The following is a 72089-nucleotide window of genomic DNA, read 5'->3' on the forward strand; positions in this document are numbered from 1 at the left end:
TATTACTAGAGCTTTCAAACGATACCTGATCAGCCAATTCTGTTTACAGTCAGAGTGCAAGACCTCGTCAAAAGAAAACTAATACCCGATCGTAATAATTTGGGAAATCCAAATTTATTTTTGTTCCGATGTTGGAAAAATCTAATTTTATTTTCACCTCGAGGGCACGTTGGGGATACAGGTGATAATGGAATATTGCTACATAAATATGGGAAGTTGAAAAGCTCAAATTAGTTTGCCGTTAATATCTATTTTCAATAAAATATCTAAGTATGAAACAAAAGTGAACGACTCTGTGCTGTCTTTTATTTTGAGTTCACAGGGATATATAGAATCGACTTATGACTGAAAATGATTATTGTTAATAGATAAAACGTCATCGATACATGTATATCTAACTGTCGCATTGAAGGTCACAGCAAGATATAGTTTCTTTTCAAGTAGGAGTTTTTGAATAAATTCTGCTTCATAAGAAAAACAGGTCAATAACCAAAGGAGCACAATTCGTCCCCATGGGAATTCCAACAGACAGTTGGAAAACCTGATCAACAAAGACTACGAAGATATTGTCAATGAAGAACATATTTTTTATTTCAACTTCTGAGTACTTGTGCGTGGAATCAGAGTGGTGTTTAACAAAGTAATTTTTTTGGATAACTGATCACTAGGTATGAATATTTCCGTTTCAAATTTTTGTGGAAGAAGCAACTGTTTAAGATGTCAAAAAGTCTAGTCTTTAATTTATCGTGAGGAATGGTCGCGTAAAGTGTTGAAAAGTCATATGGTTTGATGTTGATTTCAGAAAAGCTTTAGGATTTCAAGTTTACTAAAAGTTCTGTGGAAAGTTTTAGAATTCACATTTGATTTACACCACTTCTGGCAGATGTAGTGGTACAGTACGTTTGAAGTTTCTCCTTTACAGCTGTTAATATTTTCGTGAGGAGCAAAGATATAATCTCGGTAGAAGACTTTCTGGATACATCAATGTATCTTTGTTTGTAAGGGTTTTAATGAAGTTTAGGAATCCAGTATAGGTACGTAACTCATATTCATCCGACCCATTGGCTGGGATATTTAATGTGTCTAAACCTGAAGCATGGTTTTGATGGATTTCATCTTTTGAAAGGGCAGTTGGAATATAAGTATGATTACGAAAAGTGGATTTAATGCCAAGTTCGTTTAAAATACAATTGTAATAATGTGCCTTCCAAAGATAATGTTGTTAAAAGCTTTGTCAGCTGGAACCAAAACATATTTCCTCATGTAACCTATCTAACTCTTTTATCATTTCTGGTTTACTAAACAGAGAAGGATAGACAGGGGATGCTTATTCCTCCTAGGCACATGATCCCACCTCTGGTATATCCAGGGGTCCAAGTTTGCCCAACTCTCTATTTTGTATTGCTTATAAGAGTTAGGAGATTGATCACTGTTCGTTATCTTCACCTTTCATGGTACGTACTTTTGTTTTCATGTGTCTAATGCGGGATTTTAAAATTCCTCTTACACTGTTCATCCATTCTGACAATGTATTGAGTTCTTTTTCACATTTAGCCCATCGTCTGGCACAATCTTCGACATAATTCATAATACAGATGAAGTTCTGTCGCCAATCGAAAAACCGAGGTTCTCTGTATTTAGGACCTTTTAGAATAAGTGATTTAAGGTCCTCATTTTCAACTACATCAACATCACCAGTAATGACATGTTCAGCTGGACTATTGTTGAACGAAGACGAAGGACAAGAACACGTAGGTGGATTAAGAATAAGATGGTCGATATATAGGCACTGCAACGTTTGTTTATGATTAAAAAGTTTGGATGCAATAGTAGAAGTGTAATTGTAGGAAATACAAGTTGGAATACAAGACTGAAATCTTTTATGACGAAGAATGTTGCTTATGTTGACGGCATCTATGAGATTGACCACTGCTCGTTATCTTCGCCTTTGTAAATTTGAGCTTAAGAAACTGGCGGCATGATCCGGAGGGAATATCATCCATGACCCACGATGGTTTAATGAGCCTGTGATTGGCAACATCCATTATCATATAGTTCAGTCTATATCCAGCCGTTGAAAAATCCAACTATAGACTAGGTTAGCTGTGGCTTCTTCAAATAACGTATTTAAAACTCTCAATGGAACAGAGTAAAGTGTTGTGCGAAAATGATGTGGACCTATTCGTTTTTATCGTGTACACCATCACTATGCATATATGCTATCATTGTTATATTTGATACAACACATTGAAATGAAACAGTGACAATGAAAGGTGATGATAACGAACAGCCATCAATCTCATAACTCCTACAAGCAATGCAAAATAGAGAGTTGGGCAAACACGGACCCCTGGACACACCAGAGGTGGGATACTTTATTTACTTCTTGTATATCATGGTAGTTCACTGTCAATGGACAAATTTACGATGCCACAAGAATTACATTACCTTTTCAAGGAACAATTTTCTGAAATACATATATTTGATGTCGAACCATAATCAGCTTTCAAAGTATCATTTGATGGCAAGATGAAAGATGAAGATAACGAATAAGAGATCAATCTCATAACTCCTATAAGCAATACAAAATAGATAGTTGGGCGAACACGGACCCCTTGATATACCAGAGTTGGGATCAGATGCCTAGGAGGAGTAAGCATCCCTTGTCGACCGGTCACACCCTTTGTGAGCCCTATATCTTGATCAGGTAAACGGAGTTATCCGTAGTCAAAATCAGTGTGCCAAGAACGGTCTAACAATCGGTATGAAACACATCAGACAGCATTTGACTCAATGATAGGTTGTATTGGCAAACTAGATTGTTATAATGACCATATAATTTGCAAAAATGCTGACTTTAAACGAGACTGTTGAAAGCCCTGTACCATCAACTTGTTTGTCAGTAGCCTGCCTCGATTTAAAAACTGACCATACGCACAACAAGATCTTGCGTATCGAATCAGTTGAGAGATATAAACACCATATGCAAGTGATAATGGAATATGAAATAATGAAATCACCCCGTTTGTCATAAAGTTGAGTTGTTAGTTTGCCGTTAGTATCTACTTTGAATAATAACCGGTTGTTGATACGAAAAGGAAAAATTAATAACATTTGTATGAAAGACTTTGGAAATTTGAACATTCGAAAACTAATGTATTTTTATGACATCATACTGATAAAAAGTCACTGCAAGTGTGAATTTTACCCCATTGAACCATAGATTATGATATTGACCTCCGCTTCGCTCATATTTCTCGGATGGATAAACTCTTATATCAAACTCAACAAAAGTCAATAATTCTTTAACATTTTGTAACTTATAAAAGTATGATATACTGTATTTCATTCTCTGTGAACTAGGGAATAAGGAAATCTAAATTAGTAATCGTAGATAAGAAAACAAAGTTTTAATTGTACACATGAAGAGAATGACAATTACTGATAACTATTCACTAAGAATCAGAGTGTATAGCTTTGATATGCAGGAGTCCCCTTGATTTGTGAAGTCCATTTCAAACATTAAAAACTAGTTTCAAATCATTTTAAAAACTGGTTCATCAAGCTGTGATAAACGTAAATTGAATATGGATTTTCGTCATATGCATTTTATACTCAGGATCATCCTTTCGAACGAAATGTCCTTGATTTTTGTTTCACCCAAGAACACACTTCATATTGTTTCCTGATTAAAGATAATTTGCAGATCAATTTTCAATCTGTCGGGCAGAAATTACGTCAATCAAAATTAGCTGTTCTCATCCTGGGCTTGGGGAATTTGTAGCAATAATCTGTAAAATCAGCCAACTTCCGGCGACATTGGTAAATCGCTGCTGCTGCTATATAGATGTCCCCAAGCTCCCAAAACGGGTAAGGAAATGTGGGAGTTATGTATACACCAATGTGGTTAAATATAAACTCACAATCAACAAATCTAAATGTCAAAATATCTATGCTCTTGTGGTGGATGTCCCGTCCAAGGTCTGCAGGATGCAGTTCTATTAAGGGGTTTCCTATCTTCCAGTAGCAGCCTTAGACTATTCGGAAAGCATGACAGATTTTTAAAAAAATGTTTTTAAAGGTACATATGCTCCACTTTACGGTATTCTATTTATAACATGAAACAAAAAACTGTATCAACTATGAATACAAAAAACTACGGTTGTAGAGATATAAATGAAAATGGTTTCAAAAGACTATCTTTTTAAAACACTTTCTTTCCAAAGTAAGCTAAGTGCTGACCACGCCACTGCCTTGTTAGCATCCCGTGTGCTATTTTCCCAGCAATTCTTGGATCTGTACATTATCTAACTACCTTTTAGTGTTTTACACATGATCTAGTATATTGGAGTTAGTCTGATAGTCCTTACTCCTATATCTACGTTCCATGAACTCGATATTAAAACTTACCGACGCCATTATTTTCTTTTCGACCACGTGTGAAGAAGGCGCGTGCAATGCATACATTATACAAAGATGTTCGAGTGTTAAATTAGTCAAGAATGAACTTTTTATCTATTCTTTTCATCTGGGATGAAATCAAATAGTTTACGTTGTACAAGTTAGATACATTATCCCCGACAGTTTGGAAACAAAACGGAAAAACTATTAGTACTCTGTACCTTTAAATTGATCTTCACTACCTACTTAATATGTGCGAGTATTCTTCTATAAATGAAGAGGAATCAATGTACCATGGAAGGTAAAATGATGGTTGGCAACAGACTTTGATGAACATCACAAGTAATTACTACGTGTTATTTTTCTCAACAAAAGAACTGCATACATGTACATCAATTTAACTTTATCTTCTTAAAATGATATTCTTTAAGTCCAAACAGATCGTCTATTTGTATGCTCTATGAAAATAAATGTTTCTCATGGAGAATTTTTTTTTTAAATTTAATCTTTCGCTGACTGAACTGTTTTGGGGTCATTTCACTCAGATTGCAACTATATTTTGATGAGTAACTTACAGCTTAACCCTTTTCGATGACCAGTGTAATTACTGACATCAAAATGCTTAAAATAGATAAAAGTCGCACTACTCAAGACTTTTGTTTTAAAGCAAGTTGGTATCTATACTTAACCCTAATCTTAACCCTAACCCAACCAATCTTGGACCGACATATTAGAAACTATATTAGAAACTATATTTTTGGCTTCTTTGCGACTTTTCATTGTTTCTAAAATATTTGACCTAAAATATTACATTCAAAATCATCCTGACGTTTTTGTTCAAAACTTAGTGTTTCTAAGGAATTCTCAGTCTGAGAAATTGGCGTGAAAATTATTCATAAAAGGTTTCAAAAGATTGAAAGATAAAAAAACAACAAGGATTTTTTTATATGCCTCGATGTAACGAGAGCGAAGAAAATAGCAGTGTAACGTGCTTTCCACAGTCCAGGCACTGACGAAACATACTTGTATTCTATCACACCGTTAGTTCAATTACGCAGGTTTCTTTCAGTACAATTATCATGATTTGTAACAGGAAGTGAGAAATTGAACCAGACGGTGACTCGAACCCGACCCTCTGAATCTCTCGTCAGGTGTCTAACAAATGATCTCTTCTCCCACAGTCGATCTAACCCTCCCGATACAACACACAGGATCTTTATACCCTGGTAGGCCTAATACTTCTCAAGACTGGCTTTTGGTGTTCAAATATAACAGGAAGGAAGTAAATGCAGTGGACTATCTTGATGATGCTGTCAGAATCCCTCTGAGTACGCGGCCAAGCTATTTCCATCATCTTCTGGAGATGGTTCAGGTCATGTCCTTAAAAATGTAATGGTAGGGTAACCCTACTTGCAGATATTTATCTGTAATTAATGAAAGTGAATTACAAGTAACTTCTTCTTTTTTTTTAATACAGCTATTGACTACTTTCAATTACTTAGTACGAAGTAATGAATTACAGCTTATTACAATTACTAATTATCGCATCAATGATGTATATGAATGCTACTGATCATCATTTGAACTTGATGCACTGAAGTTATCATCCACCCCGCGTATTTATAGGTATGTCAAAAGCTTTGGCCACACAAATCTGCCGTATCTCTTTAACCCATACCCTCAACCATGAGCAAAGTCAATTCCTGAAAAAAATCTGAGAAACAGGGGTTTCATTTTTCTTTCATTCATTCTATGTAAGGCAAGTGAACGACAGAAGCCCTCGAAGAGCCGCATATGATTGCTTTAACGTGCCTCGTGCACTTAAAGGACATGGTGGGAAGTACTAAATTTGACATTCCATTGTCGAATGGTGGATTTAATACTTTTATTGATTTCAAATGTGTTGTATTCAAACATTGCTCCAGCGCCGGGACCTTCAGCAGTACTGTCACAACTATATTTAAAAATATTAAGTAATTCATAACACATACTCCTGAAAACACCAATCTGATTTATATTAGACTTCTCAGATCCGTGCCATATAATCTGCGTAGAATGGTTTTTAACAAAGTATTTCTTTGGATGAATGTTAACAAGGTATGAATATTTCAGAGTTCTATTTTTCTTAAGAAGCAGTCTGTGATGATTTCAAAAAAGCTAGTCATTAATTTATCGCGAGAAATGATTGAGTAAAATTTTGGATAGTCGTCCAATTTTAAGTTGTTGATTTTCGAATACTTTTGTGATATCAAGTTTACTAAAAGTTCTTTGGAATGTTTACAGCAACATGAAAAAGTGAAGATAACGAACAATGATCAATCCCATAATTCCTATAAAGAATACAAAATTACGAGTAGGGAAAACACGGACCCCTGGACACACCACAGGTGAGATCAAATGCTTAGGAGGAGTAAGCATCCCCTGTTGACCGATCACATCTACCGTGAGCCCTATATATTGATCAGGTAAACGGAGTAACCCGTAATCAAAATTAGTATGTAAGGAACGGTTTAACAATTGGTATGAAACATGTCAAACAGCATTCAACCTAATGACAGGTTGTATTTCTAAATACGATCATTATAACGACCATAGAATTGAGAAATGCTAGCTTTAAGCGAGACTGTGGAAACCCAATTAACATCACCTTATTTTTTAGTAGTCTGTCTCGATTTAAAAACTGATCATCTTGTGTTTCGAATCAGTTGAGAGTCATAAACAACATATACACATGATGAATATTGTTACATAAATATGGGAAGCTGGCGATGGAGAAGTTGAAGTCATTCCGTTTGTCATAAAGTGGAGTTGTTAGTTTGTCGTTAATAGCTATGGTTATCAAAATTTCCAAGGAGATGTGGAAGACTCTGTTGTGTCTTTTATTTCGATTTCACTGGGATATTTCGAATCGACACATGAAAAGAATATTGTTAATAGATAAAATGTCGATTTCACTGGGATATATCGAATCGACACATGAAAAGAATATTGTTAATAGATAAAATGTCGTTGATATATCTAAATATCGTGTTGAAGGCCACAGCAAGAGATTTTTTCTTATCATATAGAATCCTTTGAATAAATACTGCCTCGTACGAATATAAAAAACAGGTCAGCTAATAATAGGAGCACAATTCGTGCCCGTGGTAATTCCAACACAATGTTGGAGGACCTGATCAACAAAGACTACAAACACTTAATCTTCAACAAAACAATACTCATACTAATATAATTGTTCTAGCGTGAAAATGTCCAAACTTTTAAGTCCATATAACTTCTTTAGTGTTACATGTATTTGCCCCTGTGAGAATCGCGGACTCACAATACTGTATAGGGGAATAATTTCAAGGGTTGTAATTTTCGCGGTTTTTTTTCATTTAAGACACATTCGTAGGTTCATAAATTCGCGGATTCGAATCACTAGAAGCCCCCTTTTTTTAAACACATTGTGTATTAAAGAATAATAAAAATAAAAATATTCACGGTTTCTTAAATTCTCAGATTTCTCTAGACCGCGAATATAGCGAAAATTTCCACCGCGATTTATTTTTCCCCTATACAGTATACAAATCTGTTTTATGTGATGCGACATCTGGGAGAGGTTTCTACACGATGAGGCCTCGCCGGGGGAGTTTGACCTTGGGCCCTCCTAGAAAGTTTTAGACAAATGCCCGCCAACATTTGAAAGTTCATTCCAACCGCTAATTAAAAGAATCTATAGGGTCCCGTTGCTTTTTTTTTTTAGATCATATCTGTGCTTTTTTATTGTTTTGTTCACTTTTAATTAATTTCTTTATTCGGAGGAAGGGACTGGTCAACAGGATCTGGAATTTATTGAATATTTCCAATGTTAAATACGTGTATATCTAAGCGCGTGACAGCATGGTGAGAATTCCATCGTCATCGAAATAAGTATTTTTAAAACTTGCCTAGATGGTCGAGCCATAACATTCGTCTTAGTCGTCATTATCTTATAAAAAATGCGGCAGAGTATTCAGAGCTGCCAGAATTCCGTACACTTATACATTATTCAAAAAAGCAAACCATTGGGCCATAGTCAATAGATGTATAACTTATGATGATTTAATTCTAGTATATACAGGTATTCTTTTTGTTTTTGGAATTACATTGTGATTGTAGAATCAGTTTTTTTTTTTAAAAAATAGTCTAATTACAAAAAAAAATTAATGTACTTGCATTGAGCTGAGCCTATGCACTTGCGGTTAGTATAGTCTCCATGTGATGAAATGATCAATTTCCTCTCTGAAAATTATTAAGAAACGTCTGGGACGAGATTCATATCATTACGAAAAACGTTATCTTTCAAATATGCGTTATTCGTGTTTCCGAAGTCGCAGTATGTTTTGAAATGAAAAAAAAAGGAAACAAATAAACATTAGAAATGACGTTTACGGTAAAAAAAAAAAATATATATATATATAAAAGAAAACAACAGACTATACAACGTTCTTGTTTTTTCCACATGTACCCAAAAGAAACAAACTTCGGACTTTTCCATTAATTGAAATTTAATGTGACCATCTCTGTCTATGCTGTTGCAATTAGTATTATCAGTAAATCTAAAAATGCGTTCTACAGTCAGTTTACGTGGTGATGTTAATAAAAACAATGACTGTGATGCTGGTCGCCCCCAATGGGAACCAAACTAGACTTCATTATTTAAATGAAATCTGCATGCACGGTGGCCAAGCCGAATACATGTAATCAAACATGTATATTAGTGTGTTGTTAAACATGTATATTAGTGTGTAGTTAAACATGTATATTAGTGTGTAGTTAAACACGTGAATTAGTATGTAGTTAAACATGTATATTAGTGTGTAGTTAAACATGTATATTAGTTTGTAGTTAACATGTATATTAGTGTGTAGTCAAACATGTATATTAGTATGTAGTTAAACATGTATATTAGTATGTAGTTAAACATGTATATTAGTTAAACAGTTATATTAATATGTACTTAAACATGTATATTAGTTAAATATGTTTATTAGTGTGTAGTTAACATGTATATTAGTTAAACATGTATATTAGTTTGTAGTTAACATGTATATTAGTGTGTAGTTAACATGTATATTAGTGTGTAGTTAACATGTATATTAGTGTGTAGTTAACATGTATATTAGTATGTAGTTAAACATGTATATTAGTGTGTAGTTAAACATGTATATTAGTATGTAGTTAAACATGTATATTAGTTTGTAGTTAACATGTATATTAGTGTGTAGTTAACATGTATATTAGTGTGTAGTTAAACATGTATATTAGTGTGTAGTTAAACATGTATATTAGTATGTAGTTAAACATGTATATTAGTTTGTAGTTAACATGTATATTAGTGTGTAGTTAACATGTATATTAGTGTGTAGTTAACATGTATATTAGTGTGTAGTTAAACATGTATATAAGTTAAACATGTATATTAGTGTGTAGTTAAACATGTATATTAGTATGTAGTTAAACATGTATATTAGTTTGTAGTTAAACATGTATATTAGTGTGTAGCTAAACATGTATATTAGTATGTAGTTAAACATGTATATTAGTTTGTAGTTAAACATGTATATTAGTATGTAGTTAACATGTATATTAGTGTGTAGTTAACATGTATATTAGTATGTAGTTAAACATGTATATTAGTGTGTAGTTAAACATGTATATTAGTGTGTAGTTAAACATGTATATTAGTGTGTAGTTAACATGTATATTAGTATGTAGTTAAACATGTATATTAGTGTGTAGTTAACATGTATATTAGTATGTAGTTAAACATGTATATTAGTGTGTAGTTAAACATGTATATTAGTATGTAGTTAAACATGTATATTAGTTTGTAGTTAAACATGTATATTAGTGTGTAGTTAACATGTATATTAGTGTGTAGTTAACATGTATATTAGTATGTAGTTAAACATGTATATTAGTGTGTAGTTAAACATGTATATTAGTGTGTAGTTAAACATGTATATTAGTGTGTAGTTAAACATGTATATTAGTGTGTAGTTAAACATGTATATTAGTATGTAGTTAAACATGTATATTAGTTTGTAGTTAACATGTATATTAGTGTGTAGTTAACATGTATATTAGTGTGTAGTTAACATGTATATTAGTATGTAGTTAAACATGTATATTAGTGTGTAGTTAAACATGTATATTAGTTAAACATGTATATTAGTGTGTAGTTAAACATGTATATTAGTTAAACATGTATATTAGTGTGTAGTTAAACATGTATATTAGTTTGTAGTTAACATGTATATTAGTGTGTAGTTAACATGTATATTAGTGTGTAGTTAACATGTATATTAGTATGTAGTTAAACATGTATATTAGTTAAACATGTATATTAGTGTGTAGTTAAACATGTATATTAGTTAAACATGTATATTAGTTAAACATGTATATTGGTTTGTAGTTAACATGTATATTAGTGTGTAGTTAAACATGTATATTAGTTAAACATGTATATTAGTGTGTAGTTAACATGTATATTAGTGTGTAGTTAAACATGTATATTAGTATGTAGTTAAACATGTATATTAGTGTGTAGTTAAACATGTATATTAGTGTGTAGTTAAACATGTATATTAGTGTGTAGTTAAACATGTATATTAGTGTGTAGTTAAACATGTATATTAGTGTGTAGTTAAACATGTATATTAGTGTGTAGTTAAACATGTATATTAGTGTGTAGTTAAACATGTATATTAGTGTGTAGTTAAACATGTATATTAGTGTGTGGTTAAACATGTATATTAGTGTTTAGTTAAACATGTATATTAGTATGTAGTTAAACATGTATATTAGTGTGTAGTTAAACATGTATATTAGTGTGTAGTTAAACATGTATATTAGTGTGTAGTTAAACATGTATATTAGTGTGTAGTTAAACATGTATATTAGTGTGTAGTTAAACATGTATATTAGTATGTAGTTAAACATGTATACTAGTATGTAGTTAAACATGTATATTAGTGTGTAGTTAAACATGTATATTAGTGTGTAGTTAAACATGTATATTAGTGTGTAGTTAACATGTATATTAGTGTGTAGTTAAACATGTATATTAGTGTGTAGTTAAACATGTATATTAGTATGTAGTTAACATGTATATTAGTGTGTAGTTAAACATGTATATTAGTGTGTAGTTAACATGTATATTAGTGTGTAGTTAAACATGTATATTAGTGTGTAGTTAAACATGTATATTAGTGTGTAGTTAAACATGTATATTAGTGTGTAGTTAAACATGTATATTAGTGTGTACTTAACATGTATATTAGTGTGTAGTTAAACATGTATATTAGTGTGTAGTTAAACATGTATATTAGTATGTAGTTAAACATGTATATTAGTGTGTAGTTAAACATGTATATTAGTATGTAGTTAAACATGTATATTAGTATGTAGTTAAACATGTATATTAGTATGTAGTTAAACATGTATATTAGTGTGTAGTTAAACATGTATATTAGTATGTAGTTAAACATGTATATTAGTGTGTGGTTAAACATGTATATTAGTGTGTAGTTAAACATGTATACTAGTATGTAGTTAAACATGTATATTAGTGTGTAGTTAAACATGTATATTAGTGTGTAGTTAAACATGTATATTAGTGTGTAGTTAAACATGTATATTAGTTTGTAGTTAACATGTATATTAGTGTGTAGTTAAACATGTATATTAGTATGTAGTTAACATGTATATTAGTCTGTAGTTAACATGTATATTAGTATGTAGTTAACATGTATATTAGTGTGTAGTTAAACATGTATATTAGTATGTAGTTAACATGTATATTAGTATGTAGTTAACATGTATATTAGTATGTAGTTAAACATGTATATTAGTGTGTAGTTAAACATGTATATTAGTATGTAGTTAACATGTATATTAGTGTGTAGTTAAACATGTATATTAGTATGTAGTTAACATGTATATTAGTGTGTAGTTAAACATGTATATTAGTATGTAGTTAAACATGTATATTAGTATGTAGTTAACATGTATATTAGTATGTAGTTAACATGTATATTAGTGTGTAGTTAACATGTATATTAGTATGTAGTTAAACATGTATATTAGTGTGTAGTTAACATGTATATTAGTATGTAGTTAAACATGTATATTAGTGTGTAGTTAACATGTATATTAGTATGTAGTTAACATGTATATTAGTGTGTAGTTAACATGTATATTAGTATGTAGTTAACATGTATATTAGTATGTAGTTAACATGTATATTAGTGTGTAGTTAACATGTATATTAGTATGTAGTTAACATGTATATTAGTGTGTAGTTAACATGTATATTAGTATGTAGTTAAACATGTATATTAGTGTGTAGTTAAACATGTATATTAGTATGTAGTTAAACATGTATATTAGTATGTAGTTAACATGTATATTAGTGTGTAGTTAACATGTATATTAGTATGTAGTTAAACATGTATATTAGTATGTAGTTAACATGTATATTAGTGTGTAGCTAAACATGTATATTAGTGTGTAGTTAAACATGTATATTAGTATGTAGTTAACATGTATATTAGTGTGTAGTTAAACATGTATATTAGTGTGTAGTTAAACATGTATATTAGTGTGTAGTTAACATGTATATTAGTATGTAGTTAAACATGTATATTAGTGTGTAGTTAAACATGTATATTAGTGTGTAGTTAAACATGTATATTAGTTTGTAGTTAACATGTATATTAGTGTGTAGTTAAACATGTATATTAGTATGTAGTTAACATGTATATTAGTGTGTAGTTAAACATGTATATTAGTGTGTAGTTAAACATGTATATTAGTGTGTAGTTAACATGTATATTAGTATGTAGTTAAACATGTATATTAGTGTGTAGTTAAACATGTATATTAGTGTGTAGTTAAACATGTATATTAGTTTGTAGTTAACATGTATATTAGTGTGTAGTTAACATGTATATTAGTGTGTAGTTAACATGTATATTAGTATGTAGTTAAACATGTATATTAGTTAAACATGTATATTAGTGTGTAGTTAAACATGTATATTAGTGTGTAGTTAAATATGTATATTAGTGTGTAGTTAAACATGTATATTAGTGTGTAGTTAAACATGTATATTAGTGTGTAGTTAAACATGTACGTTAGTGTGTAGTTAAACATGTATATTAGTGTATAGTTAAACAGTTATATTAATATGTACTTAAACATGTAAAGGTGTCACCAAGGAGTAAGTTGGCAAGAGTTTTTGAAGAAATTTGGTGGCATGACAATATCCTGAGTACATGACTTATCTGTTTGTGGATGAGTATAGTACTGTACAATAAGAGGGGATTAAATATCTAATAGCCTTTACCAAGACTGAATATATAACAGCATTGTAAACTCTTCCGTCAATCAGTAAACTTTCATGACCGGTTCCTTATTTTATTCATCATAAAGCAGCTGCAATCAAAAGAAAGACTTATTCGAACTAAGTGTAAAATCTATTCTTCTAGATATAAAGGAAAGACCGCGATCTCCAAATCTGACTGCGTCTGACTTTTTGGGAAAGCTTTCCCTGCATGTTATTAACAACTAAAGTTGCCTTCTATGACTCCCGGTGACGGCGCTGAAAACGCGAGGAAATATAAGGATGACGTCACAAGTCGGAAGTCTATGATTGAACATAATTGTTGTTTGTATGTTGTTTTGTGTCTCATTAGAGAATTTTTCACTCCTCTAAAGACGTCAACAGCTGTAGGTGATGAAGGCCGTAGGAGTGAGGGTTCTTTAAATCGTGCCAATGCCCAAATAGTACACTGACCTTGAAATGAAAGTATAACTACTTTATTAGGATAACTTCTGTACAAAAACGTGTTCGGCTGCGATGCGTCGAATTGCTAAAGTAGTAGATTAATCGAATTAACAGTAGATCTGACTTCGTTTTAAGAAATAAACTCATTAACTGAGAACGTCTCAGGTTTGACGCCAGTTTGTACATAATAGTAACACGAGGCTAACATGGTAGTTTGTACATACTAGTCACACGAGGCTACCACGCCAGTTTGTACATACTAGTCACACGAGGCTACCACGACCAGTTTGTACATATTAGTATCACTAGGCTACCACGCCAGTTTGTACATACTAGTCACACGAGGCTACCACGGCTAGTTTGTACATACTAGTCACACGAGGCTACCACGGCCAGTTTGTACATACTAGTCACACGAGGCTACCACGCCAGTTTGTACATATTAGTAACACCAGGCTACCACGGCAGTTTGTACATATTAGTAACACTAGGCTACCACGCCAGTTTGTACATATTAGTAACACTAGGCTACCACGGCCAGTTTGTACATACTAGTCACACTAGGCTACCACGGCAGTTTGTACATATTAGTATCACTAGGCTACCACGGCAGTTTATACATACTAGTAACACGAGGCTACCACGGCCAGTTTGTACATACTAGTCACACTAGGCTACCACGGGAGTTTGTACATACTAGTAACACGAGGCTACCACGGCCAGTTTGTACATACTAGTCACACTAGGCTACCACGGCAGTTTGTACATATTAGTATCACTAGGCTACCACGGCAGTTTGTACATACTAGTAACACGAGGCTACCACGGCAGTTTGTACATACTAGTCACACGAGGCTACCACGGCAGTTTGTACATACTAGTAACACGAGGCTACCACGCCAGTTTGTACATACTAGTCACACGAGGCTACTACGGCAGTTTGTACATATTAGTATCACTAGGCTACCACGACAGTTTGTACATATTAGTATCACTAGGCTATCACGGCAGTTTGTACATACTAGTAACACGAGGCTACCACGGCAGTTTGTACATACTAATCACACTAGGCTACCACGGCAGTTTGTACATACTAGTCACACGAGGCTACCACGGCAGTTTGTACATACTAGTAACACGAGGCTACCACGCCAGTTTGTACATACTAGTCACACGAGGCTACTACGGCAGTTTGTACATATTAGTATCACTAGGCTACCACGGCAGTTTGTACATATGCTACATGTACTAGTAACACGAGGCTACCACGGCCAGTTTATACAGTAACAGTTGTACTTATAACTCACAGTTTACAGAAAATTTTAAACATATTACCAGGTTTGAAAATGCAATTCAAAATATTTCAAACATCGCAGTCAATTTTCATTGACTATACATCATATCAAAATCAAAAACTTGTAAATCAATCACCAAATTCGCAACCCTGCGCTAGGAAAGCTCTTCATTCAGTAACATAGGTTCTGATTCACTCGGTAACTGACATTGGTCAAAATGTGTGCTTTAAGAGTTCATAATATCTTAAAAGAACGAGGGGAAAAATAACTCAAACGATGTTTAAAAAAATCCCGGTGATTATGCATACAGGAACTTAACAAGAACATTGAGCTACGGGAAATACGTGCGAGTACTGATAAATCCCGTGTGACTAATACAACAGCGTGCAGGCAGTAGTATTACTCTCAAAAGTTCACAAATGGGAATATACCTCCTTTCATCCATGACGTAGACATTTCTCATTATGTACATAATTTCGGTAGAATTATATATGTTTTAATACAAAAAAAAGAGAGATGAAATACGATCCATTTCCCAAGTTTTCTCATTTCTTTCGAACATAATGTAGGGTTTTATATATTTATTTTTATAAAGATAACTGACTTATCGTGACTGCTTATTACTGCTCCTATATAAGATATCATATTCATTTCGTTGCATAGATATGTCGCCCACAAAGCAACGAGTCAATTATATCCGGTGGCTAAAATAGTACAGAAATCAAAGCCTTTATACTTTATTAGGATAACTGGTGTACAGAGATGAATCGAATTGCTACAGTATGTAGATTAATCGAATTAAAAGTAGATCAGAATTCGTTTTTAGAAATAAATTTCACTTTTGAAAATCCACGAGGGTATGAACTGCCTTTACCCCGGCGTACTTCATGATGCGCATTAGCGGCCAGTGTGAAACGCTGTACTTCATAACCTCATGGATGATCAAAAATGAAATTTATTTGCTGTATTTATATTCTAAAATCATTTCTGTCGGAATTCCCAGACGTTGAAATAGACATACTATATTGATCAGGATGGCTTATTCGCGCATTATTCACTGCTGCATCGCATTCATGAAGAAATGACTCTCATTAAATTTGGAAAAATCAAAGGCAATAACATTGGAAAGTAAATATATTGTTATGCTTAAAATTTTGTATTCCATCTTTTACTTTTTTTAAGGATAGTGAAAATGATTTTCACTTTCTTTTTGCACGGTGGAAGACAGAGTAATTTTTGCATTGTTATGAATAATTCTAAGTCTTTCTCTACTGCAAAACTAGGAGAAATTATTTCGTCTAATTAGATTTGATTGAATATTTTATTTTCAGGATTGCATTTGATAGGTCTATCTTACATATTTTGTTGAGATTACTCCACTATTTCTATGTGATATTTATCCTTGGATGTAGATGTGTTGATAGAGATATTTAGATAGATCTCCAATCGTCTATAATCTATCGATCTACTGTAAATGTTTTAAATCTAACGAGCGAGTTATTTCCGTAATATCTAGATCGTTTTCTGTCAACTTGTATTGGTTTAAAAATGTAAAAAATTCATACATTACGTAATCATCATAGAATTAAAATAGAGAGGGGGTAATTACCAATTTTCGTAAATATCTACTAGACATGTAAAAACCATATTTGAAAATAAATCATAGGAAATGTACGAGATGTTGTATTCCATTTATGATGCTGTGTGGCTTCGTACTTCTGATGCACTGTACTTTAATAGGGTGACATAAATAAAGTCAAGTATATAACGTGAGGAGAGTGTCGCGTTTTCATGTTGGGAGGTGGACCACAGCTTGTAGTTTTCATTACCAGCTTTCCTCATCCCAGTTTGTGACCAAACGTGCACACCTTTTGATGTTGAACTTGCTTGACTCGACAAAACCACTTGGGATTTAACCAACATTCTCATGATTTTTAATAATGACCTTTTTCTACCTCATTCTGAACTTAGCCTCAATGAATTTAATATCTTGCCTGTATTACGGATTTGCTGAGTTTTTTTGTAATATGTGATTTGCGAGTTCCGTAATCATTATGCCACGGTATTTCACACAAATGACATTAAATATACCAATATGGCAAAGGAATTTCACTCAACAAATCATTCTTCAACATTAAAATTGTGGCAAGCCCATATTGTATCCCTTGTAATAAAACAGGAAGTATTTACTATAGATGTTTTAATGCAATAGTATTCGGAAATTTGGGATATTTTACAGGGACTGTCGGAATTGCTATACATCTAACAATAATAAACACCTGAATGTGACGGATATTTGTGGAAATGCTTCATACAAAGGTTACAAACATTTCAATGTCTTTAAAAACTCTTTCGAAGAAAACACGTAAAATAGTGAGAGGTAATCTATGTTCAAAATATCAAAAATACATCTTTCATAAACTGGTTTCCAGTTGTAGCTCAGCTTTGCATCTTTTTATTAACTCGAGCTCAGCTTTATTTCTTCCCTTTTTGTCGTATCCACCATTGCATATTAAATATTTCATCTACATCATCCCCCTTCAGTATACTAACTGTATGCAAACTCGTTAGTTTTTCTATTGTAATGATGCTTTAGAATGTACACCTATAAAATGTGGGGAAAATCCAATAAAGAAAAAGAAGCTTGTCTAAGATAAATATTAGTTCATCTTGGGAAAATCAATGATTTACTATATTCTGTTCAATACTTGAGGGATAGAATAGAAACATGTACAGCTGTATGATTGCAGTCAACAGAAACTTTTTGTCCGAATTGTTGCCATTATTAAAACTGCCAATTAATTGTAGTCTTGGTAAGGCAAGTCAAGCGAGGTTTCGTAACTGATTTCTAAAATAAAGATCGTATATTATGATAAAGCTGATGGCGATCCTTACGCACAGCTGCTCTACTGATCTACAGGAGTAAAAAGGCTTTTAGAAAAAGCTATGTATAATTTTAGAGTAGCGAAGGGCAATATATTAAATATCAAACGCTATAAAGATTAACAACCCAATCAGTCATTTTCAAACAAACAATTCGGAAGTTGTTTTCCTCTGAAATTTAAGTGTGAAAATATTCTGATGAAGAATAGCTATCAAAGTTTAACGCTCTGCGACGATCACAGATAGGAACATCCGGTTACATGTTATAGGTTTAAAATTTAAATAGATACACCTTTCAACGTCCTCTTTTGAATTTCAACCACAAATAACTTAAATTATGAATGAGTGGTTAACCGCTTTAGAATAATCTGTTATATTCCCGATATGGAAATCTAAATGAGATTTAAGCGGGTTAGGGTTACAAAATTTGGTTCAATTAAAGAGAACCTTTTCCCCTCTGGGTCCATTATGGCTTGTATGTTTCTATCTACAGATTAATTGTATTGTAGCCTTCATGTTGCTATGTCATCTTTGGTTTCAAACGACTTATTAGAACTGAATCGTTCGTCTGATTTTTAGAGGTTCCGAGACTGGTGTAATGTAATAAAAACGGCTATAAATCATTATTCGAGTTTTAAAATAGACGCTGGACGTATTAACAGGTAAGTTTCATCCTGTTGGGAAGTTCGTTCTATAGAGGTTCACATTTGATGATAGCGAAAATGTGACGTTAATTATCTTCATAGACTATTTATCCGTTTCTTAAAACTGGATTCGATGCTCTCAAAATTATAAAGTTGTATCAATCTTTTTAAGGTACTATATTATTTGTACTTTTACATTACCACATGACAAGTTGTTGTGTTATACATGTAATATAAGTATATATCGCCGCCCAATAAATTCATTGATAAGTTCATGTATTTTTTTCTTTTTCCGATGAAATTAGAGTCCATATCATCTAAGTAATTCTACACTATTTCTTTTCCTTAATTGGCTCTCTAAAACTCTATATGTATATGTTTAGTTTTTATAAATGTACGCAGCATGCTCGCTCTATGGCCTATCCTAACTTGTATCGTAGAGAATCCTTTTTCTTCCATGACTAAAATTACTACAGTATATAGGTCACTAAGTTAAATAGAAAATTACTATAATTAGCTATAGTCTAACACTCTACACAATAGTAAATCACAGTACCGTGCAGAGTTACAATTAGTATATCAAATAGTATACCATAGTTGATTGTAATAATTATCTATATTCACTATAGTTAAATATTTTAATATAATCAATAGGTTTTAACTAGAGTAAATCAATAGTAAGTATGAAAGCTTTCACTACAGAAAATCAAAGTACAGTATTTTTCTGTAGTTATCATATCTATATTTACTATAGTTAAATAGTTTACTATATTTAAATGTATAGTAGCAATATTTTCACTATAGTAAATCAATAGCTAATCAAGGTACATGTATGCAAGCTTTTACTGTAGTTTTTCCAATAGTTAAATACCAGGTATTTTTACTAATGTTAAATTGTTTACTACATTTATAAATATCAGACAATCACATCAAAGTCATTACAATAATGTAGCAAAGTATCAAAGATTTATTATAGTATAGTCAAATTATTAAAAAGAAATCATCATAGTGATTAAATAAAAGTTTGTGAAGATATCATATTGTTGAAATATTTACTAAGATAAATCATCAAGAACTTATTCAAAATATCAATAGCAAAAAACTTTGATACAGGTATTTTAATGTCACAAAGTTACTTGTATTTTTGATGGTGAATAAAGGTATTAACGAAATGAACTAAAAGTACCGAGGTTGTTTTTTTTTACAATAGAAAATCGAAGTTGTTACCATGACAAATGAAAGCATAAAAATGCTAGATATCATGTATAACCTACAGTTTACTATAGTACGTTTTTGGTGGTGTACTGTTGGACCTGAAATGTATCTTCCGCTGATTGACAATGTTTTGACAAGACATGCATGTAATATCCAGAGTGATGAGAGAAACCGTATAACACGACAACAACCTATATCTACTGTATAAGAATATGAAGTTCATATCAAATTAAAAACCAAATATATCCTAACAGGATTAATACCCCCGCGTGGCTCATCCACATTGGGACATAGTATTTGGAATATTGTGTACTTAAAGATTAGAGTCATTTCCAATGTTTTTGGCTTTGATATATTTACAAATTGCAATGATAACGCCGGCATCACACCGGCATACTTTTCATGAATTTATTCATGGAGCGTAAAAAGGATAAAATGCAAATTTGAGTGACACAGCAAACGTCTTTGGTCCCTTACTTGAATCTACACTGATTTACAGTTTTTGTTTAAGAACAAAGTTGTAAAATCAGATAAAATGTTAAAAGTTTTACTATTCAATGTTTATTATGATTTCATAAACCATTGCTCATGTGTATGAAAACAGATGGAAGAAATGTTTCAATGTAAGTTATTCTAATTGGAAAAAATATAAATATTACAAAAATAAGCGTATGAAAAAAGAATATCAAAATTTAGCTATTAACTACTTAATGCCATTTTGAACAATGATTTATTCATGTTTATATATCGTATAGCGGGTTTTTTCAGCGGGTCTAAATTTTGGCGATTTGCTGACTCAAAGGTATGCTAACAATTTTGGCGGACAAGGAAGAAAATGTACTGGGATATTATAATCACGGTTGCGAAACACGTGACTTTGGCATGACCTATTACCCGAAAAAATGACAACGAAAGTCAACACGAGGGAAAATTCAAACGAGTAAGTAACCCCTTTATCAATAACGAATTGTCTCAAAACATATCAAAATCTGAATAATTTTCTCGGGAACAAATACGACGAAAATGGTAGTTCTGTGTGCGATAGAAGCAGAGACCATTGACATTTTTTTTGTTTTTAGTCAAATACTTTCCTACCGCCAAAAACTGTATCAATGTTCTCTGCTCCTGTCGCACATAGAACTTCCATTTTAGTGTATATATATATATATATATATATATATATATATATATATATATGAGCAAGATCTGCACAAGCTTGAAAATATTGGCAAGAATAGAAATGAATTTTATAAGAATGTCGGGAACTGTTAGTAATTAAATTATTATATCAGACATATGAAATGGATTTTTCTTATGCATAATATGCATTATAAAATGAATTTTTGTTGTTGTTTTTTATGTATATGCATTATGATTTTTATGATGTATGGGTGCATTATGTGGAACGAGTCTTTCTGAAGTATGAAATGATTTGTTCTTATTTTTCTGAAATATGAAATAATTTTTTCTTATGTATGATATGCATTATGAACATGAATTTTTCTGATGTATCATACACTGTATGCATTATAAAATGATTTTTTCGGATTTATGATATATTTTTTTCTGATGTAGGATATGCATTATGAATAGACTTTGTCTGGTGTAGGATATGCATTATGAATAGACTTTGTCTGATATATGAGATGCATTTTAATCGATAAATCTACATTTATTTCATTTAATGCCTTGTATAGTTTCCGAGAACTCTTTCAAAAAAAGTGCTGGAGAAAAATAATAATTACAAACTATAAATGTGTTGGGATGCCAAAACATATGTCCCCAAACCCCTCCCCATGTCAGAAATGAACCCAGGTCAAATGTCGATGCTAGAAATGGACTCGGGATCGTCAGTTATCCATAGAAACTAGATTGGGCAAACAAACTTGATTTTTTAGCAGCCAATTTGAAACATTTGAAAATTGAATGGAAAGAAATATTGATGCTAGAAATGAACTGTGAACTCTCAATTGACCCTAGAACCCCAGTACACAAATGTCGTTGTGATTTTAACACTTTAAAATATTTCTGTATAAGTCGGCCATTTTGAAAATGGCGGCAGAAAAAATTGATGCTGGAAATGGAATCGGGGTCATCAAATCACCTTGAAATAAAATTTCCTTGATTTTTTTTTTTTACGTTCAGTGGTAGCCATTTTGAAAATTTGGAAAAGTGATTGCACCCTTCCTCATGACCCCTGTCAGCCCACAGAGTTTGAATTAGATTTGTTGAACACTTTCATAAAATCGCGCGGACAAACTCAGCATTAAAGAAGAGGAATAATAGGAAACGGAGCAAAAATAATATGTCCCCGACACATGTGTTCACCATGTGTTCGGGGACATAATAAAGAGAGTAAAAACAATATGTTCCCATACTTCCTTTGGGGAAGATGGTGATGATAAGAAACAGAATAAAAACAGTATGTTCCAAACCTTGTTTGGCGAACTACATTGTAATTTAAATGTTATTAATTGACTATCGAGGATTATGTCCACCCTCCGTTGTTCGCGAAAGTGGATCTCCCACGCTCGGTCAGCTGACGTCTGACGGACATATTCAGCCAATTACCAATAAATATTACATAGTTATTACTTTGTTCTACATGATATCGGAGCATGGGGTTGACGGTATGGGCATGGTGGTTTTTTTTTTTTTTTTTTTTTTTTTTTTTTTTTTTATACATAAGACACAAATGAAAAAAGAAATTTAAGACATAACGGAAATTGAAAACAATGATAGTGGGGGTACAATTATTTCGTTTGTTACATAGAACTGTTCGTAAATGCTGAAATCGTAATATGTCCCTACCCATCGGTCAACTATCGGTCACATGGTCTAACATTATGACTTGTGTACTGTTTTACAGGAATAATGTGGACAAGTATTTTGGTGCCAAAAAGTTGTATTGGGGAAGTACGGTGATTGGCTAATGATTTAAAGACTATCACCTAAAACAGTTTTTGTCGTCGTTTGAAAATGCAGAATTTTTCAAAACGTCATCAAAATCATATGTATTGTAGCGTTTACAGATTCCGTTTAGGTACTTCTAAACCAAACTGGTTCTTTTAGACCAATTTTCACCCCAAAATATTGTCTTGTTACAGAAAATGCAAATACACAAACCATACGACTCCAAGCTGATGTTAAGTGGTGAATGAAGAACTCCATTGTATATAGAAGCTCCAGAAAAATAAAATCAGTTTTCTTAAAGCTCGTTGCCTCAAGAAGAAAATAATGGTTGGAACTTTTTTATTGCACAATTTTCTTATAATGACTTGAAAAAAAAGGTTATTACAGTTTCGCATCTGACGTTGTGCACAGTCTAAACGTAAAATACATTGGGCCGTTTTAAACTTCACCAGAAAATTATAAGAAATATTAACCCTAAACTTTATTTTGTGTAATTTAGGTATACTCAAGTCAAGCCACTTTTTATCAATTTCAAAAGAGAAAATACCAATATGAACATTTTCCTCACATGATACATAATCTACAATTTCTATGCAAATATTGATTTAAATCATAAAGAGACATGTTTTATACCAGATAAATTCTAATCTGCACGCAACAGTTTAGATAATATTGAATGTGTTCTTAAAGTCGAAGTCCGTGTAACTAAGGTATTTCTCATATGGGAGGTAACAAACAAACATACAAATATTACCGGATCAATATGTAGATTATGGCAGGGGATGCTTTCTCCTCCTGGGCATCTGATCCTACCTCTAGTGTGTCCAGGGGTCCGTGTTTGCCCAACTTTTAATTTTGTATTCTTTATGGGAATTATGAGATTGATCACTGTTAATTATCTTCATCTTTTCAGTGATGATTTCAAAATGTTTGTAAGTCTAAGCTTTTGAATAATTTCCTGATAGACTATAAGTTATATGAAATTCATCGACATGAATAAATTCAATTTAATGTATAACACAAATTGATGTGTGTAACACTTCTAAATGAATGAAATCAAGCTGTCATAAACGGCATTCATGTAATAAAAAAATAAATCTTAAGAGAAGAACAAAATATTATCATCTAGAATTTCAAATCTTAAATGATAATGATATATCTGTGAGCAACAAAAAAAGATCACATTGATAAATTACATGTGAATATTCGCCACAAAATGTTTCTCCACCTTCTGTCGGAAACTTCCCGATTCTAACGAAAGCGTCCTATTACGAAAAAGTCGCCATTACGGTATGTTGGTGGCTATTTTAGATAGACATGGGCGTGAACGTATTGCTTGGAAAGGAAAAGTAGGATGAAATCGTTGTAATCCACGTAAGTTCAAAATTTCAAATAAGCCAACAACATTCAACTTTTGCGAGATAAATAATGACGGTCGTTATAAGATTACCTTTTTTTTTGACGTCGAAAATTCTTTTTACGTACACGTAGCTCGGAGTTTTTCTGTCCTAATCTTTAGAGTTCGCTGCAATCTCTATCAATTGCAATGCAATATACAATACTTGGGTGAGCGATATGACCCATGGACCTGTTGAAAATCATTTTATCTTTCTTTTAAAAATTTACTCATATGTGTAAACCATTTTCGGGTATCATCTTTCTTGCTGTTTTCAATCAATGAAAAATACGGAAATTAAAAATTCTCCACACAAGGATATTAAACAAATTCCATTTAAGAACAATGCCTTAATAAGATATAGTTTAAAGCAGTCAGTAAGATGTATTCGTTAAGCAGTGTGTATTTGAACTAATATAGGCTATCATACATGGTCAATAAACTCCATATGGGACTCGAGCTTTAAATTTTCTTCCATTGGATTTTCAACCGTGTAACTAATAACATCGGCTTATAATAATAAAGATTGTATTTATACATATCATAAAATGATATGTCTAATTTCCTTGTGAAAAAAGCGGTGTTACAGTAACTGGGCAAAAGTTACAACTACGTATACATAACCACTTGCCAAGGACCTATATTCTAAAAGTCCATGAGAAACAAAATCACGACAACTCTCCCCCTCACTCTCCTCTCTTATTCTTCTACACGACCTTGTCAAAGCAGCTACACATTCTATAATACCTTGATCTGTCAATATTTAATACGCGACGGATTTAGTGGCTTTTGATAATTGCATTTACAAGTGATAATGAACAATTCATCAACAAAACTGAAATTAATTAAATTTATGTTCATTAAACATTATGCCAAGACTGTGAAGAGAATGAATGATCGGGCTCTGTTCTGTCGCATATTATATTATCTTTAAAAGTGTTAAAGGTACGCTGTTTATAGCAGGTATCTGAGGGATTGCTCTCGCGCAAGACGACCGATTTGTAAAAAAAAAACCCACCAAAAACTCTTTATACTTTCGCCACTATTACCTTTTGAAATCTTGGAAACCTGCCAAGTCCCTAGTAGTTACAATAAACAATTATGAATTTGGTATTCCTAGTTTAATTAATGTTTATCCTAGTAGAAATAATAGTAATAAAAAATAGATAAAACAATAGATAGAAATCATATCACACAGAAGTGTACAGAGAATACCGAGAAATTCATTATATTCGCAAAGTACATCCAGGGGACAATTTTATTTCTAACACGGCACATTCTGGATAATTAAGCAAGTCAGGCGAGACAGCTCTAGACCAAGTTGTCATCGCCGCCGTGACAAGCACAAAACCATAAATATGACTACTTCTCTGTGCAGCCTTCTCGCTTTTAAGAAAATCTATGGAATGCAGTCGTATCCATCATCTGTATGCTGGGTCCAAGGTCAAAACACCGCTTAGGTAAATGGACACATTGGTGATACACTTAGGTCAGTTGTCAATAGTAAAGCCACGTGGGCAATTGCCTTGTTTATAAACAAAACCATGTGATCAAATCAACCAATCAGAAATCGACGAAGTACTAAACCACGCGGTTTCCAACTCCTTATAAGATTGTGGTGTGTAATATTTCTCGCAAATAAAAACGTTGAAAGCAGAATGTCAACATCGTACAGCTCATGATAAGCTAAACAACGGAAGACAATTACATACAAAACTTTAAAGTGTTAAAATTTATCGTTAAATTCACTTGACATTTTACAAGACGAAAGAATGTGGCTGTTAAGCTTGCTATCTTTGGATTGGGCTTTTACTGGATTGATAATGGTATTTGTATTTTACTTGACTTCAGTGTACTTGAAGGACAGGCGGATTCGATCATTTTTACCACCAGGCCCAGTGGCTTGGCCTTTAGTTGGAAATCTGCCTCAAATCATTGGACAGGACTTGCATATAGCTCTGACAAATCTTGCCGAAACTTACGGGAATCTAGTCTGGATGAAAATGGGTAGTGAAAACGTTCTAGTGGTGAATAATATGGACGCAGCAGTAGCTAGTCTGGTCCGACAAGGAAAAATCTTCTCCGGACGACCGCGAAAAAGGAAGACGGTGGAAGTTCTCTTGGGTGAAGGCCGAGACATTGTGATGAATGATGTTCTTCCTGAGTTAAAGATTCACCGACGTATTGTCCACTCTTTTTTATCATCACAGACTCATTCCGATAAGGACAGACTAAAAAACATCATTCTGAACGAATCGAAAAGTTTGGAGGAGAAAATGAAAACGTTTTCGGATGACAATGAATCGTTTGACCCGAAGTTTCAAGTAGCAAGGGTCGTGGCCAACGTCTTATGTCAGTGTATCCTCAGTAGGCGATTCGATGATGTTGATGAACAATTTCATGAGCAGCTGAGGATCGTTCAAGACATTGTGGACAATATCGAAAGTTTTAATATTGTCGATGTCATCCCATGGTTAGAGGTATGTACATGTATTTGTAATCTAAGTCACGAGATCACATTTCATAACTCTGACAAAATGTCTTGTAAAAGCATGTTAGGTCAATCATAAAGGCCATAGAATGACGGTGTTTAAATCTAGACGTACATCATAACGAGAGGGTCAATACATATGTAACGAAGTCCTCAAACACAACGGGCAATAGAAATGATTTGGCTCCTATAATGATGAACTCTTCAACAGTTGTGAATAATACATGTATACAGTACAGATGAATAAATCCATCAAACTTCGATAGCATTTCATACCATATATTAAAAAGGTGTTGAGAAATTATGAAGAAAAAGTAAAATTTCAAGTTGTGAATCGCTATGATACTTTGATGATAAAATGAAGTGTATATCTCGGTTTAACTGGCTGTCAATAGTATTGGCAGAGATCCAAACGTGAATGAAATAGCTAAATCCCTCGTGTTAACTTATTGACGGGTTTTCATTCATTAAATTTTACGCTATGCGTCTTTTCTTTGGGTCATCCCACCCCTGTTGTTTAAGGCACTATTTATAATCCATGGGATAGAGATAATTTAATCGTGCGTGTCTAGTGTTTGCTATGTTAACGAAATGCAATTTTGCGACTTTTCGAATATTGTTTTCAAGTTTGAGATAAAATGTCCTATTACGTCATTTGAATAATCACACCCTTAAATCCATCATGTTTATTTTTAAAGACACTTTGCACGATCGTCGAATTTTAGGACTATAAAATCCAATTCATGATGATGAAAGTGGACCCATCCTTCGTCCTCGGTTAGGATGTTTCAAATCAAATCTAAATATAAATTTTTCAAATTCCTGATTTACAGGCGCGATCTTTTTGTTTCAAATATATTGTATCATATTTCTCGTGTAGTGCTAAAAATGAGTATTTTAAATGTCTGAATTTGCGGTATTGATGCATTCTTTACATATTTTTCTTCAGGCGTATTATTGTGCAATTACCGGAAAACTCTCATTGTATGTAGTCAATGTGATACTAGCGAATGGGATTGTCATATCTTATAATTTAAGTGTGTATTTGAAGAGAGTAGATTGTCCTTTTTTTTCCCGGTGGTATGCACATGTGCATAAGGTCATGTCATGTTAAACCCCAACAGAAAATCTTACACTCCTTTGTATTCGGAACTTGGAGAAAAAATTCCTTACTCGACGAGCTTCTTAATACATCCTATGCTATCCATTTTTATCTATGTAAATATAATTACGTATGCTAACTAGTACTTAAAGGTAAACTACATAAATACGCCGACTTTCTTCGTGATTTTTTGCCAAGGTATTATTTTCTTGAACGTCGAAGTCAACATCTAAGCATCCGGGATGTACATTTAGGGACATCCGCACTAGAGATCGAGTAAAAAATCATAGATGTTGAAAGAAAGAGAGAGAGAAAAAAACCATTAAGCTAAGGTGTTTCTTTTCAACTTAATTTATGCTGACAAACACACGACTTATTGATCTGAACGTTCATTATGCAATAAATCAAAGATTAGAGTAAACACAACAACTCCAGTGTTCCTATTCTGACTTACTCGTCGACCCACATGGAAGGTGTGGGGGCTGGTTAAAGTCCATCTTTGCTGCAAGCGCCACAACAAATGTCCAGGTCAGAGGACAATATCCTATACCGAGGTGTTTGTTTACCGTAAAGGCAAACAAAAATTTGGTAAACCCGGTGCCCTATTAAACCTCCACCTAGCCTCAGTTCGTGTCTGATTTAAATTCGTGGACTTTTTAGGGAGGGTCTAAAGGATTGGGCAGTTGACAAATATTATACATCTAGCAAGGTCATATCGTTACAAGGTCATATCTTTACAACTATGGCTATACAGCCGCCTAAAAACTGATATTTCCATCTAAAAAATCATGACAGGTTGAAATTATTACAAGTACCTGTTGTATTTAGTATGTCACATTTGATTATATTATATCATGAAATCTGACGATTAATCCTCCACTCAAATGCCAGCTGACAACTGTCCTAATTATATTAATACCGTGTTTAAGTCAAAATAATCCATTTCAAAATGATCTCGTTCCATTATTTTCAGCATTTTCCTATTCCTAGCTGGCGGCGGTTCCTTACTAGTCTGGAGAAGAAAGATATTTGGATTAACCAAGTCATCAGAGAACACAGAGTATGAATCATTTCACTTCATAGATCGAATCATGAGTCAATATTTAAAAAAAAGAATTCTATGCACTTATTCAAAATTGACAAAGTTAACAATATAGTCTTCGACTTCCCCCTATCATATATCTGTAAAGCAAATCAGTCGGTAAACTCCCTACAGATTTCGTTTATGGGAAGTGTTCTCTTTAAAGCAACCAACTCGGTACAAATTACACTGAGTTCATATAGTATCCGTTTGAATTCTGAAAATACGAATAAAGTTTAATGACCCTGATCGATCTTCGAAAATACACTTATATGATGTGAAAATGTTTTTTTTTTATTCCTATCATATACATTAATTTGTGTAATTTCAAAAACCGCAAAAATTCAAATTTTACGCAACTACATGTACTCCTTTTATTAATTGCTATAATGTATTACTTTATGAAGGGAGTATGTACGTGTAGATACATTACAAGAAACTAGCTTTCAATTCAGATCATGTGACGTCATTGACACCCCACTTTTTTTTTTAAGGAAACACGCACTGAGGAGAAACACAGAGACTTAGTGGACATAATGCTAAACATTCAGAAAGAGGCTATAGAATCAGGGGACGAGGAGGAGATCCGATTACTCTCAGACAAAAACATAGGTCACATTGTTCACGAACTGTTTGGCGGGGGTATAGAGTCCACCACAATGACCATTCTTTGGTTGATGATGTACCTGATTCACAATCCTCAGGTGAGATTAACAGATGGATACTGCTGCTGTAGGGCTTGGACATTACGATTTTAAAGAAATTGCGTCATATCCGGAAAGTCAAACGTACCAATTAATTAAATCAATAGAATGATATAAAATGCTTGCATCTAAATAAAGCTTTAGTCAATGCAAATCCAATTTCACTCGATTACAATGAAATACTCGGTCACATAGAATTATGATTACGAATTATTATCAATTAACTGATTTTGTATGTTGATAATACACATAGTTTTAGTACAGAGTATCTTAGCACATTGTTACGGATCGTAAATACGTTCATTATTCTTTGAGTTGGAAATCTGACAAGTTTAGATATTGTACACAATAGAAATTCAATTCACGACATTAGAGTCATATTTTGAACTTTTCTATGAATGCGAGTACTTCTGTACTCGTAACTTAGCGTAGAAGTCAAACATAGCTGAGACACGATATATGTGTCACTACGTCATGCTGAAACTGAGCTTAGTTTTCTCTCTTTCAGTGGCAAGAAAAAATATATGAAGAAATCCACGACAATACAGAAGCTGGAGAACTGCCTTCTCCCTTTAATCGGTCGAATTATCCGTTGTTAGAAGCAACTGTGAAGGAGACACTGCGCATGGCTTCCATACTTCCGGTGGGATTTCCTCACAGAACATTGAGAGATACAGAGTAAGCTTTCACACCTATATTAAAAAAAAAAACCAACGTTATATCTATGAATTCAGAGATAACCGGAAATTCTCCTCGTAGACCTGTCTCGCTTTAAACTTTTATTTCGTCACAATTCAATGATAAAAATGCAAATCTGAAGAAGAAAATAAAACCTCTTACTCAGAAGTAAGATGATAAATATATAATACATGTAGGTCAACTGAACAGACGAAATGCGTCCTAATTCTCGTCCAAGCACATGTTCGTTCTCTTGATGTAACTTTGGTCAGTAGGTCAGTAAGAATATCCCCTGTCCTTTTGTAAATGTTTACCACCCTTATCAAACGAACCTTTTCTCTGAACTCGCGACGCCGTAATCTCGACATGCAATTCAAGTAATTGACACGTTCTTAAGTTATAAGTAGAATAATGAAATCGTTTTTCAATACTTCAAAATATTGGTTTTATATATCTGATTATGCCAATTAGAAGGTATATATAAGTTTTAATATATTTATAAGAAGATCTCAAAGCTTGTTGGACAGTGTCCAAGTAGGGCGCCTTTCAGTTTTTCTTTCCATTATTTATAGAGCCATACGGCTGACCAGTACCAGACTTCAGTGTCTAACATTTTGTTAGCAAATTATAGTTGTAATGGTGTTCCTCAACATGTAACTCCACTAAAACCTTAATGCAAATATGAGAAATACATTTTGTAATTACAAGTAGTTGAACGATAAATCGTGCATGTAAGCCATGAAGTATCCGCTGTTAAATATACAGATACAAGGCATTTTTATATCTTTGCCTATACTCGTTTATGTAGTGTTAAAACAGTCGGAGTTTAAGAATTCATTGATTTTAGATCGGCCATTTTATAGGCATATGTGATATGGTTTAATGAAAGAGACAAGTTTTTCATAAGTTTATTAATGAGCGGATTAAAGCAAGCACTGTGTTCAAACGTATTCAGCTAAAGGCAAGTGAAGGGTCAGCTATTCTGAAATGCATATTTACGGTAAATACGTCAAAAACATGTAAAAGACTTAAATCCCGACACTTTGTGAAGAAAAAAAATGTTTAAATGTAAATTCATGATATATGAAATTTATGCTTTTCATTATGCTTGCATTCCTCGGACTCAAACAAATTAGCATACGCGAGATTCCTGTGCTTTGAAAGGCGACGGGGGTTACAAATTAGTTTGTCGCTCTGAGATATGAGAGCGACACTGTCGGGGATGGAATTTCAAAAGAATAAGGGAAATGTGGTAAAAAGATACTTTCGAAAATTCCTCATTAAATCTTTTAGGAAGAGGATTGACACATGCCTTTTCACCAAAAGGAAAAAAAATTACTTATTGCACCCTGCATAAAAGTCGAAATTTTCAATAGGCACAAGTGCTTAATGAATTAAATCTCTTCCTTCATTGTTAAGGCTACTAAATTCAAATTTTGCAATTCCTCAACAAATATTAAACCCCAAAAGTTTCATTGAATACACGTACAGTATATTAATTTCATTTGGGATCCCTCAATTTGACAATGATGGTGAAAGTTACAATGTACATGATCTGGCGGGAAATGAAGCGAGAAAAGTCAAGTAAGCTTCCTTGATCCGCGCTTTACTTTCAATCTGACTAAACTTTTTCCAGGCCTCAAATACTTGGAAACGCATAATGACGGGAAAAAGTTAGACAAATTCTTCATTGCAAAATAAAACCGATGAGATTTTTTACATATTTGACGGAAAAAAGAAATATTTTTCTGTATCCCAAATGCATTTCTTTGTCATTATTTATGACGTTTAGCATCCTTCCGGGAAAATGGCACAAAAAATGCGACATGAAAAACAAACAAATCTTTAAAAAGAACAAAACAAATGATTAATGAAGACATCCCTGTTATGGATGAGGTATGTCGATTCAATGAATACCAAGCGACAGTTATAAATATCTTCTCTCCGAAAATTATCATGTAGGAAAAGTGACTCAGAATCGCAAAGGAATTTTAATGACATGCATCAAGGACACGTTGATTAGAAGAGACTAATGAATCGTCTCTAATTGTTTTTTGTGTGTTTTTTTTTGTTTAGACTTAATGGATACTACATACCGGCCAACACCATGGTACTTATGAATATCTGGGCGATACATCATGACAAAAATGCATGGAAAGACCCAGACACCTTCAATCCAGGTATGTGTCAATTAGTTTAAAAAGGTTGTGCAGATCATCGCAAAAAACCAGGTGTGAAAAACCATGCAAAACACACAAATGGTGAGAAACAAACCTTAATATGTACATAAATATAAAACACACAAATCACAGGAAACAAGTCTTAATATATACATATATATATAACACACAAATCACAGGAAACAAGCCTTAATATATACATATATCTAATCTTGTTTTTAATTTAGTATTTCCTGGGAGTTAACGATACTTAGAATCCTTTACTTTGGTATTTTTTTCAGAACGTTTCTTGCATGGAAATGCAGAAGAACGCTACAGTTACCTGCCCTTTGGAATCGGACATCGCGTGTGTCTCGGATCCAACATTGCCAAAATGTCTGTTTTCTCTTTCTGTGCTACTCTAATAAAAAACTACCGCATCACGGTCCCGGAGGGCGCACCTTTGCCGGATATGAAACCAAATGCGGGGCTGACAAACAGACCTAAACCTTTTGAAATCAAGCTTATCAAACGCTGCTGAGCCTCATTAAGCGGTGTTTTCCCTTTAAATTCCGGTGAAAGATTTGAAGACATCATCCAATTCCAAAGTGCTTTACATTTCAAAAGGAACCCAGTAGCATTCCTTAAGTGTCCGACACTTTCCCCACAGAAATCCAGAAGGTTGACAGTAAATTCTTACTTTCGTTACTGAACAGCAAAGGGCAGCATTTATATTTATTTATTCTTTGTACATGTTATAAATACTTTAAGATTACCTACATTGATATTTGATGTTATGTATTATTGTTGTCAAAATGTTTCATAATTTATTACTGTGCTATGTTCAATTACGTTGTATAATTTTTTGTAAAGCTTGCATTTTGCATTAATATATATATATATATATATATATATATATATATATATATATATATATTTTAAAATATTTTTAACGTTAAATTTCTCAGAGTCACACACTATTTGCAATATTTTTTAATGATGTAAAAATCTTATTTCAATGATTATAAGTATAAAATGTTATATTTTGTTTTAACCAAAGAAGGTTGGAAGTGTTATAATGCCACAAGCTTTTTACTCATTGTTTGTCCATATCGATCATTTTTCATCACCTGCATTTCATATTATAATGTTATTTATTGTTGTTAATATATTTGAATAAAAATATTGTAATGAATGAATAACACTTTAGTTTCTTATACCTTATCAAAGACACAGTTTTGGTTTTATCTAAATCGTGTTTCCGTCCGATTCTATATTCATTATATCCGATATTTCGTCCGAGTGGAATTAGGCTTACCTGTTACGATTCTATATTCATTAGTTCAGATAGTTCGTCGGAGTGGAATTAGGCTTACCTGTTACGATTCTATATTCATTAGTTCAGATAGTTCGTCGGAGTGGAATTAGGCTTACCTGTTACGATTCTATATTCATTAGTTCAGATAGTTCGTCGGAGTGGAATTAGGCTTACCTGTTACGATTCTATATTCATTAGTTCAGATAGTTCGTCGGAGTGGAATTAGGCTTACCTGTTACGATTCTATATTCATTAGTTCAGATAGTTCGTCGGAGTGGAATTAGGCTTACCTGTTACGATTCTATATTCATTAGTTCAGACAGTTCGTCGGAGTGGAATTAGGCTTACCTGTTACGATTCTATATTCATTAGTGCAGACAGTTCGTCGGAGTGGAATTAGGCTTACCTGTTACGATTCTATATTCATTAGTGCAGACAGTTCGTCGGAGTGGAATTAGGCTTACCTGTTACGATTCTATATTCATTAGTTCAGATAGTTCGTCGGAGTGGAATTAGGCTTACCTGTTACGATTCTATATTCATTAGTTCAGATAGTTCGTCGGAGTGGAATTAGGCTTACCTGTTACGATTCTATATTCATTAGTTCAGATAGTTCGTCGGAGTGGAATTAGGCTTACCTGTTACGATTCTATATTCATTAGTTCAGATAGTTCGTCGGAGTGGAATTAGGCTTACCTGTTACGATTCTATATTCATTAGTTCAGATAGTTCGTCGGAGTGGAATTAGGCTTACCTGTTACGATTCTATATTCATTAGTGCAGACAGTTCGTCGGAGTGGAATTAGGCTTACCTGTTACGATTCTATATTCATTAGTTCAGATAGTTCGTCGGAGAGGGGTTAGGGTCCCTGTTACGGCCCTGAGCGTCATGCGTAGATTTTTATTTGTCGGTACTTCACCTAAAGCCAGTGTTGTTATTACACGTGTTAAAATTTATCAACAAATCATCAGAATGAAACACACACAACATGTCGACAAAAGTGAACACCCAAGACGAACAACAGAAAAGTGGGATACATGTATACAGGACTAGGCAGGCTAGACTAGCTTTGGCTAGTAAGTCAACCCTTTAACTCAGTAGGTAGAGACTGTTGTGAGAGAGGACCCGCGATCGATTTTCAGCAAAGGCAAGGCATTTCTATCACTTTTGGCAACCACTTTTCGACCCATGTATTCTCTGAGTGGTGAGAATGATCAGCCTATAGAACTTCACCCCATAGGTGTTGGCATTTTCGAAATGCTCTCTGGAGGGGACAATGTAATAACGAGAGATACATGGCCTTCCTGCTAGCTGTGGCTAGTGGTTAAACCTTTTCCTTCTAGCTGTGACTAGTGTGTAAACCTTTTCCTTCTAGCTGTGACTAGTGGGTTAACCTTTTCCTTCTAGCTGTGGCTAGTGTGTAAACCTTTTCCTTCTAGCTGTGGCTAGTGTGTAAACCTTTTCCTTCTAGCTGTGGCTAGTGTGTAAACCTTTTCCTTCTAGCTGTGGCTAGTGTGTAAACCTTTTCCTTCTAGCTGTGACTAGTGGGTTAACCTTTTAGCTCGATTGGTAGATTACTGGACTGTCATGCTAGAATTCTCATGTTTGATCCTCACCAGAGACAACCTAGTTTCTGAATGACGTACATAGATACTCCTGTATTTGTTACACGGGTCTGTAATACATCCCGCTTGGATTCCTCTATTCACAGATAGTATCTATCTTTCTATTTATGTGTGTGGTACGATTTACCAGTTACAAGTCTTATGAAGCATTCAAGTAAAAATACATTAAAATGTGTACCCTTCACAATGTACATGTACAAGACCGGATCAGGTAATTGGCACAATTCAAACCATTGTGTAATAATGCAAAGAAATTCGATGATATATGGCTTTCTTCACGATTCTTCAATTAAAAAGGTGTACCCCGATATAATCATGACTGAAGTTTTATCAATCGACCTACATAACACCGGTGAAACCAATCCCCGCGTCCAATGGAGTGTTTGTCTTGTACCTATCTACTATACCCGTCTGGAGCTTGGCCTTCTTTCTCACGACCTTTGTATATCTACCCGCCTACGACGTCGGCAAACAGTGTGATTCTCCTCGACGCAACGCTGACATTGAACTATTTCCCCCTCCTTTCATCTGACTTTTAATATTTATATTCAGCTGAGTTTGTGTTATTTTATTTGTTGTTTATGACTTGCTCTACCCGTGTTGTATGTTTGAGTAATCCAGTACTTTTCATTAAAGACATGAAAATTGACACATTCAATGAAATTTTACTGTATATATCTATGTCTTTTACAACATAGTTGGATAAGACAAATTAAAAATCTTTTGTTATTCGATATGTCCCCCACATGAAATGTTTTAAACAAACCAAACAGATAAACATAGATGCTGTTCTCCGTTGATAAATGCCTGTAAAGAGACATACATCAAAACCTGTGTGGTACTTCGAATTCACAACAACCAACAACAACAACAAAAAATCAAAATTAGTGAATTATAGTTTTTATGTGATAAAATAGGTTTATCAATGATAAACTATAGTTTCAAGAAACTATCGACCTAGTTTCCAAGAAGAACGATTTATAAACGATAGGTTTCACATGTGAAATTATATAAACAAGTATTAACGACTTAAACTTTTCTACATACATGTATAGATTGATACAATTACCGTGAGGAATAGTCGTGTAAAGTGTTGAAAAGTCATACGTTTTGATGTAGATTTGAAAAAAGTTTTCCGATTTAAAGTTTACTAAAAGTTCTTTAGAATTTTTTAGAATTCACATTTGTATGGACTATGATTCCAATTTAACTTACTGAAATGCGTACCCTGATCCTCTGACATCACAGTGTGAGTAGGATATCCTGATCCTCTGACATCACAGTGTTAGTAGCACGTCCTGATCCTCTGACATCACTGTGAGTAACACGTCCTGATCCTCTGACATCACAGTGTGAGTAGGGTATCCTGATCCTCTGACATCACAGTGTGAGTAACACGTCCTGATCCTCTGACATCCCAGAGTGATTAGCGTGTCCTGATCCTCTGACATCACAGTGTGAGTAACACGTCCTGATCCTCTGACATCACAGTGTGAGTAGCCTGTCCTGATCTTCTGACATCCCAGTGTGAGTAGCACGTCCTGATCCTCTGACATCACAGTGTGAGTAGCGTGTCCTGATCCTCTGACATCCCAGTGTGAGTAGCACGTCCTGATCCTCTGACATCCCAGAGTGAGTAGCACGTCCTGATCCTCTGACATCACAGAGTGAGTAGCACGTCCTGATCCTCTGACATCAGAGTGTGAGTAGCACGTCCTGATCCTCTGAAATCACAGTGTAAGTAGCGTGTCCTGATCCTCTGACATCACAGAGTGAGTAGCGTGTCCTGATCCTCTGACATCATAGTGTAAGTAGCGTGTCCTGATCATCTGACATCGCAGTGTGAGTAGCACGTCCTGATCCTCTGACATCACAGTGTGAGTAACGTGACCTGATCCTCTGACATCACAGTGTGAGTAGGACGTACTGATCCCCTGACATCACAGTGTGAGTAGCGTGTCCAGATCCTCTGACATCACAGTGGGAGTAGCACGTCCTGATCCTCTGACATCACAGTGTGAGTAGCACATCCTGATCCTCTGACATCCCAGTATGAGTAGCACGTCCTGATCCTCTGACATCACAGTGTGAGTAGCACGTCCTGATCCTCTGACATCACAGTGTGAGTAGCGTGTCCTGATCCTCTGACATCCCAGTGTGAGTAGCACGTCCTGATCCTCTGACATCACAGTGTGAGTAGCACGTCCTGATCCTCTGACATCACAGTGTGAGTAACGTGTCCTGATCCTCTGACATCACAGTGTGAGTAGGACGTCCCGATCCTCTGAAATCACAGTGTGAGTAGCGTGTCCTGATCCTCTGACATCACAGTGTGAGTAGCACGTCCTGATCCTCTGACATCACAGTGTGAGTAGAACGTCCTGATCCTCTGACATCACAGTGGGAGTAGCACGTCCTGATCCTCTGACATCACAGTGTGAGTAGCACGTCCTGATCCTCTGACATCACAGAGTGAGTAGCGTGTCCTGATCCTCTGACATCACAGTGTAAGTAGCGTGTCCTGATCCTCTGACATCGCAGTGTGAGTAGCGCGTCCTGATCCTCTGACATCACAGTGTGAGTAACGTGTCCTGATCCTCTGACATCACAGTGTGAGTAGGACGTCCCGATCCTCTGACATCACAGTGGGAGTAGCACGTCCTGATCCTCTGACATCACAGTGTGAGTAGGACGTCCTGATCCTCTGACATCACAGAGTGAGTAGCGTGTCCTGATCCTCTGACATCACAGTGTAAGTAGCGTGTCCTGATCATCTGACATCACAGTGTGAGTAGCACGTCCTGATCCTCTGACATCACAGTGTGAGTAACGTGTCCTGATCCTCTGACATCACAGTGTGAGTAGGACGTCCTGATCCTCTGACATCACAGTGTGAGTAACGTGTCCTGATCCTCTGACATCATAGTGTGAGTAGCACGTCCTGATCCTCTGACATCACAGTGTGAGTAACGTGTCCTGATCCTCTGACATCACTGTGAGTAGCACGTCCTGATCCTCTGACATCACAGTGTGAGTAACGTGTCCTGATCCTCTGACATCACAGTGTGAGTAGCACGTCCTGATCCTCTGACATCACAGTGTGAGTAGCGTGTCCTGATCCTCTGACATCACAGTGTGAGTAGCACGTCCTGATCCTCTGACATCACAGTGTGAGTAGCGTGTCCTGATCTTCTGACATCCCAGTGTGAGTAGCACGTCCTGATCCTCTGACATCACAGTGTGAGTAGCGTGTCCTGATCCTCTGACATCCCAGTGTGAGTAGCACGTCCTGATCCTCTGACATCCCAGTGTGAGTAGCAGGTCCTGATCCTCTGACATCACAGTGTGAGTAACGTGTCCTGATCCTCTGACATCACAGTGTGAGTAGGACGTACTGATCTTCTGACATCACAGTGTGGTTAGCACGTCCTGATCCTCTGACATCACAGTGTGAGTAGCACGTCCTGATCCTCTGACATCACAGTGTGAGTAACGTGTCCTGATCCTCTGACATCACAGTGTGAGTAGCACGTCCTGATCCTCTGATATCAGTGTTAGTAGCACGTCCTGATCGTGTGACATCACAGTGTGAGTAGGACGTCCTGATCCTCTGACATCACAGTGTGAGTAACGTGTCCTGATCCTCTGACATCACAGTGTGAGTAGGACGTACTGATCCTCTGACATCACAGTGTGAGTAGCACGTCCTGATCCTCTGACATCACAGTGTGAGTAGCACGTCCTGATCCTCTGACATCACAGTGTGAGTAACGTGTCCTGATCCTCTGACATCACAGTGTGAGTAGGACGTCCCGATCCTCTGACATCACAGTGTGAGTAGCGTGTCCTGATCCTCTGACATCACAGTGTGAGTAGCACGTCCTGATCCTCTGACATCACAGTGTGAGTAGCACGTCCTGATCCTCTGACATCACAGTGGTAGTAGCACGTCCTGATCCTCTGACATCACAGTGTGAGTAGCACGTCCTGATCCTCTGACATCACAGAGTGAGTAGCATGTCCTGATCCTCTGACATCACAGTGTGAGTAGGACGTACTGATCCTCTGACATCACAGTGTACTTCTTTAATAACACCCTCATTGTGGTTCTAAAGAGCCATATTACGTACTACTTCCTGGTTTAGGGTTTCTACGAATTTTACTTTTCATTTGAAAATTGAAAAAAGTTAGAACTCATTGGCTATAATTGTTTGTCATGTTTATAGGGGATATGAAATCTGAAATTCAGAATTTTGGTAAGAAACAAATATGCACGAAATAGGATTTTTTACAGGTGAGATTGATTATAACCTATTTCTTATCGCAAAACAGGTAAAAAGTTTAGTTGATAGATATTCTTTTACGATAGATAAAAATGTTATATAGCACCCGAAACTATTGTTAAGGGGGGTGTTCATGACAGTTTACAAGTCACAATTTATATCTGTCAAAATCATGCACTAATGGATACTTGTAAACTATAAACGTCATTGAATGAAAGGTAAAGATGACGAACAGTGATCAATCTCATAACTCCTATAAGCAATACAAATTAGATAGTTAGTAAAAAAAACAACCCGGACCCCTGGACACACCAGAGGTGGGATCAGGTGCCTAGGAGGAGTAAACATCCCCTGTCGACCGGTCACACCCGCCGTGATCCCCATATCTTGATCAAGTAAACGGAGGTATCCGTAGTCAAAATCGGTGTGCCAAGAACGGTCTAACAATCGGTATGAAACACGTCCGACAGCATCTGACGCAATGAAAGGTTGTGTTGGCAAACTAGATCGTTATAACGACCATAGAATATGCGAAATGCTGACTCTAAATGAGACTGTTGAAACTCACCATCAACTTGATTGTCCAGTGGCGAATCCCGTGGGGGTCCGGGTTAAAATAGGTCCTCAGTACCCCCTTGCTTGTCGTATGAGGCGACTAAATGGGGCGGTCCTTCGGATGAGACCGCAAAAACCGAGGTCCCGTGTCGCAACAGGTGTGGCACGATAAAGAACCCTCCCTGCTCAATGGCCATAAGCACCGAGCATAGGCCTAAATTTTGCAGCCCTTCACCGGCAGTGGTGACGTCTCCATATGAATGAAATATTCTCGAGCGGGACGTTAAACAGTATTCAATGAATCAATCAATCCAGTGGCGTAGCTAGGTTTGAAATATTTGGAAGCAGGGGGTCTGGGGGGTGCCATCCCCCGGAAGCTGAGGACATTTTTCGTAAGGCCATCCTTAGAAATTGTATGTTTTCTGTAACGAGACTCAGTTTTTTCAGTGTGGGTAGGTAGTTTTTTTTTTGAAAACCACTTACTATATTTGATTTGTAAATGAGCAAAATTGCGATGAACACTAAAACAATATATTAAAGATTTCAAAACTAATAACTTTACCTCAAGAACTGAATTGGAGTGGAGTCTTCAATGCAGAATGTAAATAGATTGCGATAAACAGGTACTGGTATATATTTATATGTACATTCTGTTCTATATAACACTACCAAGTAGACAATGGGTTTATGGTCTCATGAATCACCATTCTCTCGTGCCAATGTGACATCACTCAAGCTAGCTTTCAGCTGAAAATTAGACATGGACAAATTTTACCATTAGTCAATAAAAAAATAATAGAACGAACTAAAATTTCTTATATTTAGGAGATAATGTATTTAAATATGAATACATGTACATTGTAAAATTAACCGTCTAGTTTGGGAGCGTAACGAGTTTATAAAGTGATTGGCCCACATAGTGCCTTCACCAGCGTTTATATCAATTACCATGTGATCTAATCGCTTTTAATATAAACTCATAACCCACTCAAACAAGACAGTTATTCCTTATTTGTATCGTGATACGTTATGTTTATTGTGTGTATTGTGGTTTATTGGTATACTATTTCATCCTTGGTAGTTCTACTAAATCTCACTTTGAGTGTGCCTACGGTTACACACTAAAGTAGACAAGACACGGGCAGCATTCAGACTTTATAAATATATAGGTATATATGTGCAATATGGAAAGGCATTGCTATTATACATTACTAGTGTAATTATTTGTCAGTCCGAGTCGATCTTCAACAGATACTGAAATAAAGTTATCTATGACTATATTTAAATGTTTATATGTCTTCCGTTTTGAAAACCTGTGAATCGTGGTTTGTCAACCAAAAAGTTGGGCACTTTTAAGGTACTTGGTGGCTGCATTAAAACGTCGAATGCATTTCTGCTAGGCCTAGTTTTAACTTGCAATTGGGACTGTTGGTAATCCAAGTCCCTTACAGTGGGTATCATTTAAATTTTTTTTGTCAAAGTCTGTTAAAACACTAATTGATCATATGGACACGCATGATATGTAGAATCACTGTGTGGGTTGGCAGCAACTGATGACCTCCGAGGTCAATGCACATTGGAGATGATGAGCAGGAATTACTGTCATGAAGACAAAGATTCATGAATTGACATTAATTTACTGATACGACAGGTTTATGAAGAATATTCAATCACAATTATGTTATTCAATTTGTTCTTTTATTTTTCAATTCATTTGCCGTCAGTTACAGCATATATTGCTTTAAATTGACGGTCAAAGTAAACGTGACCATGGACTTGTCCGCCATGTTGGATTTTTTTTTTTGAATCTCGATCTCGATGAAAAAAACCTAGCTTTCAGGGTAGCCATAAAAAAATTGAGTCGCGGTGTTTTGAGTGGGTCGGTCGCGTTACAGCAAACATACAATTTTCTAAGAATGGCCTATTATGTAATAAAAATTTAACGAAAATATTTGTAAGCACGTGCATACAGTGCTACTGTGTAGCTACGCCACTGCTGTCAGTAGCCTGCCTCGATTTAAATATTGAACATACAAAGAACAAACTCTTGCGTATCGAATTAGTTAAGAGATATAAACACCATATGCAGGTGATAATGGAATATTACTACATAAATATGGGAAGATGACGACGGAGAAGCTAAAATCATTCCGTTTGTCATACAGTTGAGTTGTCAGTTTGCCGTTAATATCTACATGTAAATTTCTGTAAGTTATGAATTCCAAGCAAGAAAACGAGGCCACTTGTGGTCATTCATTTGCTTCATCATATACGGGTTTGATATGTAGCTATCATCCTCGAGGCATGATGAAGCAATGTAAGAAAAGAAAAATATTTTCAAAATTTATTAAATGCATGTCAATTCGGCACAACTCCTCATCAAGTGAAGTTTTTCACATTTCCTCTCGTTAGAAAACCAATTCTTTGTAATGAAATGACAATCTGGAACGACAATAGATGATGGTTTATGAAGAAAAACCCCTGTCCCCCTGTCCATGTATGTTGTTACGTTTCAGAGTCTTTAGCTATCATCATCCTTTTCTACAATTAAATAGCGTTAAATCAATTTAAAAGCAATTTCATTTCATTATCATTCACCGATTAATCTACATAATAATCATCATTATCATAATTAATTTCTCTACCTTCTATTTTTGTAATGATCGTTTTTATGATAGTTTGGAATGCTAAAGTGTCCCCATCTGTCTGTTGTCTGTACATTTTCGACCTTTTTATTTTATTTTATTTTATTTTTTTTTTTTTTACAAGAGGCATAGATTTCAACCAAACTTGGAAAAATTATCCTTTGTTGAAAAATATCATAATGGATTAGGTTTATCCAATTCATTGCTTTACACAAGAATATTTAGGAAAATTCTTTGAAATGCTCTCGTCCGGAACCTCATGAGTACAGTTTCTCGAATTGATATGCAAACATCCTCAAGTAATGTAGATTCTAGTTCACATCACGGTCCCGGGTTTAGAGTGGAACCATAGTAGGGGCTCGAACATCTAGGAAAATTCTTTCATATTGTTCTTTTCAAGAATCACAGGGGTACAGTTTGTCAAACCGATGGTTCGAAATCGTTCATACCATGACCCCTGGTATCTTGTCAGGGCCATAAAAAGGATTTGAGGTTTTATCTAGGAATGTGTAGGAAATTCTTTTAAAATCTTTTCCTCAGGAACCACAAGGATACAATTTGTTAATGATAGAATCATCCTTATTGAAGTTCTTGTGGTGTTGGTGGGGCCACAAGAGGCTCAAAGTTTCATACAGGAATATTTTAAGGAAAAGTCTGTAAAAAGTATGCTTCTCAAAAACATAACCATGTAGTAAAAATTAACATTTTCATCCATGTCTTCTATATAAGGGGCCCCTGTAGGGTTTTACATTACATATACGAATAGAAAAAAATCTTTAAATAATGGAAATTCACCTTCAAACCAAACGGAGGTCCCGTGTCGCGGCAGGTGTTAACACGTTGAGAACCCTCACTGCTACGTCCTTAAGGGCTAAGCATAAGTCCACATTTGTGGTACTTTACCTACAGCTCGTGACGTCTCAATATGAATGGAACGTAAAACAAACAATCAATCAATCCACGAGTCTCAAGGAAAGGATGGGACCAAAAATGTTTCAAAGTTTTACACAGGGATATATATACAGTGTATATAGCATAATTCATTTAGAAGTTTCTTCTCTAAACCCACAAGGGTTTACATTTATTAAATTGATACATGTATGGAAGCAATGTTGTAAAGTGTAGATTCAACTTAGACAAAGGCGGGTCCATGATAGGGATTTAAGTTTTACATAGAAATATACATGTACTAGAACATGTGAAGGAATTCTGAAGAGCCGCAATGATGCAAGTTTTTTAAAATATTGATACGCACGCACCATCACGTGGGGTACAAGAGATTCTTGAAAGTTTGCTCAAGCCATAACTCTTAGGTTCAAGGTGAGGTCACAAGAGGAAGTTTTACATGAAAATATGCAGTACCTCAGGTGATGGATGTCACCTCTTGTTTCATTCTGACTACTAGATAAAACTACTACTATTTCTGTAGTTTAAATCACCTGTATATAATTCTATACAATAACATTTACATTGCTTTTGCCTTTGATATTTTTGCAAACTGCAATAATAGCCATTTCCTTATTAATGCGTTGCAACTGTAAACAACGCGCGGCGTGTGAATCTTGATAATTATTGTAATAATATAGAGTATAAAAAATGAATTTCATTTTGGAAAATATATGACGTTATATGAACTGCAATGCTTCACACCGGCATTTTTTTTTATGAAGCGCTAACGCACTCCATGATGTATGCCAGTGCACGTCGCTGTTCGTAACCCTCATATATTAGTACTTTAAAAAATGATTGATTGTATCTTGTTTAACGTTCCTCTCGAGAATTTTGCACTCATATGGAAAGGTCACCAATATCGATAAAGGGCTTTAAATTTAGGCCTATGCTCGGCGCTTATGGTCATTGAGCAGTGAGAGTTCTTTAGCGTGTTACACCTACTATGACACGGAACATCCGTTTTTAAGGTCATCTCCGAGGACCCGTGACATTTACACCTGATGCCAAGCGTTTGACGATGGAACTGTTACTACCTGTTTTAACGATTTAGGTCTGTCGCGGCTGGAATTCGAACCCCGACCTTCCACATGCGGGGCGAACGCTCTACCTCTAGACCACCGCCGAAATGTGTTCTTTAATGAACACACTAAAAGGAAACACTAAGTCCAGTAGAATAAATTCAGAATCAATCAGAATTACATTATATATGAGGAAATGAACGACATTTCCTCGGTCAGTACGACTTATTTAGCTACCCGAGAAGTTCAATAATCACAACTTTGGTCCAATGTTGGAAAATAAAACGTCATATTCACCTCGAAGACACGTGCACATGGCGTTATATGTTTTCTAGTTTGTAGAATGAAAAAAGAAAGATAACAGTGCTCAATCTCACAAAACCTATCAAGAATGCAGAATTAACAATAGAGCAAATATGGACACATGAACACACTAGAGATGGGATCAAATGCCTAGGAGGAACAAGTATATTGATAGTATCGCATAAGCAATACATGTTACCTACCGGCGCCCCCCTTAATTGACGACTGTAATTAATATTCGAGGAACTGTTCACTTGATGTTGTTTGATCTTGAACTGTGACCCGATACATTGGTACCAACTCATCATGTTTACCAGTGTCAAATTATATTTAATGTTTTGTTGTTCAGACAGTTGACACGCTTAGTTTTTATCAGGGATGAAATAGTAGTCTTTGTACAAACGACGTGGCAGGAAAACTAGATAATCGTGCAAATGGGAAAGAAAACAACACACCGATAGAACATTCATATCTGTATTTCAAATACTTATAAACGGACTTCTAAATACTATTTACTATCAACTGCTTGAAGGTCAAATACCCGCGACTGCAGGAATGCGATAAAATTAGAACAGCCGACGCATGAGACGTCGCTCACCGACTACAGAAAAATCTCGCGTAATTAACAGATTTGATATACATTTTTATCAATACGTTCCTTTTGTGATTAATGAGCTTGAAATGTCAAATGAAAGAAGTGCCCATTTTACAAAATCAGCGATCGATGCTCGTCGATTGACTCTACTTTTACCGCATTTGCAACGGAACACAATCCCGATCCCGATGAATAAAAAACTAAAAATATAAAAAACTTGTTCATCAAATGTTACGAATTTCGAACTTGATCTGTAGTTAACCATTCTAAAATTCAAATGAATCCACGCAAGCATAACGGTAAAAGGTGTGGAAAACCGATATGGGACAGACTGACAGTCAGACGGAGGGACAGGTGGAGAAGAAAGCTATAGTCCCCTTCGGTTTTACAAACTGGTAGGGGATTAATAAGCACCCCAATGTTAACCGGTAACACCCATCTGAACCCTATATCTTGACAGATAAACGGAGTAATCCGTAGTCAAAATCAATATGTAAAGAACGGCCCAACAATTGGTATGAAAGACGTCAGACAGCATTCGACCCAGTGATAGCTGATATTTTCAATTTAAATCATTATAACGCCCATAGAATTTGCGAAATGCTGATTTTAAACAAGACTGTTGAAACTCTTGTAACATCAATTTATCTCTCAGTATGCTGCCTCAATTTAAAAAAAGAAGAAGTTCAAATGCAAAACATGCTACATGTATCGAATGTCTAAGAGGAATAGTCTCGTGGGGATCCGGGTCCTCAATACCCGTTGCTTGTGGTAAGAGGAGACTAAATGAGGCGGTCCTTTGGATGAGACCGCAAAAACCGAGGCCCCGCGTCACAGCAGGTGTGGCACGATAAAGATCCCTTCCTGCTCAAAGGCCATAAGCGCAGGGTATAGGCCTAAATTTTGCAGCCCTTCACCGGCAACGGTGACGTCTCCATATGAGTGAAACATTTTCGAGAATCCCTCTCTATACAATTAATCAAAGAGGAATATTCATCCCCTGTTGACCGGTCACAACTGCCGTGAGCCCTACATCTTGATCAGGTAAACGGTATGTAAAGAACAGTTTAATAATTAGTATGAGTATTTCAGACAGAACCTGAAGACTGGTTGTAATAGTAAATTAGATCATTATAATGACGATAGAATTTGCAAAATGCTGGATTCAAACGAGGCTGTTAAAACCTCTGTAACATCAACCTATTTGTCAGTAGCCTGCCTCGATCTCAGTAAGTTACAAAGTTCAATCCTATGATAATATCTGGCGATATTAAGTGTCTACTCTGAAGTTCCAAGTACAGTTGTCTTGTAATAACCGCGGATATGTTCTGTCTATATATGTAAACATACGCTGATTTGCTTGATGTACCTACATATAAATATTTACACATACAATGTAGTTATAAAAATACTAATCTGGAACTGCCGCGATAACCCAATTTGAATAAAAGTACACTAGAGCAATCTATATATAAACTTACTCTGAATTGTAGTAATACAGAATGTACAGTTACAATCAAGAACTAAACACTTTGAGCAAATACTGTTTTACCTATCAGTTTATACATAGAACAAAATGACTATATGTTGACAATAATCTATATCCATGAAAGAATGATGCTTATTTTCGTAAACTGATGTTCTGATATTAAAATTTGATATTGTATTTTATACAATATAATTAGAATAAGACCTTTTCGATACCCACGTAGAGCATCTGAGCAATTTAAAAGATCTGATTGATATTGTTTTAAAAAAAGATTTAGTTTACGTTACGTGATGTTTTTGCGCCCTATCTATACTTATAAGTTCACAAATTTGTCAATAAACTCCGAAACGCTTGCTCCAGAGTTACTGCTTCCACCTTCAATATTGATTCATATGTGAGGTGAAGTCCGTCACCAAAATATAATCTTACTTAATTAGTCAAATTGATTAAAAACCTACTTTTGTTTTTTATAAACTAGCCTGAATTAGCAAAAATGAGAGTAAAGTGGCGGAGAGGCTTTGGCGGATCTAAGCCAGTTTTCTTTGTGATGACAATTTCACAGGCAATTGTATTGCTTGAAAGAGTAAAGGCATAGAACTCTAAATATAGGGTACCCAAGTTAGCCGATGTAAAACCAATAAACCAAATGTATTCTAATGCAACAAACAATTACATAGAATCTGCAGCATCTGATATCATTTAGCTGAACTTCTTACCCCAATTCATAAACTGAAATCCGTTATAGCTCCAAGTGACTGAAAATTGTAAAACCGTCTGCACTTTCACTTATCACAGCCATTTTGACCGGTACAACTAATTACCGAAAAAGGATGAAAGGACCCATTACGATTTAGAGACTCAAACACTAATTTTATCAATATTAATTTATCATAATAATAAATTATGTTAATAACAAGGCTTTATAAAAATACAAAATGTCTTATCTCTATTTTTATCCAAACCACATTAACACATGTGTTTGACGATTTATGATAATGATGCTAATTTGGATACTTAGTGGCACCGGTCAAAATGGCTGTGATAAGTGAAAGTGCAGGCGGTTTTACAATTTTCAGTCACTATATATATGTAGATAGCAATTTGACTTGTACTTTGACTTGAGAATGACTGTAATTGTTGTTGGAAGAAAGATGGATCGAAGAATGCATTTTGTAAATTGAGTCTTGTGTTGTTAAATCCTCGATAACCTTGTTGGAGATGTCTGATTCGGTTCACTAAACAACTTAGCATCATCTAACAGAGTTCATCTTTCAACGTGAGCACTTGACACTAATTTTGAAATATTGTAAACATGTTGTAAGCTATTCCAAAATTCAACAACATATCACAGGAACCGGTAATTTAGTCTGTAATAATAATAGTAGGAGTCTATACCATACCACCCCCTAATAAAAACACCCAGAATTACTGGATCAGAAAGAACTTTGGGGTGGGTGACGACAAAAACAGAATTTTTGAACTATTTTGAAGCGAAGTTTTGAGTAAAAATTGGTTTCATTCCTTGTGGGTTTTTTCCATTAGAGGATGGTACCTTATTATTATGGTACTATTATTATTACAGACAAAATTACTGGTTACTGTGAATATATTCACACCTGACGACCTGTAAAGGGTTGTAAATAGTGAATGTGAGCTACTGCATATGAATGAGTATTTCATATTGTTCTAGCTGCAATAATTTAGTCCCGTCCGTTTTCAGTCCAATTTTGTACTGATATTCTTGTGAAAGGGTTATATGTATACAATTAAAGCATGGGATAATAACCAGAGCTCTAATATCATTTAATTTCTCATGTTGTTTAAACATTATCCGTAAACGCACAGACGCACATGTAGGAGCTTAATTTAATTCTACATATAAAGTTAATGTCATTCCTTATAGCTTGTAAGGCCTAAGTGAATTTTTAAGAATCACGACAGACAACACTCTTTAAGATACACTTTTCTGTTCTATTAGTATATTCATGGGATAAAAATCCCCACCTTGAGTTTTATTTGGGATATTTATTCCCATCCATGCTCAAATAGGATATATATTCCCATTTCATGTTCTTCATGGCATGTTTTCTCCTATGGGACATTGTATCCCATATTAAGTTTTAAAATGGGAGTTCAAATTCTATGGGAGAAAAAATCCTGATTTATTTATCTCATAGGATTTTTGGTGAGAGCACTGATGGGAGTGAAAATCCCATTGTATTTTTTCATTTCTTAAAAAAGTACAATATTTACATATGTAAATTTTGGTGCATGTCTTGTGAACATAAAACCCCATCATTTTTATATATATATTACAAAAAATGATGGGTTGGTATATGATGGAATATATATATATATATATATATATATATATATATATATATATACAGTCTTTGTGTCGTTGGATTGCAATGCACAACGTGTTTGTTATCTACTGATAAAGAACTGTCAGATCTGTACCCAAAAGCTGATTTTGTAATGTATGTTGATAATAAATCCGATTATTTTTTTTCTTTACGCCAAGGACACTTGAATTAATTAAATATAATGTGGCAGACGACACAAAAGGTTATACTAAATACCCGGATCAAAGAATTTGATCATACCACTAAAGCACACTCGAACAGTGTTTGCTCTGCACTCCATTTTGCTGCTATCACTGTTGATTTCCTTTCATCCTGATATAGGTGTTCTTTAATCTATATCTATGTATCTGTGTACAACCAAAACAAAGCGTTCTTTATCACTTGTGGGGTCTGATTCATGGGTACATTGAGTCAGCTCCTTAAATACATTGACGAACAAGATACTTATAAATGCAGTATGCAATATATTGATCGATCTGTTTATTCACAGAAATTACGAAGACAATTAAACTTAATATATGAATGAAGTTAAAAAAAAGAAGACATATTGAGGTACTTTTCTATCATTTTTTGAAAATTGTGTCATTTTGTTTTCCCGCCGGACAATTAACTTTACCTAGTGATAAACTTCATTTCGTCTTTGGCCTGTTGTTCAATCTGACTCCGGGACGGAGGTGAGGGCGTCAGGGGCTTCAAGTGATTGGTAAAGGAGAGAGATTGCATCAACCATCGTATCCTCAGAATAATATAAACACGTTACCAGTAAGTCTAGTCAGTCTGTAAATTAATATTATAAACACGTTAGCGGTAAGTCTAGTCAGTCTGTAAAATTAATAATATAAACACGTTACCGGTAAGTCTAGTCAGTTTGTAAAATTAATATTATAAACACGTTACCGGTAAGTCTAGTCAGTTTGTAAAATTAATATTATAAACACGTTACCGGTAAGTCTAGTCAGTTTGTAAAATTAATATTATAAACACGTTACCGGTAAGTCTAGTCAGTTTGTAAAATTAATATTATGAACACGTTACCAGTAAGTCTAGTCAGTTTGTAAAATTAATATTATAAACACGTTACCGGTAAGTCTAGTCAGTTTGTAAAATTAATATTATAAACACGTTACCGGTAAGTCTAGTCAGTTTGTAAAATTAATATTATAAACACGTTACCGGTAAGTCTAGTCAGTGTGTAAAATTAATATTATAAACACGTTACCGGTAAGTCTAGTCAGTCTGTAAAATTAATATTATAAACACGTTACCGGTAAGTCTAGTCAGTTTGTAAAATTAATATTATAAACACGTTACCGGTAAGTCTAGTCAGTGTGTAAAATTAATATTATAAACACGTTACCGGTAAGTCTAGTCAGTTTGTAAAATTAATATTTCGTGTTTTCATGCAGAATTGTTCTCGCTGTTAGAACGAGACTTAGGTAGGAGGGTAAGCATACATATTTATCTATGTTATTCAATTTTCTTTTTTTAAATGGCAAATGTTGCTAAAACATATATGAAAGATAGAATGTCAGGTCTTTCAGTATCATGTCCTGTTTGAGACACCCCCCCCCCCCCCCTCCCCCGTAGTTATATGTAGGATTTAGAAACTAATTCAGTATGTAATTCGAAATAGTTCTTCAAACGTTAAATAGAATAAAATCATATATATATATATAAGACTGTGAATAGAATAGAGTATAAAACACAATTACAATCGATGGTTGATATATGTTTAATTTTTCTACATATAGGAAGCAAATATGCAAATTATCAAGGAAAAGGAAAGAGATCAATAAGCCCATGTCCCACAACTAGGTTTTGAATGAAAATTGGAATGACAACTATTTTTAGTAACTCGATTCAGTGGCGGATCCAGTGTCGGCGAACCAGGTGCACCCCCTCCCCACAAATATGATCCATGTCTTTTATAGAACTATACCCCAAAACAGCTAAAATATATAATTCTTATTTTGTCAGAACTCAGCAGTTTTAGGGAGTTTTGTCCCCTGGGCTTTCATCAAGGCTTTGCCCTGGACCCACATGAGGTCGCAAGCCCCCCCCCCCCCCCCCCTTCAGAAATGTCTGGATCCGCCACTGGGATTAATAGTATTACCCTAACCATTTTCAGTATGTCTTATCAGACATGATTCTGTATATCTACATATCGATATGTAACAGTGAAACATTGTTGCTCATATTCATGCTTCTTCTTTCGATCATCCACGGTGTATTCTGCCATACGTAAATAAAGAAACTACAATATTTTCTTATGGATAGTTGGTCACCGTAGCCAAGTGGATTGGGAGCAGGAATTGCAACCGAAAGGTCTTGATCCATGTGCTGCGTTAAATCTAAGGCCTACTTCAATTGGAAAACCCGTGTTAACTCAGGTTCATTTAAATACACGTCATACACATGCGCAAACGAATTTGCAATAAAAAGTCTTGACTAACACGAGTTGTATCACCTGTGAACAAAAATGGTGGTACCGGGAAATGCAAAGTTTTCTTATGTTAAAAGGTAGACATTCGAAATAACTTCAGCTACACCTACACTGTATAAGGCATCTTTTTCTCAAACAATGCACCATAAAAACTAGAAATAGATAAATAAGACACGTCTACACCTTCACAGTAATTACTGTGACGTAAGTAGGCTTAAGTGTTTAAGATAGGTAGTTACTATTCCTTCTCCAAGCGCCTGACATTAAACGTGAAAGTCGCGGGTCTTTCAATCTTACAGCGGAAGTCCCGTTCGAATATAAATTCGTCGATTGTTCGACATTAGTAGTGAGAGTACGCATATCAGGTCTTTCGGATATTACCTTAATGTATAACGACCATATTTCATATCTAGTAAATGGATGGTGTGATTTTTGTAATCATGGTATCATTTTGAAGGACTCATCAAATAAAAATAATCCACTAAAGGAATTTTCAAAATTTTGTTCACTGTTTGATTTACTTCATCTAGAATTGAAATTGAAGCCTATTAAATTAATCATTTACCACGCACGTGTTTAGAAAATTTAATTTTTCTTCGTTTTACAAAGGGCAGATAATTCCTCAAAAAAGTCTGAAGTGCAAAATGGTCGGTTTCTAATAATTTACCAGTTATGAGAATTTCTTCTGCTTCACTTTCATCATTAATCAACAATAAACATTTCTGTTGATTTACATCCTTCAAAATTGTTCATTATTGGGGTTTATCCAATGTGGATAAACCTGGTTATTTTGTGCTGGTCATATTCAAAGATGCATAATTCTTACTGTTGTAATTTAGATCGGGTTCAGTATACTAACTTTCACTTCCTTTAATCTGCGCATGTCATCTAGATTATTCCTTTCCCTTTCGTAGTTTGACAGGTGCTGACGCACAATTATTTTTTCAATTCCCACCCTCCCTGTCTTTACCGAAACTTTAGTATATCTAGTTTAAACTAAGCTATTAGCGATTCATCATTTCTGAGTACAATGTAGTTAAATGTTCCATTTTCCCCACAAGCCTCCTCTTTTCTTTAATTAAACTAAGAAATACTGTACATCAATATTGTCGTGATAGTTCCGGTTGTCGCTTTCGGTTTGTTAATTTCTCTTTTCAACGTCATGGCTCCTGCTGTGTTGAAAGAGTTCCAGAACAGTGTTTGGAGTGTGTGTCTCCTGTGTTTGGTGATTGACGATAAGCATAATTTTGCATAGATTGCTGTCTCCGGGGGGGGGGGGCTGTTTTTTCCAGGCCCCCTGGATCAAGATGGCACTTCTATTGCTGAAAGTTTATGCTGCCAAATATTTCTCATCGGCGCATACATTTGTTCATTATTTGTATTTTCCTGATGTATTTTATTTCTACCAAATGATCATGACAAGCACGCCAAAACACAATTTTGCTTATTCAATTGTTATCAACTTGTACCTTTGTTTACGGGTATTTTTGATCAATGTGTTCTGTTGTTGTTTATATTGAAATTGTCACAAATAACCTTTCGCTATACAGATGTACCTTGAAGATTGCAATGCACCACGTGTTTGTTCATGTGGTAAATTTTGGTTTATGATTCCGGAATACTTCACGCGCTTGAGCATCAGTAGGCTTAATGAGAAACGAGGTAAACAAAGATTTGTCATATGTAATGAGATACAGGGTAAAAGGAAAATTTGGCTAGAAAATTATAAGTGAAAAGTCACTAACGGTATAATTATCTCTTAAATACATGTAAGTATTGTACACATGGAGTTAAACAGAAGCGGTAGGCACGAACATTTGTATCAAAAGACTGCGGTAAACGAGATCGAGCCGGTGGTAGATGTGGACGGGATTTGATGTCGGCCTCCACGTAGAAAGCCAGTGAGCACACCATAACATGGGAAGATGGAAGAAAGGTGAACTATTCAGCAGATCGAATTTACTTTAAAAACTGTTCACTCTCTCTCCATCTACGAACATCATTGAGAGGAGCCATGGTCTAAATTTATACATGCAACAGTCTGCATTCTAGCTTTGTTACGACAGTTACGATACACCATTGTCAACAAATTAAGAAAATTGTACTTGGTATCAACAATAAAGCTCTCATAATTGTATAGATCTACATAGCTACAATATAGCGTACATATAAGTCTCCATGATGCATCGATTACAACCTCCCGACCTTCTCCGTTAATTTTCAGCCTTACAAACTTATATATGTTATATTGACAAGCCACTAATAAAACCATAATATACAATTTCCTAACATGTATACAGTGTTCATTAATGCACATGAATTAATTTAAAATGCCGGATGTACGAGTATAATATCAGTGACGTGATATTATCCAAGGGAAGCCGTAGGCGGAGGAAACGCAGATTACGTAAACATAAACATGTAATTTTGAGCCAAAAAAATCAATAATTTCTATCTTACACAAGTACACTATACACACATTTGTGAGGGGAAAACTTACTTTTATCATCTGTCTTTTGAGAGATTTATTAATCACTTTATTTGGCTACAGAATGTTCAAATATCGTCTTCTTCAAGATCGCCAGCCAACAGGAAATCATGGGGAGTCTACTAAGCAACATGGACAGGCGCGTAGCCAGAAAGAAAATGAAGTGTACGCAAAGTATGGCAAGGGGTCTGGGGCCGCCTTGAGGATCCCAGTGGGTCCAGAGCAAAGCCCTAGTTGGGACCCAGGGGGCAAAACCCTCGGAAGCTCATGAGTTTTATCACTGAAATCACCTATTCGTTTTGTAAAGAAACAGGGTTTCCTGACAATTTCCAAACCTAAAAGAATTCACAAAATTATTTTCTAAAGTGTTTTATAAGCCAACTGACCGTACATGTATGTATATTGTACTTTACATTCGTTTTACGAATTGTTTTCGACTCTTATATATGGTAAATGTTACTGATAACAAAGACTATTCTAATCCGTCAACTACATGTACATATATGATGTACATTATTGATTGATTGCATATTGTTTAAGGCTCCGCTCGAGATTCTTTCATTCATATGGAGACGTCACCATTGCCGGCGAAGGGCTACAAAATTTAGGCCTATGCTCGGCGCTTATGGTCTTTGAGCAGGGAGGTTTTTTTTATCGTGACACGGGGCCTCGGTTTTTGCTGTCTCATCCGAAAGACCGCCCTCGGCACATCACTTCAAATAATTACGGACCGATTGAACCGAACCGAGATACAGTTTCAATCGTGATAAAATTTACCGCGGTATACCGACTCACAGTTTATCGTTGAACTCTTACTGATATGTTTCATACAAACTGAGGCTGTTCTTTACACACTGATTTTGACTACGGATTACTTCGTTTACACGATCGAGAAATAGGGCTCCATTTTTATGAAAAAATTAAGATAACGAACAGTGATCAATCTCACAACTCCTCTAAAGAATACAAAATTAAGAGTACGGCAAACACGGACCCCTGGACACACCAGAGGTGCGATAAGGTGCCTAGGAAAGAGTAAGCATTCCCTGTCGACCGGCCACACCCGCCGTGAGCCCCATATCCTGATCAGATAAACGGAATAATTGGTAGTTGAAATCAGTGTGTTAAGAATGGCCTGACAATTGGTATGAAACACATCAGACAATAGTTGATCCAATGGCAGGCTGTACTGGTAAATGAGAGCGTTATATAGCTGACTTTAATGAGACTGTTGAAACCCCTGTAACATTGCCTGGTGGATGTTGCGTACTCCGTCCTGAATTTGGTCTTCCCTGGGGGTTTCTGTCTGTTAAGAACAATTCCAGAAGCAAGTGATTCAAACAGATCTAAACATCACTTTTCAAGAGAACGGCAATTACAACCACAGGCGAGCTTTGAACGGCTGGAAAGATGCCTATGAATAATTTGGTTTTCTATGAGAGATCGTACAAGTGCTTTTGATATATTTTCAGTTTCTGACTTTGCTAAAGGGAATCGGGAGCACATTATTCTTCTTTGTTATAACATGCTAAAATTGAAATGTTATCGAAGTTTGATTCTTAAGATATAATTATAACCAAAAGGATCTTAAATTCATTTCCTTGTCCCTAATTGACAGTGTCCAGTCTGTATTGTGTGGACATCTATATTCATATTCCACTGGTGATGATGTATCATTACAGTAGTTTTATGACTAATTGATAACAGCAATGCTTATTTAATGCATTCGAACTTACGCACAGTATTCAGATTTTTATAGATATGGACTACACAATTTCACGATTATCTCTCTGGTTACCACGCTCTGTCTTTGGCTAATCCGGTTGATAATTTCAACCTCTTTACTCATATCCATATATTCCAACAATAGGTATTTTCTCAAGTTCTCTTACGGACGTCATTGAAATACGAACAATCAATTAGACATGTGAGATGAACACGATTTAGTGTTTATTTTCTCCAAGTTCATTACCGAGATGCAAAATTAAAACTTATATTACATGGTAATTACACAACGTAGAACCGTGCTGTTATCATAAATCATTTTGACAACTGTTGAAAATTCTAAGGGCGTAATCAAGCAACATGACCTGCTTTTTCTTTTGCCTTTAATCTATTTTATTTTCATTCCAAATATGTACAAATACAATTTCGGGTTTTTTCTCTCTCCAGTACACCAGTTAACATTTTTGTTTGGTCATTTAAGGAAATCATCATTAAAATGTATGTTTGTTTATCAATTATCTTCCTTCCACACAATGAAAAAGGTTTAAACGCCCTCAAAATTCATCATAATTTACTATTTTGTGGGCAGGGAATAAAGGATTTACCTGTTTCTCGTAAAGTAGATGACCATTACCATTGGTCCTCTGATTTTTAAAGTTCAAATTTGACGATTTATTCCAAGTAATTTTATGTACATGTGCAGGGTAAAAGAATCAATCAGAAAAAAAATAGGGGTCTGGGAACTGCCCTCAATTTCCCAGATGTACTAGGGAAACACTCTGTTCCTAAGTTTTACAACACATTTCACGGTTGTTATTTTATAATCTGGTTTAAGATACAAATGTATAAAGCAATCATTTTTCGGCGAAATAGATTACAAATCTGTAACAATCTAGGGCATGGGGACGAACCGGAAGCTCCTGGAGAAACACCCGGGTTAAAGAATATATTCTATGGTATCTTCTGTGCCTTGATAAGACACATACATACCATTCTTCGGCGTATCAATTTACAAAAATTTGCTGACACTAGCTCTAGCTCACGTATTCATCATTCTGGGAATCGGGAACTGTCATACTGTTGATTTTTTTTAAATCGTTCTTTATATAGAAGACTGTAAAAACAAAATGGATACATGTTTAAAAAGGAATTCCTACATAACAAGCTGGAACGGCCGTCCACATGTTGTGATACGTCATAATACAGCTTGTATATTCCTCATTATATAGAATTTAGCTTAGATATTCATCATGTATAGAATTTAGCTTTGCTATTTATCTTCCCACTTTCAGAAGGTCGGTGCTCTCTTCCCAGGTAAATTCTATCTGGGGTCTCTCTTCCACCTAACTGAAAAATTGTTGAGTGTGGCGGAAAAACATCTAATTAATCAATCCTCACCATATAGAATTTAGCTTGGACATTCCTCATCATATAGAATTTAGCTTGGACATTCCTCATCATATTGAATTTAGCTTGGACATTCCTCTTCATATAGAATTTAGCTTGGGTATTCCTCTTCATATAGAATTTAGCTTGGGTATTCCTCATCGTATATAAAATTTATCTTGGACATTCCTCATCATATCCGGTCCTTCGGATGAGACCGCAAAAACCGAGGTCCCGTGTCACAGCAGGTGTGGCATGATAAAGATCCCTCCCTGCGCAAAGGCCGTAAGCGACGAGCATAGGTCTAAATTTTGCAACCCTTCACCGGCAATGGTTTGATTGCTTGATTGTTTAGATGTTTTCCGCCACACTCAACAATTTTTCAGTTATCTGGTGGCGCCCAGTTTTTGTTGGTGGAAGAGAGAACCCAGATACAATGTACCTGCGAAGAGACCACTGACCTTCCGAAACTAAACTGGGAAACTTTCTCAGATACGGCGCGAGCGGGATTCGAACCCGTGCCGACCAGAGGTGAGAGGCCGTGTGATTTTGAGCGCGATGCTCGAACCACTCGGCCACGGAGGCCCCAGGTGACTTCTCCATAGGAGAGAAAGATTCTCGGGAAGGGCGTTAAACAATATTTAATCAATCAATCAATCCTCATCATATAAAATTTAGCTTGGACATTCCTCATTATATAGAATTTAGCTTGGACATTCCTCTTCATATAGAATTTAGCTTGGACATTCCTCATTATGTAGAATTTAGCTTGGACATTCCTTATCTTATAGAATTTAGCTTGGATATTCCTCATCATATAGAAGTTAGCTTGGCTATTACTCATTATGTAGAATTCATATTGGACATTCCTTATTATATAGAATTTAGCTTGGGCATTCCTTATTATATGAAAATGTGAAGATAACAAACAGTGATCAACCTCATAGAAAGAAGAGAATATTAACAGTAGGTCAAACACGGACCCCTGGACATACCACAGGTGAGCAGGTGCCCTGTCGACCGGTCATAATCCGTACTCGAAATCAATGTGTAAAAAACAGCCTCAATTAGTTTGAAAAATGTCAGACAACATTTAACCCATTGGCAGGTTGTATTGGTAAATTAGATCGTTATAACGACCATGATATTTGCAAAACTTTAACGTTGAAACTCCAGTAACAGCAACTTGTTTGTCAGTAACCTGCCTCGATTTAAAAACAGACCATACTCAGAACAAGCTCTTGTGTATTGAATAAGTTGAGCGACATAAACACCACATGCAAGTGATATTGGAATGTTACTACATAGATTTGGGAAGTTGGAGATGGATAAGCTGAAGTCATCCCGTTTTTCATAAAGTTGAGTTGTTAGTTTGCCGTTAACATCCATGTTCAACAAAATCTTTACATGCAAGTATGAAGCAGATGTGAAAGACTGTGGTGTTTCACTGGGATATATCGAATCGACATATTCTTCATTATATACACCTTAGGTTGGATATTCATGATTATAGACAACTTATTTTGTATATTTATCATCATTATCAAGGCGTTTGAAGAAAGCGAGCGATATGGTATTTGTATATACCGATGGTAGACAAGAGATTTTATTTTTAGAAATTTTGCTACAGCTGTGAATCGTGAGAAACATTCAATTTGAAGTATAGGTATAGTAATTAATCTTAATCAGCTGAAACGAAGCAACAATTAAACAAAAGGCTAATTATCATGCAGAATTAATGGCCATTTCCAGTTTTAATTTATTCCCATATCCTGAAGCTCTTCTAATGTTCAGAAGTTCAAACAAAGAAATAACCATTTCATTCTGCTAACGGAACTTAAAATGCAAATGAAACCCAAAGCTTGGGAAGTAAATTTCATGTTTTAAACAAGATTTTTTTTTATTTTGATGCGTGCCATACAGATTTTTAATTATCACAATTTGTGGATGCTCTCCTTTTTTGACAATGACTCGGAATGCATATACTGGCATGGATCAACTTTGGAATGTTTTTGCAGAAAACTAACCATCCATAATTTCTTAACAACAAAACCAAGGCTTCAAAAACAATGTTCTATTAATTTGCCAAACTACCAAAATAACAGCCCAGTGCATTTTAAACATTTACATTTTAGTGTCCCCAAAATAAAAGATTGAGACTTTAAAAATATTCAGATTTGAAATCAGCTTTCAATTCACATTATATTGAATACATGCTTTGGGGATGACTTATTTATCGTTTGTGGTGTTCAAACAATACTTTTCTGGATTTGGTAAGAATAAGAATTACTAACAATAATTGTTGGAGTACATTTTCAAACTGTATAGGATTTAATGTCATAGGTGTGAGCATCTTAATTTTTATTTCATCGCTGTCGTAGATCATTTATTGTATTGCAACATGTCAGAAATACTCATTTATCTAAAAAAAAATCAAAAAAAAAATCACTACCGCATTCTTCGACAGTCTAGAAAAGCTCTCTGATTATTAGACAAAGGGGCAGAAATGTTACATTTTTGTCTGCAGAAACAGACAGTCATTACAATAGATCCGTTGAATTCCAAACGTCATATAAAATTGACAGCACACACAATAGTCTGATGAAAATAACCATTTGTCTTTTGTTGTCCATTCATTTGGATTGTTAGTCCGGTCAAATTTTAGTTCAGTAATTAGTACATAATAGATAATTATTGTTATAATTAATCAAGGATTAAGAAGCATGGTATCTTTGTTTCATAAAAGTATTTCTCAGCCATGTTTTGCTCTGGCGACAAATAATTTAAGTTTTGTCACGATGAACAACAGTAGGCCTAAATGCATAGCTCATTATTTAAGATATTAGTTCTTTGTTTTACTATTTGAATTTCAGTATAATTTAGAAAAATATTATTAATTGTCAATAATTCAAAATTCAAAATATCGAATTTGAATATTTTGTTTGATTATAACAGAAAGAAATATATTGTGTGTTTGTTTATATGTTAATTAAGAATTTTTCACTCATATGAAGACGTTCTTTATTGTGCCCACGCCTGCCATGAAGCGGGACCTCATTTTCATCCGAAAGACCCGCGATGCTTACTTGTATATATATGACGAGCATTTGGTGAAGGAGCAGTCACATCTTAGATAATGCCCTAGATTTGACGCGGCCAAGACACGAGCGGGACTCGAACCTTCCGGTGACGAAGTAAGTGCTCTTAACACTGAGCCACCGGGACCGTTCTCTAGAATGAAATAATTATAGCAATAACTTTCATTTGCTACAAATAGATTTTTGATACTCTAAATTACAGAAGTATGGTACAAATTTTTCTATACTTTCTTGTTTTGCTGGGGTATTATGCGCATAAATGTATTGACAACGTCTAGTTAAGCATACCTATCTAGGCAATAACTTCTATTGGTTAATGGGAATAGGTCCCTACCTCATTCAATGAATTCCATTCCGTCAGTCAATGTTCAACAGAATACCAGATTTCAAGACAGGGAATATTCACTTCCGTCCAGATCAAAGAACTTACAAATAAGGTATCATTAAAATCTGGACACATGATAATGTAAAATTTAGCAAAATTAACTATTCTGTATAAAAATCCAATCTACTTCTGTTGTCTGTAATAATTTTGACTTCATTTGTTGGTATATGTAATTGGTGAAAGTCATGGATATCAAAATGACAGATTCCTATACTAATGACTTCCATATCGCCAAACTTTATATTCCTATGCCAGGTGAAGTTTGGAGTTGTAATAAAATATATAAAACTTTGGACAGAATTTGACCTCGCCATGCATTCTATCGGCAAAAATTCAAGCCCAAAGGCAAACCTATGAAAGGCGAAGATAAATCTCATAATTTCTATTTAGCAATACAAAACAGAGAGTTGGGTAAACACGGACCCCTGGATATACCAGAGGTGGGATCAGGTGTCTAGGAGTAAGCATCCCCTGTCGACCGGTCACACCCGCCGTGAGCCCTATATCTTGATCAGGTAAATGAGTTATCCGTAGTAAAAATCAGTGTGCCAAGAAAGGCCTAAAATCGGCATGAAACACGTCAGACAGCATTTCACCCAATGATAGGTTGAATTGGCAAACTAGATCGTTATAACGACCACAGAATTTGCGAGATGCTGATTTTAAACGAAACTGTTGGAACCCCTGCACAAAAAAAAAACACACTGAAGTTTGTTTTAGGTGCATATCTAATTTGGCAGCAGATATTTTCGCAAATTAACTAATCAAAGAATTTAAATATTTCCTGCCGCATTATTTCAATTCAATAACATGCTAACAAAACTGCTAATAATTTCAATTTCTTTCCAAAGGAAGATAAAGTATTGTAAAATCAATGCAAATCTTACCGGAATTTGCTGAAATCTTATAGGAAATTAAAAAGTCTTGCAAAAATATCACGGAAGTTAAGCTTTTAAACCTGGATACATATGTATCTTACCCTTCGAGTGAGGTACATAAAATTTAATTTTTGTAAGCTTGACGATGATACAGCAATTCCCATGGGATAAACATTCTAACCGTAGGGTAGAGTTCGTACCGTTTTTATCGAGGATATTATTCTCCTTACATAAAACATCCATAGGATACACCTGTAACGTGGCAGTTTGCCGAGCGGTCTAATATCATGCGTGGATGCGTATCCAGTTAAACTGGGAATCTTACAGTGTGTGTATAACAGATTTGTCAAAAAATTTATATTAAAATATCTATCTGCTGTCTATCAAATCAGAAAATGAACCCAATCAATATGTTCACTGTGATGACTATGATGATAAAAACAAAATCACATCAGGAGTTTGCCAACCCCAGTCCTACGGTATCCCTAAACCAAATAAATCCGGACATCTGGCCTTGTCAAGGGTTTAGACTGCCGACGACCCCATTATACATACTATTGGATCATTTCATTATGGGGAATAACATATTCTCACAATGGCAAAACCAAGAAAACAAACTGCGATTAATATCAGTATAACCAAATTCATTATATTACTCTCCCATTAAAGCCATACGTTCCGTATGATAACAACGACTAGGAGTTATTATTTCTTTGCTTTTGAATTTCGTTTTCTTATATCTTTCTGACGAAAATTTTGTCCATTATATTATAGCAATTTCTTTCTTTTTTTTTTTTGTTCCGTGAGGATCCGGGTTAGAATAGGTCCTCAGTACCCCATGCTTGTCGTAAGAGGCGACTAAATAGGGCGGTCCTTCGGATGAGACCGCAAAAACCGAGATAGGTGTGGCACGGTAAAGATCCCTCCCTGCTCAAAGGCCGTAAGCGCCGATCATAGGCCTAACTTTTGCATCCCTTCACCAGCAATGGTGACGTCTCCATGTATGAATGAAATATTGCGCTAAGCAGAGCTTTAAATTTGTGGTACTTCACCTACAGCTGATGACGCCTCAATATGAGTGAAAAATTCTCGACGAGACTTAAAAACAACAAAACAACTTTTTCCTATCTGGTAACTACACTCTCTCCGTGAAATACTGAGGGTCAGCCGGACATTCTTTGTGTTGTTCAGTTGGTCTCTCGTTTACTATTGGCGCGAAGACGGGTAATTGTCTTGTAGGTTTTCTACAGAGTCCATCTTCTTCTGTCTTTGAGAAAACATTATCCTAGGGATACATTCTTCCTCTTATCTGGTCTGTCTTCATGGTCAATATCATTTATTCCTTCTGCAGGTCTTCAGGATATTAAGTGACCAAGATTCAGCATTTGACCCACAACTTTCACTGAGCTCCGCTTTGAACTGCTGAGCCCACCTCAAACACCATATCCATCTTTATTATATACTTTCAATTTCATCTCTTCCTTTTTCTTTAAAAGTTTGCGGGCATATATCACACGATATATGCCCGGAAACATTCCGGCCCGCAAACATTACGTCACAATCAAATTTCTACGCCGTTAATTTTCAAATTTTTCGTGTTTTTCATCTTTTACTCAGTTAAACCGATAAGGTTATTGTTAAAAATAAAATTATTGTTAGTTTCTAAATGAAATTGAAAGTATATAATAAAAAGGTTATAGACTTTGTATGGGAAATATGACGACCTCGTTTTTTGTCGCGAACGGACCTCGCAAGCTCGGTCCGTCTACGCATCAAAAAACTCGGTCGTCATATTTTCCCATACAAAGTCTATAACCTATAAATATTATACTCCCGCTTGATATGCCTTCTAAAATTCTTGAAAACCATGGTGATGGCAGGATAAAAGTCCCTTACTGCATTCACTGATGCGGTTTGTCAATTGTTGACAGAATGGACTCTCTGTCCTTGTTTAGAGCAACCTTTGTCTTCGACATTTCTTTCTACAAGGGGTCTCCGTGGCCGAGTGGTTAGATCATCGGGCTCAAAATCACACGGACTCTCACCTCTGTCGGCGCGGGTTCGAATCCCGCTCGCGCCGGTAAGTGAGAATGTTTCCCAGTTTACTCTCGGAAGGTCGGTGGTCTCTTCCTAGGTACATTAATGGTTCTCTCTTCCACCAATAAAACTGGGCGCCACCAGATAACTGAAAAATTGTTGAGTATGGCGGAAATTTGAGTTGGGCAAACACGGACCCCTGGGTACACCGTAATCAAAATCAATAAGCCAAGAACGGCTTAACAATCGGTATGAAACACGTCAGACAGCATTTGAACCCAATATAGGTTGCATTGGCAAACTAAATTATTATAACGATCATAGAATTTGCGAAATGCTAACGTTCATCGAGATTGTTGAAACCCCTGTAACATCAACGTGTTTGTCAGTAGCCTATCTCGACATATGTTGTATCGGTCATCCATAAAGCCTGGAACAAAGAATTAGTAGTCCCCTACCGGTTTTTAGAACCGAATGGAACTACAGCTTTCTCGCCATCTGTCTGACTGTCGGTCTGTCCCATTGTTTTCCTGTCCTTTTCCCGTTATGCTTGCCTGGATTCCTTTTAAACCTGCAGTGTAGTTCCAGGGTGGCAAACTACAGATCAAGGTCGAATTTCGTAACGTTTGATGGACAAGTTTTAAAGAAATTAATTTTTATATTTTACGGTTTTTTAAAATATCATAGACAGTTGCTTCTAAAAGGAAATATTCGTATCTAGTGATCAGTCATCCAAAAATATTTTTATAGCCCTTTCAAACATAAATAAATATACAAGAAACTTTCATCCTTGCATTCACACATTTGGGAGAAATAATAACATGAGTAGTATTTTGAAATAACAGCAATTAAATTGTTCGCAAAATTAAGTCTTTAAAAAAGACATTTCCATTTTGACCACCTTTTTATAAAGATCTTAGCGTTGAAAAGACTTTTTTCGTGTGAAAAGTATGATTGGAAATATGCTAATATATGCTTAAACATGATATAAAAAAAATAATAATAATAAATGAATAAATAAAAAAAATTCCCATGAGTATCCTGGTTAAAATAGGTCCTCAGTACCCTTTGCTTATCGTAAAAGGCGACTAAATGGGATGAGACCGCAAAAACCAAGGTCCCATGTCACGGCAGGTGTGACACGATAAAGATTCCTCCCTGATCAATAGCTATAAGCGCCGATCATAGGCCTAAATTTTGCAGCCCTTCATCGACAGTGGTGACGTCTCCATATGAGTGAAATATTCTCAAGAGTCCCTATTAAACAATATTCAATCAATCAATAAAAAAAATTGCTTTGTTATACACACTCTGATTCCACGCACATGTACTCTGAAGTACTCTGAAGTTGAAATAAAAATTATGCTGGAGTTCCTTACTGACAATATCTTCGTAGTCTTTGGTGATCAGGTCTTTCAACAGTCTGTTGGAATTCCCATGGGCACGAATTGTGCTCCTTTGTAAGCTGACCTGTTTTTACACGCCTGCATAAAATTGTGGGCGTACTATACCGCTGTCGTCCGTCTGTCCGTCCGACTTGTCCCTTTAACTGTCTTCGCAACTTCCCCTAAACCCTTTGAGGGATTTTTATGAAACTTGGTACAAGGAAAGATCACAATGTGGAGGTGTGCATACTGCAAGGGGAATGCTGTCCAATGTTTTTTAAAGGAGTTGCGGCCCTTGGACTTAATTTTTTTTCTGTCAAAATACTTTGTCTTCGCAACTCCTCCTAAACCCTTTGGGGATTTTGATGAAACTTGGTACAAAGAAAGATCACAATGTGGAGCTGTGCATATTGCAAGGGGAATGCTGTCCAATGTTTTTAAAAGGAGTTGCGGCCCTTGGACTTAATTTTTTCTATTCGAAATACTTTGTCTTCGCAACTCCTCCTAAACCCTTTGGGGATTTTGATGAAACTTGGTACAAAGAAAGATCACAATGTGGAGATGTGCAAATTACAAGGGGAATGCTGTCCCACTATTTTGGAAAGAGTTTCAGCCATTGGACTGTAAATGAAAATGCAACTAATCATGTATTTTATTGTTACTTGTAATTTTTTATGCCTACAGATTCAAACATATAGGTTATGGTCTCTCTGTTTATCTGTGGGGAAAAAAATTAAACCTTAGCCATGTGTATGAAGAAGTTATAACCCATGGGCTTAGATTTGTCTTTGCAAATATCTTGGTTTTGCAACTCATAGAACATTCTATATTGGTCCAAATTATTATCATTGGATATGGATTTACTCGGTCAAATTCTTGGGTCAATAATGTATGTGGGCGTATCATGTATCGGTTTAGCGGTGCCCTATTTTTATATTAATATGAAGCAGAGTTTATTCGGGGGCTTTCACGTAAGAAGAGGGAATATCTTGCTTTGACCTTCAATTCAACATTTAGATAAATCGACGACGTTTTGTCTATTGACAATAATCATTTTCATTTATATATTGATTCGATATATCCCTGTGAACTTGAAATGAAATACACCACGGAGTGCTCGACATCTACTTCGTACTTGGATATTTTATAGAAAATAGAAATTAACAGCTTTATGACAAACGCGATGATTCGATACACAAAAGCTTGTTCTGTGTGTGATCAGTTGTTATACGCCCGTCTTTAGACGGGACGTATTATGGTACAGCGATTTCTGTACGTCCGTCCGTCCGTTCGTTCGTTCGTGGTTTTCTGTTTCTATTTTCATTTCTCTGTCATATATCAAGCTGAAACTTGCTATGTAGCTTTTTTGTGGATCACTCTAGATCGTATTGCAGTTTTGATCTATTTCGACCCCTCTTGCAGGAGTTTTGCCCCTTTATTTGAAAATTATTGTTATATGGAGAGTACATAATTTGTCCGACTAACTCCTCCCACAAATTTCAAGTGAGGACCATTTTGTTTTACAGAATATTGTATGAATATTGAAGATGTGCATGTGGCAAGGAGTTTGATTTCCTTCAATGTATGAGAAAATTACAGGTTGTTGAACTTAGTCCGTTTTGAGAAAATTTTGCAAAGAGAATTCATGATTTGTTCAGTGAATTTCTGCCACAGTTTTCAAACGAGAACCTTCTTGTTTTACAGAATGTTTCTATGGATATTGAAGAAGCGGGTGTGACAAGGAATTTGATTTCCTCAGTTTTTGAGAAAATTACAGGTTATTGAACTTAGTCAGTTTTGAGGAATTATTACATAGAGAGTACATAATTTGTCTGTTTTTCCTTCCACAGTTTTCAAGTGAGGACCTTCTGATTTTACAGAATGTTTGTATGGGTATGGAAGATGTGCATGTGGGAAAGATTTTGATTTTCTTCAATTTTAAAGAAAATTACAGGTTGTTGAACTTAATTCATTTTTAGGAAATGTTCATATTATGCAAAGAAAGTACAGTAAAATATCTGTATCTCGAATATGGTTTATCTCGAATAACCCGCTTGAGTCGAAGTCGACCGCCGGTCCCGGTATAAATGATTAAAAAATACTTCTGATATTTCGAACACGGTAATCTCGAATACTCCGCTTATGTCGAAGTATTTTCAAGGTCCCATACCCTAAATTCACCCGGTTTATCTCGAAGTGCAGTCAATTTTCCGCTCTGCTTACCATACCTGGCGTCGTTAAGTCACACATTCACACCCGCGGCTACATCAATTATAATTAATGACCGCTAATCGACGCTCGCCTTTTCCGAGTAGACCCTGGTCGCAATAAATGGCTCAACAGCTTGGGTGATTAGTAAAGCCTTTCAACATTACGGCTAAAGTTCACCGACAATTATGAACTAACACACCCGATTCCAGGGATGGTGGTTTGAATGACACACGCTCTATCATTAACATGTGGGTTAGATAAACGCACAAAATCGTCGAAGTACACTTGAAGGTAATGCTCTCAATAACGATAATGCATTTAATAATACACGCTTCATCATTAAAACTAGTACAGAGAAAACACGAAAATTTCTTTAATAAACATTTAAAAGTTTGGTTTTTCTTTTTGAATCCGTCTTTTTTTTTGGTTTCTTATGTGATAGGTTCTTTCATTACAGCGCAATAACTACATCCCAGTCGAGCCTGGACTTCAGTAAACTTAAAGTAAGCATACAGGCACGATCATCTTAATTTTGAAACACATTGTGAATTCAATTGGATGTTTATATATATTTAAACAAAACTATAAGAAACGGAAACGGGGTTTTGTTTATAATGCAAATCCCATACTATGCATCAAATATCCTCCTTCAAAAAAATATCCAAGATCGATTTTGGATATCTCGAACCCCCGGATATCTCGAAGTTTTTTCGAGGTCCCTCGGACTTCGAGATAGAGATATTTTACTGTATGTCACAGCCTGATGATGGCTGATACTACCTGAAGCAAAGTTCTACAAATTATGGTTTAAGAAAAACACCCTACATGTATGTAAGCATTTTCACGGACGTATTTTGTACCGTTTGCGGTACTCTTGTTAAATCCTGACAGGCAGGTTGATGTTACAGGTGTTTCAACAGTCTCGTTTAAAGTCAGAATTTCGCAAATCCTATGGTCGTTCAAGTGATCAGGTTTACCCGTGCAACCTGTGTTTGGGCAAGTGCTGTCTGACGTGTTTCATACCGATTGCGAGGCCGTTCTTGGCACACTGATTTTGACTACGGATTGCTCCGTTTACCTGATCAAGATGTGGGGCTCTCGGCGGTTGTGACCGATCGACAGGGGATGCTTAATCCTCCTAGGCACTTGATCCCACTTCTGGTAAATGCAGGGGTCCGTGTTTGCCCAACTCATTATTTTGTATTTCTTAAATGAGTTATGAGATTGATCACTGTTTGTTATCTTTACTTTTCATTCATCGGGATCGGGATTGTGTTCCGATGGAAATGCGATAAAAGTATAGAGGCAGTCGACGAACCTCGATTGCTAATTTTGTTAAAAAAAAAATAACTTCGTTAATTTTTTTGCGTCCCATTTGTACGATTATTTAAATATTTCCCCCACGTATTTTGTGTAAAGACTAACTTAGACTATTTCATCCCAGATCCCTGAACAACAAAACATTAAACTAAGTCAATACTGGTAAACATGGTGACTTGGAAGCAATGTATCGAGTCACAGTTCAAGGTCAAACAAGATCAAATGTACATCTCTCGAATATCAATTAATGGGGGTGCCGATAGGGGACATGTATTGCACTTAGAATGCTTGTTAAGGAACACTTTGTCCATTATGATATTTGGAGACCTACTATATGTGACTGTCTCCTCTGACTTTGTAATGTTTACACATAGAGTCCAGATTGCAAGTAATTTTAAAGTGATGGTTGATCAGTTGGACATTTGTCATTATTGGCGAGAGACAATGGGAGTTACACAACTAACCTTGCTTAATCAGACAAACTTTATATTTGGCATTATTCGATTGGCTGCTTTTATACCCATTTGCCGGTCTTTGAATAGCACAAATCGATAGGTTATCTAGATATTCCACGATTTGGGATACTTTGGACGACAGCACCGTAGGAATGTTAACTGATGCGTTAGGGCGTTAAGCATTTTTTCCTACAATGCTGGGAACGGTCATTTCCCTCAATAATGACAACAAAAACCACATCTCATTATTTGTATCTACAACACCAACTGAGGTGACTTTAATACGCATATTACATAAACATAAAGTGAGAGCACTAAATGAAACAGCAAACACAGGTGTCACATGACTTCTTGACTGGTGGAAAGGTTTGAACTTCTCATTATTGACATGTGAACTCGAATCTCCATAACAGAGTTGATAAGCAAAGAAAACTATCAAATGTAAATATACGTTCTGGACAGCTGGACCGACTAATCCAAGTGACGTCAAATGACACGTGATAAACAGTGAAATTATACAGAATAGTCAACACTGTACAGCTAAAACATGTAGGGCTAACATGTTAAGATTAACTCTTGACTCTTCTCACATCAGACTTTCAAATATGAGACGTAAGACATAAGATATATTTCAAAAGATTTGGAAAAACATTTAATCCTTATGATGAATTTTAACATTTTACTTTCATTCATAAATATACATGTACGCCTCATATTATGTGTTTACCTCCCTACGATAACCACAGGGTCGATGATACTACTGCCGTCAGTATGTTTTCTTGTTGTTGTCTTGGGAGCTGTGACCCATAGTTTCGATATGTATAGGAATGTTGTTTTGACTGAATTTCTCAAGTTTCGTCACATAGAACGTGCACTGTCCGTAAAGCGGTCAAATCGAAATCTAAAAGCAGAGACACTACGCGTCATACGAATGAAATGATCAATGAATTATGATAAAAAGACACTTACACTTGTTTGACATTGAAACTTATGGCAAAAGATTTTTTTAGGGATTGAGGATGGAACGGTAAACTCTCGGAATACACGATACAAGCGAAGCGTACATTACATCTATGTACAATATGAACTATCGATACAATTTGCAACTACGACAAAGATATTTTCCTTTTCTGGAGAAAATCTAATAATGAACTATTGTAACTTTGTATTCCTTTGCTCCCTACAAAATGATTATTTGTCAAATAATACTAACGTGCAATTCTATACCGTCTGGGATTACAACTCGAAACTTGGTCAATAAATGGTCAACAAGTATATACTGGTAAACAAAGACGCTGACCCGAGGTCAGTAGGTGTGCATGCAACACTCGAGAAGGAATGTTGTTGTGGCTGAATTCCTGAACCAGTACAGAAAAACGTTGCCCTCTTTCAGAAACAGACATACAGCCTTGAGTCGTTGACATTAAGTGAAGTTTTTATGTCATTCTAGGATTGATGTTTTCGTTTCTAAAGGTGACAAAGTACACACTCAAGTTGAAAATGTCATCGATATCAAACATTTATAATCATTCCATGAAATGGAGGGATCTGGTCTATATCGAGTCCATACTTATAATTTTAAAATATACGTAAATAAAAGAAGGAAACACAAGTAGTCAAATTCAAAGAAATAAAATTACAACCTGACACAAATAAGAATATGACAAAAACTATATAATCATATAATTTATTATAAATATTGATTTATAAAATACACCACAGAAATTCACGAAAACATGAAATGAAATCATTTAATCTATATTTAGCTGTATACATTTTTTTCATTTTCTTCTTTTTGGAAACATTTTTTTAAGAAGAAAAAATACATTTACGTGTAGAAGGTTCCCCCCCCCTAAAGATTCGAAATTTATTATGTTACTTTCTTGTAAAGATCCGGGGCATACAGTAAAGAAATGTTTGAAATGCGAATTGCTGAAGAAATATATATTTTGTCATTAGTTCTGAAAAGTTTACTCAATCTACCATTCAAATATTTATCACATTTTTAAAAAAAATTATTTTACAAATATGGGTTCTATAACCAGTGTGAATTAGTAGCCTTTTTTTTCTTCAGCTCGCGCTTCTTAATTTTCAAAAGACAAGAGGAACGAGAGGATGATTAATTAACGAGAGGTTGAGAAAACCAGGTCTGTTGTTGTGGGTTGTTTTTCCTTCATCTTTATTATGAATACACTCTTTTGTAAACATCTTTCCTTCAGCTGATGTCAAATGTTTTGAAATAGAAATTTACATGCAATATACAAAGGTGCTCTCGGTGAAATGAAATACATACACACGAGATCTTGTTCGAAGATTGAAAATTAAAAAACAACCAACCAGAATCGTTTCAGT

The 72089-nt window shown here is 35.3% G+C and overlaps 1 protein-coding gene across 1 annotated transcript; it reads left to right on the forward strand.

Moving 5' to 3' along the window:
- Nucleotides 1–26150: 26150 nt before the first annotated feature.
- On the forward strand, nucleotides 26151–33971 carry LOC125675636 (steroid 17-alpha-hydroxylase/17,20 lyase-like). The gene is made up of 6 exons (XM_048913406.2): nucleotides 26151–27041; nucleotides 29128–29214; nucleotides 29730–29939; nucleotides 30448–30617; nucleotides 32694–32797; nucleotides 33079–33971. Exons 1-6 carry the CDS (start codon nucleotides 26334–26336, stop codon nucleotides 33315–33317), a joined length of 1518 nt encoding a protein of 505 aa, XP_048769363.1. The 5' UTR covers nucleotides 26151–26333; the 3' UTR covers nucleotides 33318–33971.
- The last annotated feature ends 38118 nt before the right edge of the window (nucleotides 33972–72089 follow it).

The sequence above is a fragment of the Ostrea edulis genome, chromosome 3 (assembly GCF_947568905.1).
Source record: "Ostrea edulis chromosome 3, xbOstEdul1.1, whole genome shotgun sequence".
Lineage (NCBI taxonomy): Eukaryota > Metazoa > Mollusca > Bivalvia > Ostreida > Ostreidae > Ostrea > Ostrea edulis.

Excerpts from the sequence above, each read along its gene's own strand:
- LOC125675636 (XM_048913406.2), top strand. The coding sequence starts at position 26,334 with ATGTGGCTGTTAAGCTTGCTATCTTTGGATTGGGCTTTTACTGGATTG. Across the intron at positions 27,042-29,127 it reads ATGTCATCCCATGGTTAGAG|CATTTTCCTATTCCTAGCTG; the intron begins GTATGTACATGT and ends CATTATTTTCAG. Across the intron at positions 30,618-32,693 it reads AGAACATTGAGAGATACAGA|ACTTAATGGATACTACATAC; the intron begins GTAAGCTTTCAC and ends TTTTTTGTTTAG.